The sequence below is a fragment of the Odocoileus virginianus genome, chromosome 10 (genome assembly GCF_023699985.2).
Source record: "Odocoileus virginianus isolate 20LAN1187 ecotype Illinois chromosome 10, Ovbor_1.2, whole genome shotgun sequence".
In the NCBI taxonomy this organism is placed as follows: domain Eukaryota; kingdom Metazoa; phylum Chordata; class Mammalia; order Artiodactyla; family Cervidae; genus Odocoileus; species Odocoileus virginianus.
This window is the reverse complement of record NC_069683.1, coordinates 60,234,358-60,306,446: the sequence shown is the minus strand read 5'-3', so window position 1 is coordinate 60,306,446 and position 72,089 is coordinate 60,234,358. Positions and strand designations below refer to the sequence as shown.

Sequence of the window (72,089 nt, the reverse complement as noted above, 5' to 3'; positions counted from 1 at the left end):
ATTCATCATCTGCAAAATGAAGAAAAGAGGATTGTAATGTGGATTAAGTAAAATACAGTGTGTGTTTTTGGTATGCATACTCTAAAACTCGACACGGGGCATGGAGGTTTCCAGGGGTCAGTGGGCCACTGTCCACAGAAAAATATACAGCAGAAGTACAGAAAGCTGCAGACAACTGCCCTTTGTAATGGAGGATATCAACTGAAGTGAACTGGATGCTTCAGTCCTGGGTCTCCTCAAACACTTTGGCCCTGCGGTTCAATGGGTGTTTAGGGGTCAGGAGGAGCTCCAGGGCTGCAGGCAGACAACGATGCCTGAACCAAGTGCTAAGCACTGAGGGTGAGACAGAGGGGCCTTCCCCTCCCCTGGGAACACGAGCTGGCTGCACTCCCAACAGCTGCTTACCCTTTCCAAGTGCTGACATTTCAGCCTGCCCCTTATAGCTCACTTGCACAAATTCTCTGATTCCCAAGTGTTTGTGTGTTCAGTCGTGCCCAACTCTTTGCAACCAGCTGGACTGTAGCCGGCCAGGCTCCTCTGTCCATGGAATTTTCCAGACAAGAATACTTGAGTGGGGTGCCATTTTCTTCTCCAGAAGATCTTCCCCAACCAGGGATCGAACCCACGTCTCCCATGTCTCCTGCACTGGCAGGCAGATTATTTACCACTGAGCCACCTGGGAAGCCCTTTCACCACATCCACTTATTTTCCCTATGAATCCACCTGAAGATTCTGATGCATCAGGAATGAACTCACCCCCTCAACAAAATATCTCTTGAGCACCTACTGTGTGCGGGAGAAATATAGAAGAAGGAGGGGCATGTGACACACGCTGAAACTCACAGAGGAGTTACATTCTCTGAAACGACAGAGCACGGAGCGCAGCTCTGACCCAGCTCATCTGGGTCATCTCTTTGCAAAAGCGTAAACAATCCTTCCCTTGGGCTTGCATATTTTACATCTGGACTGACTTGATTATTTTGCCTGGCTTTTCTTTGGTCATCAACATTCTCAACTTTCCTAAAGTCTAAATTAAGCCCCTTTCAAAGATGACATTGTTTACCTACTTCATTTTAGGGATTAGAGAGCTCTCAGGTTACTGCCCCTCCCCAAAAAAATTTGGTACCTTTTTAGTATCAACATAAATACATAGAATTAAATCACATTGGTCAAAAGTTTAACAAAGTGCATTCTATCCTGTAGGTAACTTTGTTCTTTCATTCTTCTGCTTCTTTGGATAAATTCAAAACAGGATACTCAAAATTCAATTAGGGGTTTTCATTGAGAAAAGGCCTTGCAAAGTTCAAGCTGTACAGAACGCAGCTTCGGGAGTGGTGTACTATTTGATTTTAACAGCGGTGAGTTTTGTTCCCTTGAGAATACATCTTGTACCATGTTTACTGTGCCTTCTAAGTAAATGAAAAAGGAGGAGGAAAAAAGAATAAGCAAAAATATTCTCTTCCAGAATTAGGCAAGCTAGAACATTCCAAAATGGCCACAGATCCTTCATCGTTTCCCCAGGGGCTGGTATCTGGACCGAGACTCCAGCACTCCACGTGTGAACAAGTGGCCTCCTTACCAGCATCAGCTCAGGTCATTCTTACGATAGACCGTCCAGGCACCAGAGCAAATGCAGTCATCCTTATTCTCAAGCTCACTGCAGACTTTCGGATTATCTTCCTCAAGAGCTGCTCTTGACACAGACCTTCAGAGTCCAGCTTCCCCAGTGTGATCCTTGCCAGCTCTCCTCTCCTCTCATTCCCTTCCCAGGGTTACTCAAATTTTGGTCCAGCTGCACTGGGGAAAAAGTGGAAACAGTGACAGATTTTATTTTCTTGGGCTCCAAAATCACTACAGATGGTGGCTGCAGCCATGAAATTAAAAGATGCTTGCTCCTTGGAAGGAAAGCTATAACAAACCTAGACAGTGTATTAAAAAGCAGAGACATCACTTCGCCAACAAAGGTCTACAGAGGCAAGGCTACAGTTTTTCCAGTAATTATATATGGATGTGAGAGTTGGACCATAAAGAAGGCTGAGTTCTGAAGAATTGATACTTTTGAATTACAGTGCTGAAGAAGACTCTTGAGAGCCCCTTGTCCTACAAGGAGATCAAACAAGTCCATCCTAAAAGAAATCAACCCTGAATATTCATGGGAAGGACTGATGCTGAAGCTGAAGCTCCAATACTTTGGCCACTTGATGCGAAAAGCCAACTCATTGGAAAAGACCCTGATGCCAGGAAGGATTGAAGGCAAAAGAAGAAGGGGTGGCAGAGGATGAGACGGTTGGATGGCATCACCGACTTAATGGACGTGAGTCTGAGCAAACTGAGAGATAGCGAAAGACAAGCAAGCCTGGCGTGTGACAGCCCACAGGGTTGCAAAGAGTCCGATGTGACTTAGCGACTCAACAGCAACACTCTTCAGCGTTTCTTGACCACAGACCAAGTTGTGCTGCTTCTGATCCTTGCTCTTGATCTTCTGTCTGCAGCATCCTTCTTCCATGTTTCTGGTCGTTGAACCTATAACATTCTACCCATCCTTCAGTGGCCATCTCAGGGCACTGTTCTTTATGAAAGCACTTGGAATTTCCCCAACCTGATGAGATTTCTACATCTGTGTCACGCCACACGTCCCACAGCATTTTTGCCATCTTATATGTCATTTCTCATTCTGGCTATAAGAGGTATTGTAATCTCCGTAGAGTAGAATTGTGTCTATCCAAATGTTTAACCCCGAGATGCTGGCCCGTGCTAGAGGCTCAGTCCTATGAAATCAGATGTCCTGCTACGACACGTCTTTCCTTCTAGAACATATACAAGTATTTTTTCCCTTCTTTGTTCCTGTGGGAAAACTGAAGACCTCAGCAGAGCTAAAAGAGCTAATTCGATAGCCTTGGAGAAGGCAGCTTGGAGAACCGAGGGTGCCTGGAATCTGTTAGAGCCTCAGGGTTAGCTGCTGGCCATCCGGATGTCCCTACATCTTTACAGAGAGCGGAGTCGCTGAGGCGTATGCTTCTGCTGGTGCTCAGTGAACGCAATACTTTCAAGATGGTCACATCCGGGTCTCTTGGCTGCACCAGGAATTTGCAATCCCTGTAGCTTCCAGGCGTTCTGACCAGGAACAGAACTGGGGGAAGTGATTTAATGCCATGCTTTGCTGAGAAATTCTACCAACGGGAATGCCTAAGAACAGATACAAAGTAAGACACTAAAACCAGAGTAACCTTGAAAGCCAAGCCCAGAAAACTGCCTCATCAGAGGAGGAAGAAAATATGACTCTGCCTGGATACAATGTGTTTATTTTCTAGAATATCTTCAAATCCCCAAATATCCTTGGGTACAGAGGATGGTAATCTGAACAGGAATATAGAAAACCCAATTTCCAGCTTGAGACCTTACATGAAACAGCTAGGCATGAGTGCATGCGTGCATGCATGCTCAGTTGCTTAGTCTTGTCCGACTCTTTGTGACCCCTTCGACCATAGTTCACTATGTCTGTGAAATTTTCCAGGCAAGAATTTTGGAGTGGGTTGCCATTTCCATCTCTAGGGGATCTTCCTAACCCAGGGATTGAACCTGTGTCTCTAGGGCTTCCCTTGTAGCTCAGCTGGTAAAGAATCCCCCTGCAATGCAGGAGACCCCGGTTCGATTCCTGGGTCAGGAAGATCCACTGGAGAAGGGAACGGCTACCCACTGCAGTATTCTGGCCTGGAGAATTCCATGGACTGTATATTCCATGGGGTCGCAAAGAGTTGGACATGAGTGGGTGACTTTCACTTTTCTCCTGGGTCTCCTGCATTGGTAGGCGAATTCTTTACCACTGAGCCGTCTGGAAAGCCCCAACCTTGGGTAAATCACTCAACCTCCCAGGGGCCCATTTTCCTAGTTCTAAATTCTAATGACACCAGATAAAATTTGGAAATGCTACAGTTTATGTCAGTTATATTGCCAACTCACATGGGACCTGACATTGTCTCCTCCTGGCCACTCATTCCTCAAGTATTCCCTTCCTTTGGCTCTTTCCTTGTATCTAATACCACAACCACCCTCTTCTTATCAGTTTGCTAGAACTCTCTGGGGTTGTGACCGCCGACTCCGTAAATTCTGTGCCCAGTTACAAACCCACTGAGAACACTCATCCTTTTTGGGACTCTTCAGATTCATAGTCAGTACAATGAAGCTGCTTCTGTGTTTCAAATGTACAAGAAGAGCAGGGATTCCATTCCCAGAAATCCCATATAAGTGAAAAAGTCCCACCACCGTTTATTCTGAATAACAAAATGCAAGGAAGCTCAGCCCCAGGAAGACACTTTTCACAGGCATCTAACAAAGGGGTAAAAATCCACCTGATTAAATAATGTCTCACTTACACGAGAAATGTTACCATGAAACAAAGTTAAGATTTCACAACCTCAGGACACAGATGATACTATGTTTTCCAAAGGTCCACCTTGATAAATTCCATTACAAGGATGTATTTAACTTTTAAATGAAACAAATGTTAGAGAGGTGTCAACAAATAACTAGAAGAAAAAAAAAGAAGTGCAGGGATTCACAAGAGTGAGATGTTTTCTTAAAGAAGCAATTGCTTTATTCCAGCTTTCAAATGTTGCTTTAAAAATAAAAAAGACAAGTACTAACATTTTTTCAAGGTCTAGTTACCTGCTCAGTCTTGTGGTAATTGCTTTTGGTATGTCATGCTATTTAATAGCCGCAAGAACTGTATTTTAAACCCCATTTTGAAATTGGAGAAACTAAAACTAAAATTAACATTCAAACCCATGCCTATCTAACTTCAGAATCACTGTTCTGTTTTCCACACTGTATGATCAATCCAGAATGTAACCTTGAGAGATCTCAGTTTTCAACCAAGCTTCCTCCGTCATTAATGTTCACCCTTGCTCCAGGCATGGCTATTTTTCCAGAGCTCATGGAGGGAGCTCTGTCCTGAGTCTAGTATCCTGCTTGGACGACTTTCTTTTACATTTGTTGATAACTCATTTCAAGGGCTAAAAGCCTTTATGATAAACAGGCGTTTTTATAAAACCTAAATCCCCTTTGGTTCAAATTCAACTATTTCTTTCCTCCCAGGTGTAATTCATTTATACATTCATTCCTATCTGCTCCAAACATACTTTCCAACCTTAAATTTTACTGCTCCCTCTCATGAATGTTTTAATTAAGATTCTTTGGTCTTAAAATAACAAAAGAAGCTCAAACTAGCTTCAGTGAAAAAGGGAAATGGCTCTCAGCACACAAAAGCAGGAACCGGTCAAACTTACAGAAGGTTCTGGATCCAGGCTGCAGAGTTAGCTAACTGTCTCCATTCTTTAGCTCGTCTTTCTTTCTATGCCTCTACTTCATTCTTCCATGTTTCTGCAGACCACCACTCCCACTCCCAAGTCCCCATAAGCAGAAAAAAGTCAAAATATCCCTTGGACCAAGTTTTGTCTTCCAGAAATGAGGTTCTAAATGGCTCAGCATGATTTCCATCAACTGTGTCCAGGTAGGACCTGTTTGGATGGAGCATCTTCAGAACAATGAGTGCTGGACCCTCAGGTAGTCCAAGAAACAACCAGGAGCCACTCTGCTATGAGGTGAGAAGGGTCATTCTTTCAAAACATGCCCTCTCTCGTGTCCTCTGTGCTGTGGACAATGTAAAGAGCTCACTCAGCCTGCAGGGCCCCCAGCTCTCTCCACCCCCCCACACCCCACCCACCACACCAGAATCCAGCCCTTGCAACCCTCCAGCTCCAATTACTGCAGCCTTGCAACTTCATCATTTTTCCCTTGGCTCTTTCCTCTTCTGTACCAGGCTGAAGGTTCTTTGAGAACTGAGCGCCAGTCTGACTCACCTCTGAGTGCCCATAAAATTCAGTAAAAATATTTAATGGATGCAAGATGTAGAAGTAAATCATTTCTCAGGGAAGAAGATGTTTTGTCTTCTGTTAAAAAAGAGAGTTTTTATTTTACTTTTCAGCTTAATTGCTTTCTCTTTCCTGAGATAAACATATTCTTTCCCCTTTAACTGTCTCTCTTGAGCTCAATTTTAAAGCAGTGTGATTATTTTCTGTGAAACTGAAGTGGCCTTATATTGTCCAAGTGGTTAGTCCTGGAGAAAAAATAAAAGATAGTGGGTATTTGGAGGAGACTTTTATAAAGGGAGCATTCATGAAACTGTGGACAGAGATTTAGGAACTCTCAGAGACCGAGGGTTTCCCCGGTGGCTCAGATGTAAAGAATCTGCCTGCAAGGCAAGAGACCCGGATTCAGTCCCTTAGTTAGGAAGATCCCCTGGAGGAGGGAACGGTTACCCACCCCAGTATTCTTCCCTGGAGAATCCATGGACAGGGGGGCTTGCGTCTACAGTCCATGGGATTTTGAAGAATCAGACATGGCTGAGAGACTTTCACACACGAGGGATAGTGTGGTGCTCCTGGGCTTGCCTGAGTGGGAAACCTCTGCTTTCCCAGGCCCCGGAGGCCCCAGGGATGAAGCCGCTCCCGGAGGAGACTGCTGCGTAGTGAGAACCGAGAGGAGGTGGGTGTCCAGCGAGAACTGCCTGCCAGGAGCCCTCAGAGGGTGGCGCCAGCCGCCGGTGACCCATCAGAGAGGAAGCCAGAGGAACACATACCATGATCCTAGCCTCCTCCTTCCCTCTGATCCCCTGCCAGAACTCGCCAGTGAGCAAAACCAAACCGGAAGACAGAGGACAGAGCACACACACAGGTCAGCTCTGAAGGCGAACGCAGCAGGTGCGAGATTAGATCTGGAGGGGAAGCCGGCCCGCTCCAACTTCCTCATGGATGCACGCTCCCGAGAGCCACGGTCAGCGAGCTGGTGCAGCCCCTCATCTCAGCCACGGAGGAAAGATCAGTATGCTTCATGTGGGAACTGGACTCACGTCAAATTCTAGGAGGAGCTTCCCTGGTGGTACAGCTGTAAAGAATCTGCCTGCAACGCAGGAGATGCAGGTTCGACCCCTGGGTGGGGAAGATCCCCCAGAGAAGGAAATGGCAACCCACCCCAGTATTCTTGCCTGGGAAATCCCATGGTCAGGGGACCCTGGCGGGCTACAGTCCATGGGGTCGCAAGACTTGGACATGATTTGGCAACAACTTCTAGGGACTCCCATGTCCTTATTCAACCAGCCTGGTTATGAAATCTGAATTGTGTGTCACAATGACAAGAGATCAAGGGCAGCAGAAGTGCCTATGACCCCACACTTTAACGTGTATCACATGTTCAGCCTCCAAGTCACAGCGGAACCTTGGGCTAAACTGAGGGTCAGGAGACCTGGGTTCACGTCCCGGCTCCACAACTTACCCCCAGGGAGGTGACTTGGGACAGGTTGCTCCACCTGCCTAGGACTCGGTGATCTTCCATCTGTAAGACTGCTGTGTCCATGGAAACAGACTTATAATTGTCAAGGGGGAGAATGCGGAGGGGGAATGGACTGGGAGTTTGGGTTAGCAGATGCAGACTGTTATATATACAGGATGGGTAAACAACAAGGTCCTACTGCATAGCACAGAGAACTATATTCAGTATCCATGTACACCCATGGCTGATTCATGTCAATGTATGGCAAAAACCGCTACAATATTGTAAAGTAATTAGCCTCCAATTAAAATGCATAAATTAAAAAATAATAATCTTCAATGATAAAAAAGAAAAATAATCTGAAATGATATATACCAACTGTTTACGATTTCTGTATGCAGCATTCGGTGTGTGCATTTTGATTGTTTTTCTTATCTGTACTCACTATTTTTTTCTAGCTACATCAAAAAGATTTTCAAATTCTTAAATTGCTTTTTTCTATTTTTATTCTAATTAATAAATGATTGAAACTTTAAAAAATATATCCTATGATAAACCATGATGGAAAAGAATATGAAAAAGAAAGTATATATATATATGTGTATAATTGAGTCACTTTGCTATATAGCAGAAATTAGTACAGTGTCGTAAATCAACTATACTTCAGTAAAGCAGATTAAAAATAGAAGACTGTCATGCTGCTTCCAACTCCATCATCCTGTGTTTCTAAGTCCTAGTCTCCTCTGCTTTAAAAGGAGACAAGACTTCACCACGTGGATAGTGACAGTAAGGTATCACAGCATCCTTCCATGCCCTCTGTTAGTACCAGAACTCTAGAATGAGAGAGTTTTTATGCTCGGGGTGATGGTTTTCCCCATCACTTCTCCACTCACTCAAATACAGTAGTTTGCCTGTTGAAGTGAGATGCAGTGCCAGACACTCAGTCGTGTCCGACTCTCTGCGACCCTGTGGACTGCAGCCCACCAAGCCCTTCTGTCCATGGGATTCTCCAGGCAAGAATGCTGGAGTGGGTCACCATGCCCTCCTCCAGGGTATCTTCCTGACCTGCCAAGATTTAATATTTTTTAGTATTTATTTACTTATTTATTTTTGGCTGCCTGGGGTCTTAGTTGCAGCACGTAGATTTTTCATTGCAGCAGATGGGCTTCTCTCTAGTTGTGGTATACAGGATTGCAGTGCACAGGCTTAGTTGCCCTATAGCTTGTGAGATCTTAGTTCCCCAACCAGGGATCGAACCTACGTCCCCTGCTTTAGAAGGCAAATTCTTAACCACTGGACCACTAGGAAAGTCCTTCAATTTCTTTGATTTTTGATCCTTTATTTTGATTCTTTCTCCCAATTTCTCTGAGTGAACCACTGAAAGGAGAACAATGAACAAGGCCAATAGAATAAAAAGTAATTGATTCTCAGGGGTGTGTTCATTGTTTTGGATGTTTCAGCACTTTTAAGCCTCACAGTAACCCATTAAGATAGGCTCAGTTTTATCCCCATTTCACCCACAAGGAAACTGAGACTCAGAGATGGTTACTTGCCCAAAGCTAGTGTTGAACCACAGCTTAAACCTTGCTCTTGCTGAATTTAAAGCCCACACTGTTTCTCCATGACTCTGCACATGTGCTTGATTTAGATATTCCTGGAACTAATTCTTGAACTTTAGCCTTTGTCTTGCCTGTCAGGACATCCCCGTAACTTAAAAAACCTGCATCAGTTCCAAACTGCTACCTGCTCCAACCCCCAGGTGCTCAGGCCCCACCCATCCTGTGTGCGTGGTTTGCACAACACACAGACGAGTGGATAGCTGGGCCTGGACACAGCCCTTCAGGTCTTAAAAGGGTTTTACTGGCTTTTTATTGGCATTTCCTCCCTAAACCTCAGTGCAGTAATTCACCCTTCTGATCCCCAGGGTACAGATTAGCACATGGAAGGAAGCCTAGAAAGGTTGTGACTTGCCCTTTTGTCAGAAGGTGAAGTGGTGGCCAAGCCTCCCATCAGCTTCTCCTCCCTCCCCTCCTTCCTTGTCTTTACAGGTTGAAATATGCCTGACACTGGGATGGAAATGTAGCTTGAGTGGGAAAACTAAGGCAAAAGGAAAAGAAGGTAAAGCAGGCAAGCACAGAAGACATCACTGAAAAGTGCTGGATGATTCTTCAAAAAGAAATAGCTAAGAAGGGAGACTAAAGAGAGTCTTTCAATGAAATAATCTGGAATCAACAGAGGAGGAGCAGCTCAGTTGCCTTGGCCGATCACTCAGACTTCAGAGTACAGAGTGAGGTCAACAGCAACTGTGGACTCTGACAGTACAAGGGCCGGGATGGTTCAAAGCACAAGACTCTTAGCTCAAACATTTCTTGATTGAAAACTAAGCCATTAAGTATCCCCTGGCATGGCATATTTTATATGCCAAGTACCTTCCACTTTGATATCTACCTGCATGACCGTGATATCCCACTGGCCCTCCTTATTCCTAAGAATCTCTGTTAGGATGCCTCATGCATCCCCAGCCAGCCTGCTGGCCTCAGTGTCCACAGAGATGTTCCTCTCTACTGTCCATGAAGTCCCCAAGAGAAGCTTCCCCTACCCCTGCCCATCTTGAGAACATCGGGGTCCATGACAAGGGGCTGCGGCTGGAGGCGCCCAAAGCCTCTAGTCTGCTGGGCGCCAGACTGCATGTCCTCATCGACATTATCCTGCATTTTGTCACCCAAGCCCCAGAGGAAGTCTGCTTGGATCACAGTCTCTTCAAGGCTGTCTTGAATAGCTTCCGTTGGCTTTATGTCTACTGGCAAACTATGATACCAAGATCCTGTCTGCAAAAACTTACTGAAGAATGCAGGGAAATTCTGGAGACTTTCCAAGAAGAAGGCATTTCTTGAAGGCATTCCACATGTTTATTTAACAAATGTTTATTTAATAACAACTGTATTCTGGCCCTTAGCACATGTTACCCTGAAGAATGCGGAAGTTAAGAATGCAAAACCCACATATCTCAATTTTTTTCTCCCCCTTAATGCATTAAATGGCTAGCTTCAAACACTCCTAGATGTAATACCAGTTCATGATGGATGCATTGATTTTCAGCTGAAGAAACGTTCCCCTCAGGAGAAAGGGAAAGGTATATACTAAAGATGAGTAACAGGCAATTCTAATAAAAAGTTGTGCCCCTTTTCCAGCCTCACAGCCTCTCCCACCCTCATAAGACTGAAAATCACATTTCCCCAAACCAAAGGCCACCTTCAAAGGGAGACTTTAGCTCCCCATTCATAAATAGAAAATAATGCAAAATCAGCGAGAACTGGGGCACAGGCAACAAAACAGAATTCCTTCTTGCTCTTGCTCTCCATGAGAAATATTTAAGAAAATTCCACCTCTTTCAGAGGAAGCAGGGGGTTCCAGAAGCCTATGTGATCACCCAAGCTCAGCCCTCCGAGGTCATGCAGCACACCCAGGTCTTTGCAGAGAGGAATGCTAGAAAGAGCGAAAGAGGCTTGAATAACTTCTCCTAGTCATGTGTCCTTTTAGATGACTCTTGGTGTTTCCAGGATGCTGACAGTGGTCTTTATTTCCCCTTACTCTGAGAGGTTTTCAGGAATGGCTGTGGTCCACCTGAAATAGAACCCCATCTTCTCATCCCACAACATAAAGTCCACATAGAGTCATCAGAAGTGAGGGTGATGATGCACCACCACTATCAAATGAGAACACAGGCTCCTCCTCTGATCTCTCTTGGTTCTGACCTCATATACCGTGACATCATAAAACAAGTCTTGCCTACACAAGGGTCTTATCACCCAAAGCTAAATCATTACAGGCCTTTGGATTTTTTAGAATAATATAACTCAAATTTCCCTTCAATTCTAAATACATTTCAGATTGCCATTGTTATTGTGCTGATAGTGTGCTACTGGGAAGTCAATTGTAGAGAGAGTGGGGTGGAGGCAATTTTTTCAGCCCCCCTCCAAAATAAAACACATCAGGGCAAGGGAGCCGGCGTTAGAGTTAGATATGTATTCAACCCTAGGTCGCTCTCTAGTTGATGATCTTCCACAGTTTGTTTAGCTTTTCTATCACTCTGTTACTGATACCTATTTCACTGGCACACAGCAAGGACTAAATACATTTTAGTAGTTCAAGGAGACAGAGAAGGAGTAGGAGTAATAGGAATAGAGAATCAACAGCAGCAGCTTACATTAGTAGGGGTAATTATCACTATTATTAACCCTAGAAGACAGACAATGTCTAGAAGAGATGAGATTTAAATGCAAAAGAAAAGCTGTATTTACCCTTAAATTTTCCAGGCTACATCCTGGAGAAGGAGGGAAATGATTCACCCAAGATTATACAGCCCAGAGTTGCATGGTAAAGATTTGAATTCAGGACTGTCTGATTCCAAAACAGATACAGGTGCTGCCAAGTAATAAAGATGTAGAAGTAAGGGCATAGTAATGGAAAGATAGTATAGGATAGCACTCAGATCAGCTCAGGTATCAGTCTAGTTGAGTTCAAATCCTAACTCTGCCATGAACTGGTTGTGTAACTTCGTGGAAATTATTTAGTGTCTCTAAGCATCCATTTTTTTTCACCCCTAAAATCAGCTAAGTGACGGCTGTGAACTGAATGCAGGCGTTTGTCCCAAATTTATATGTTGAATTTCAAGTTTCCCATGTGATTATATTTGGAGTAAGGAAATAACAAGGCTAAATGAAGCCACAAGGGTGGGGCCCTGCTCCAGTAGGATAAGCGCCCATCTAAGAAGAGGCTCTGAGCTGAGCCGGCAGCATTCTCTCCCTCGTGTCTTCTCTGTCTCTCTCTGTGTCCATCTGTGTATGTGTGGTTCTCCACCTCTGCCTCTCCCTCCCTCTCTCCCTCTCCCATCTTCTCGCTCCCTCTCCTCCCACCCCGTGAGGAATCAGAGAGACGGCTGCTGCCTACAAGCTGAGAGATGAGGACTCAGGATGAAACCTACCTTGCTGGCGCCTTGATCTTAGACTTCTAGCCTCCAGAACTCTTAGAAATAAATTTCTGTTATTCAGGCCACCCAGCATGAAGTATTTTGTTATGACAATCCTAACAAATTGATACACTAACATATTACTCAAAGAACTTCCAGGATAATTAAACAAGATCTCCTAAAGAGTTTTTCACCATGAGTTGACACATAGAAAGTATACAACAAATATTAAAAAAAAAAAAAAAAGAAAGTATACAACAAATGGCATATATTATGATCACCTCATGAGAAATAAGGTGAAGCAGCCAATCTGGTGCCTGCTAAAATAATGGTTCCATCAGGCACAAAAATTCAGTGTGGAGTTGTGAGGGAGTGACAAGCTCTGTAGCCAAGGGACTTATAGGAAACGTAGAGGAGGTGGGGGAATGGGACGGCGTGAACAACCCAGGTACCCCTGGAGAGGGAAATCAGTGGGTCCAGGCTGGAAGGCCCAGCTTGTTTAACCCAGGACTGCTGAGCACACTGTGGTCAGAGGGAGAATCCTAATTGTGATCCAGGTAAGAAAGCAGAGGTCAAAACAAGAGGTCTTTGTAGGAGCTTAAATGGAAAAACAGGACAAGGAGACGGGCGGCAGGAAGACGAGGAACGAGGCAGAGCGCAGCGTGTGAGGCAGATTGGGGGAGTTGTAAACTATTCAGCCCAGAGGCTCTGGCCCCTGTGGGTGTGTGAGAGCTGCATTTCCACACGTGCCCACTCTGCGGTGAGGGGAAGGGCTGACAGCTTAAAGACAGTGAGCCAGACAAGGCAGGGAAGGATCCGGTCAGCAACAGTGCAGGTCAGAAGCACACACTTCCCAGCCCACATCACTGGGAATGATCTGTGGGCACCAGGAAAAAGGGCATTAGAGACGAGCATCAGCTGCTTAGATGGGAAAGCTAGTCGTTCAAGGTCAGAGAGCAGAAGGCATTCCAGGGAAGGAAAGGATTTGGGAGAAGCCAAGCTGTTAGCTTTTGACTTGTTTCTATCAATTACTCCCTCCAGGCTTCTGTGATCAGGCAAAAGAGGGTTCTTCTACTTAGCTACTCAATACATCTCTACTGAATAACTTCTCTGTGCTATAGACACCAATATAAGCACTGAAGATACCACAATAAAAAGACAGACATAAAAAACTTTATTTCCAAGAAGAAACACAGATAATAAACAAGCAAACAGAAAGATAAAATCATTTCATGGGGAAAAGCACTGTACAGCCAATTAAGCAAGGGAATCTTAGAGAAAGTGATGAAACGGGTAGCAAGATAACTTTAGACAAAATAAGGAAAAGTTGTCTGAGAAGAAGATAATGAAGTTGAATCCAAATGGCCACAAGCACATAGCCTTCTCTCTAAAATGCTCAAAATTAAGGTCAGGAAATGAAGCAGAAAGTAGCACCTCTGTGGCATTTCTTCCCTTCTTAGATTTTCTCCCAGCCTGAGCATCCATTTGGAAACCATCCATTTGTCTTTTTATCCATTCAACATGTATTGAGTATCTACACATGCCAGGTACTGTGTTTGGCACAGGGAATGTAATATAATATAGGCGCTGACATCTGACCACAGACCGAGGGTGAGGCAGTGAATGAATCCAAATTTTAGACAAGAACAGGATTCAGCACTTACTGTTGACTCCATTTAGATCAAAATTAAACTAGGGGGACATGTGCACATGTGTGTTATGTCTGTGTTTATCCAGATAAACATGTGCCTGGCAGCATATGAGTCCACAATCAATAAAGCAAAGTCTGCACATATATTTGGCCGAAGCACACATAAGGTAAATCTTCTTTTAGCACAGTGAAAGTGACTTCCACACATTCAGCCAAAACCAGGCTTGTTATACTCTGAAAAGTAAAGGCTGGGTCTGAGACAGTCATCCTGCTGCAAGGTTCATACTGAGCTAAAAATACAGAGGAGAAAAACAATGATCTCAGCAAGGTAATTGCCAATAGGTGAACAAATGAAGCAGACAGAAAGCGAACAGCAACTTGGCCGACCTCCAGGGAAGGGATGAGCTTGCGTATGTGGCTAGTGCCAGGGTGGCACCAGCAGTGGTTACTGTCCCGCAAAACAGATTAAAACTGGTTATCCAGCCATTCCTGACACTTCACACTCCTGGTCCCCGAAGGCATTCTTGGTGGGGAGGGGAAAGAGAGGTCAGGCTGGGAGAAAGGAGACAAGCGGCAGGAAGGGAGATGGAGGGTCTTGTTTTCCAAACCTTCAAATATCCCAATTGATCTGACTTAACTCACTTTCTTTTTTTTTCCCTGTGTGGATTTTATGCACCAGTGGCCAGCAATGTCCAAGGAAGCAAGAAACTTTATTTTTGTTTGGGCTTGGCCAGGATCTCTGGGCAGCCAGCTTGTTATTTTATTTTAAGAAAGCGGCTGTATTTTAGTTAGGGAGCCTGTTTAGGAGCATATTTGGAGCAGAGGTTTTAAAGTGCCATCTTCCAGAAAGATTTCGTCCAGACTGAAAGCAGAAGGGAACTGGATGAACGACTGGGGCTCATCGCCCCTGATTCTGGTTCCATGGAAATAATCTAGGGGTTTGTCCCTTTGGGCATTTTTCATTCTTCACCTCCACAATGAGGGTGCTAATACCTGAAACCGCCACATCTTGCTGGGATCCTGAATGGATCGAGTTACCGTGAAAACCACACAGGTACAGGCCTGCAGGCTTGCAAAGGATTCTTCCCTCAGAAACCTCTCAGCTTGAGCCAGAAAAGAACACTACCACATTTTTCTTGGCTTTTTATAGGGTGTTGATCCAAGGATCTGTTTTTACATTCGAATGCCGCAGTCGGACTGGAGCATAATAGATTGCAGACCTTTGTGAGGAATCTCTGTGAGGCTTCAGCAGGCAACTGTGAGCTGTTGCAAAGAACTGCACTGTCAGCAGCTTAGCCCCTGGGCCCTCAGCCATGTTTTCCTTATTTTTAAAGGAGTCGTTGACCTTCCACAGGCCTGTATCAAAACGGGGCGAACAAAAATGCGGCCAGACACGGCAGGGTTGGAGGAGACTGCTTTCAGGGTCTGGAAAGGGCTTCATTTGGTCTATTTACTGTCATGGAAATTCTGAGTGTGACTTCGAGGCCTTCCTGGCTCAAAGCCAGATGGAAAGGTTTGGGGAAAAAAGAGCAGAGCCTCAGTCGGGGAGTGAGCAGGGTGGGAAAGCAGCTGCCCTGGCACGGCCCCAGAGGGATGCAAAGAGCCCCGGTGCCTATTGTGCAAAGGCAGATTTAGAGGGCCCCGCGAGTGTGGACGGAGCGGGCAGCCGGGGTCACTGCTCCAGGTGGCCGGGCTTGATGAGCATGCCGGGAACTTGCTCCAAGTTGTTCTTGCCAAGGGAGGGCCCACCAATCATATCACTTGCTCATTCATTCATTCATTCATTCTGCGAACAGTTCTTAAGAGTCTGCTGGGTTTAGGACATGATGCTCAGCACTGAGAATATAGAAATGACCAACACAGTCTCTGCCTACTGTTCTGTAAGGGGAAAGAAAGTGAAAGTGTGAGTCACTCGGTCTTGTCCAACTCTTTGTGACTCCATGGACTGTAGCCAGGCTCCTCTGTCCATGGGATTCTCCAGGCAAGAAACCTGGAGTGGGCAACCATTCCCTTCTCCAGGGGATCTTCCTGACCCAGGAATCAAACCTGTGTCTCCTGCATTGCAGGCGGATTCCTTACCATCTGAGCCACCAGGGAAGCCCTCTGTAAGGAGACCGTCTAGCAAAAAACTCTGCCACTAAAGGAAGCCAGACCAGAGTCCCATGGGAGGGTCAGATCGCTTGCCTCGGCACTTCCCCATGTGCGCCATCCCCAGGGAATCTCAGTTCATTTCACCCAACACCACAGGAATTCCAGCGAACCCTGGGCCGAAAGAGCTCTGTTCTCCGCCTCACAGGCCCAGAGCACCCACGGGCGAAGGTGCACCGGCCAGGTTCAGAATCTCACTCCCCCTCAAGTGCAAAGGATGGAGGAGCTGTCCATTGTCCCCTCTCCCAGGGGATTTGCATGTTAAGGAGGATTATCACTTCAGCTAAAGGCAAGGCTGCCCAGCATTGGCTTTCAGGCCTGAGCAGGAAGGGCAGGGTGTGTCAGTACGAAGAGAGACTTCCTAGAAACACAGATGTCACTCACGGTGGGCAGGCTGCCCACTCTGGCTTTAGGCTGATCTGGACCTGAAAGGGGGGTCGGAAACCATGATGTCACTCACGGTGGGCAGGCTGCCCACTCTGGCTTTAGGCTGATCTGGACCTGAAAGGGGGGTCGGAAACCATCTGCCAGGGGAGAAAGCAGCAAGCCCGAGCTGAGCGGCCACCAGGGCCTTCTCTCCTGCTCTCTGTCTCCTGCGCTGGCCTCTCTAAGCTCCCTGCAAGCGTGGACTTGTTTCCTGCTGAGCTCCCAGGTCTAGCGTGTGTGCTGTGTGTATGTGCATGTTCACAGCTCAAAGAGAAGCAGCTGATGGAAGCGCGTGAGATAAAGAGGTTAGAGAAAAGACCCAAAGCAAAGAAGAGAGTTGGGGCTGGCTAGCCTCCAGAACCGCTATTATTTTCTGTGGTCTATAATCGCAGAACAGAGCTGAGGATGAAGGATGTCTTCTGAGCTGGGGGAGGGGAGGGGCCTGGCTCCTTGGAACGGCTGATTAACACCAGGCTAACGGCACTGTCATTAATCATCAGGGTGACCTTGAGCCACTGAAGTTGAGCCTCCAACCAGCAGTATAAATGAGATCTTTATTTCGGGAAATACTGAAACTCAGATGTTCTTCTCAACAGGATTCCCATCACCATGGCTCTCTGTAATTCAAATGAAACTTCCAGAGTGTAATTGTCACGTTTTCCACTTTACAGTTCTATTCTAGAGATTTCTAGATCTCTTTAACTTTGATGTATCTGCTCTGATAGAGATGAAAGAATTCAAAACATTGGACGATTTATGTTTGAGTGTTGATGTGATCAGTCTGAATAGGTCTTTTTTTCTTCCCAACTGTGATACCTTTCTTATTACTGGGATAGAGTTGCTAGAAACAATTCTCATGAAAAGGAAATCTATTACTTTACAAATATACTAATTCAGACATTTTCTGGAATGAAGTTTAGTTCTACACTATCTGTAAGCAAAAGGTTTGCTAAGGAAATGAGGACAATAAACAAAATCTCTGTCCAATTTTGTTTAGCCTCCTTGAAGAAACACACACTTCAAAGACTGTAGCAGTACTCACTTACATGTAAATATTTTTATGCTACTTCAAATAATTCTTATCTTAAAAGCTGATCCTTAAAGAATCTACTTGATTACCTTTTTAAAAGTCATTTTCATGACCCTACCCCCTATTTGAAATTCACAAAAATGCTTTTCTTTGCATATATTTCCCTCAGAGTTAATTTGAGTGAATGATGTTGGTATATGTTAGTCTATTAATATAATCCAGAACTGATAAATGGATGGGTGGGTAGATGAATCTAGAATAAAATAGATCTGATTTATTTATATTATGATTTCCCTCAGATATAGGCCTCTGGATCTCAGGAATCCCTCTGGGACCTAAAAAGTCTGTCCATTTCTCTGAAGAGTTGTTTCTTCACCATCCAAGATTTTCTCCTACCCATGAGAGAATGCCGTAAGCCACCAATTCCAGGACAACTCCAGGCCTGCTCCCTGGTCCTCTGAGCAACTTCTTTTCCATCCTACCGCTTGTGCCAACCTTGGCTTTTTGGCCAATTATCCATTTGGATTTTGCTCTGCTTTGGGATCGCCTCCCCAGGATTTGGCAACCATGATTTGCAGTGAACAAATCAGCCTGCAAACTGATTCATGCTTTAAACTCAGCCTTGAGTCGTAACTAACCCTTCTTGGCTTTGACAGCCTGATCTTTTTCTCTAACTTTTGGCAGGTCGCGCTCCTGCCTCACTCCCCCAGCCCAGCCTTTCTCTCCCCTACCTTCCATCCCAGGCCCAGACTGGTGGGAGGGGGCAAAATCAGGCAGTCTCCTCCCAAACCCCCTCAGGAGTGCCTCATCCCGGGTGCAGGTAAACTATGATCTCAGATTTGGTTAGCTTTGGATTCAGCACAGCTTTACTTTGAAAAGATGAAATTAATGCTATTCAAGAAGATAATGGTACTCTGCCACTTGGTCGTGAAAATTTCCACTCCATAGTAAAGTGATTGATGACTTCATACTGAAATCTTCCTATGTTCCCGTCTCTTTTTTTCTCCTTTGAAATAGCAGCACTTCTTTTATTCAGCCAAGAAACATTTTTTTTCTCCACTTTTCAATAGACCCAAACATTCTTCATTAATTTAATCCTGTCTTTAATACTTTCCCCAAATTTCCAAAGGTTTCCCTTAAAATATTTGTTAAATGTTTCACTCACAAAATACACAACATATAAAAATCAAGCAAACAGATGTTACCATTTTTTAATATGAAAAAGAAGTATAACATAAATCATGCTTTTGTGTATAAAATATGAAATAATGGGACTCCCCTTGTGGTCTAATGGTTAAGACTTCACCTTCCAAATGCAGGGGGGTGTGGGTTTGATCCCCAGTCAGGGAACTAAGATCCCACATGCCTGGAGCCAAAAAGCCAAAACAGAAAGCAGAAACAATATTTTAACAAATTCAATAAAGACTTTTAAAAAATATATGAAGTAAGGCGTCTGTTCTTACCATAGCTTCAGGTGACCTCTCAGTTAAGTCTTGATAAAAGTTTAGTGCCAGACGTTTCCTAGCTTTCCACAAATGGGCATAAGCATTTTCAAGCCAAATATCAAGTTTCCCTTGATTGCTCATTGCTTCTCACCACATATGAATTATCATGAAATTCTAATGACTCTCCTTCCAACACCATCTAAAATTCACTTCATGCACTTGTTTTCACCTGCACTGCACACTCGACCAAGCTGCCATCTTACCTCACCCGCTAACTGTGCAAGCCTCCAAGAAGTCTCCCCACTCACCCCTTCCCTTTAAATGGATCAGTACTTTTGATGGCAAGCAAACACTGCACCCCAACTCTCATTGAGCAGAAAGATGATTATTGGAAGTCTCTCAGGAAATTCACAGACGATGAGAAGGCAAGAGGACTAGCCTCAGAGAGATGCTGAGGAGCCGCTACAGGGAAGTCATGGTCCAGGATGAGCTTGGCCAGGAAGCTAAGCTGCCCCTGTTGGACCTAGACACCTCTCAGGCATGACCCCCTTGGGGGTACTAGGCTTTGGACTCCACTGGGCCCCTGGCCTGGCCACCTCGGCCTCTCCTGGAATTAACCTGCCTTGTCCCAGATCTTTGTCTCACTGGAACTGGATTTGCGGTGGCTGGCGGAGCACTCAGGTCCGTCCCTGAGCTGTCAGAGTTGGAAAAAGGGACTTCCGGCCAGTTCGGCTTCTGGAGGGGGAGGAGGTGGGAAAAGTTTCCCACCTTGGTGGAGGGGGTGAGGGGGTCCCTTGGTGGAGGAATTCCCCAAACACAGGCCGGAGGCTCAGAGGCTCATCAGCTGAAAATAGTAATGTCAGGACTACAAACACCTACATTCCATTTCCACATAACAGCCTAAGAAAAGCTGTAGAACTTAAATTAGATCAGGCTACTCCTCTATTTTAAACCTTTCAGTGGTTCCTCATCACCCTGAAAATACGGTCTGAACCACATGCCCTGGGATGCCAGCTGCCCTGTGGCACGTCCCCAGGGCTGGAAACCCACCACCACTGAGGCGAGATCTGTGAGGAAGTCAGGCTCATGCCCTTACGGTCCCTGATGTCAGCAGGAGCCTCTTCCTGGGCAGCGAGGTTCAGATAAGTGCATTTGGACCCTGCGGCTGCTCAATGACTTAATTAGGAACATTTTAAAACTTCAATTTAATTAACTAATTTAAATTCCAGTCAGTTTATCACATGCATACAATACGCTCGCACAGGTCCAGGGTTTAATGACCATCTTCAACAAAATCACTAACATTTGCATAGTGGCCCACAGTTTCAACGTGCTCTCATATGCTTTAAATCATCTGATTCTCAAGAGACTCCTGTGACTAGGTAAGATAGACATTATTATCTCATTTTTTTCCCTTTATTTTTATTATCTCATTTTAACAGGTGAAAAAATTCAGTCTCAGAGGTCAAAAGCACTTCTCAAGTGCACAAGGAGAGGAGAGACCTAGATTAAAACCTACCTCTCCTGAAAGGGACTCTCCTGCACTGTTGGTGGGCATGTGAATTGGTGCAGTGGCTATTGGAGAACAGTTTGGAGGGTCCTAAAAAGCTGAAAATAGAGCTGCCATATGATCCAGCAATCCCACTCCTGGGCACATATCTCAACAAAATTCTAATTCAAAAGATACATGCACCCCAGTGTTCATAGTAGCACTATTTACAGATTAATGGATTATAGATATATATATATGTGATATATATACATATAGAAAATGGAATATTGCTCAGCCTAAAAGAGAAAGAATGCTGTTTTCAGCCACATGAATGGACCTAGAAATTATCACACTAAGCAAAGTAAGCCAGAAAGAGAAAGGCAAATACCACATGATATCACTTATATATGGGATCTAAAAATATGACACAAATGAATTTATCTATGAAACAGAAACAGCCTTACAAGTACAGAGAACAGACTTGAGATTGCCAAGGGGTAGGGGAATGAGGGAGGGCTGGCTTGGAAGTTTGGGATTAGCAGACGCAGACTATTATATATAGGATAGATAAACAACAAGGTTCTACTGCATAGCACTGGGAACTATATTCAATATCCTGTATAAATCCATAATGGAAAAGAATATGAAAAAGAGGGCTTCCCTGGTGGTCCAGTGGTTAAGAATCTGCCATGCAATGCAAGGGACACTGGTTCTGTCCTTGGTCCGGGAAGATCTCACATGCCGTGAAGCTAGACTACTGAGCCAGTGCTCTAGAGCCCGAGAGCTGCAACTACTGAAGCCAACACACCTAGAGCCCATGCTCTGCAACAAGAGAAGCCCCCGGTGAGAAGCCTGCACACCACAGGAAACAGAAGCCCCCGCTTGCCAGAACTAGAGAAAGCCCACATGCAGCAACGAAGACCCACAACAACCAAAAAATAAACAAATCTATTCTTCAAAGAACATAAAAAAGAATGCATATATGCGAATAACTGAATCACTTTTCAGTACGGCAGAAACTACATCGTAAATCAACTATACTTCAGCTAAAAAAAAGTAATAACCCCGTTGTGTGTTGTGCTTAGTCGCTCAGTCGTGTCCGACTCTTTGCGACCCCATGGACTGCAGCCCGCCAGGTTCCTCTTTCCATAGACATTCTCCAGGCAAGAATACCGGAGTGGGTTGCCATGCCCTCCTCCAGGGGATCTTCCCGACCCAGGGATCCTACCCAAGTCTCCCGCATTGCACGTGGATTCTTTACCATCTGAGCCACCAGGAGAGGTAGGGTTATTTTTTTTTTAATTTAAAATAAAATAACCCTACCTCCACTTAACTCTAAATGTCCCTTAGAACCATGCAACTCACCAGGCGTTCTGAGTAATCAAGGTTTGATCAGAGGGTGTGAGGAGGTGAATAAATGAAGGTCAAGGGATCTCGATTCAGAAGCAGGTGGGAGTTAAAAAGAAGATAGCTGACTTTTCAGGGACTTGGGACTATCCAGCAATTAGGGACATGCCCAAGCAAGTTCTAGGGTCCAGAGCAAGCCAGTACCGGGCCACCCCCTACTAATAGCCCACCCTTCCATGGTGTCTGTGAGTAAATTAAAATGACCATCAGGGACAGCCTCAACGAGGACAGTAAATACCAAAGAGACTGAGAAAAAAGGCAATGCAGGAGGTACTGATGGTTGCTTGAGGGCCCGTGTCGTGTGAAACTGACTGGATGGATCTCCCAGCCTCGCCTGGAGGTCATCACCGCAGGTGGCAGGGGGATTGGGAGGAGGCGGAGCAAGGCAAGGCTAGGTTATCACCTTCCCCACCAGCACTCCAGGGAGAAGCTGCCCTCGGTCCAGTCTTGCTGCTTTGAGAACTTATTTTGCAAATCAGAGACAACCCACAGCTCCCACACCCTTCAATCTATCAGCAAGTCAATCTCCAGGGCTGGGTTTTTCCTGAGGAGACAGACCACAGGTCGGTGCTCAGGGCAATGGGGTGGGGTGGGGAGGGGGCATGACATTCAGTGCCTCTAACACCTCCCCTGCTGTCGCCCCCCACTCATTGTGCCTGCCAGGCTTGGCCTCAGAAGAATCCAGAGTGGCTCCTGACCGAATGCACATCAGCGAGTACAATGCCTCTTTGTAGTCTGTTCACACCTTTCATCCTAGAGTTTCAAAGCTCCGTGCAAATGTTAACTTGTCCTCAGACATCCCAAGAGAGGCAAGTAGGTGGCATATGCTATTATCATCTCCTGTTTTATAGATGCAAACCAAGCTCTGAGCCACGGCCCGTCTCGCTGGAGGCCTCCTGGTGAATAATTGTACATCCCAGGGACTACATCTAGTCATTATATCATGTTGCTGCCAGAATAACAAAATTATCGGCTCTCTAATTGACAGCCATTTTCTTCTCTCACTTTCTTCTTCCTCTGGAGTCTCTCCTGCAGCTTTATAAAGTAGAGAACTTTATAAGTAGGTCCCACAAATCACCAGCCCTCAGCTGCCCTTCACTTAAAAGAAGTCAGAAGATGAATTAGCATAAATGATCAGTTGCCTAGGGAAACAGTGTGGGCCAGGTCAGCGTGTTATTTAGAGTGGACAGTCACAGTGACCACAAGCCCCACTGGCCTCTCCTGAAATATCTGCCACCTTGGGCTGAGAACAGCACTGGCGCTAACCCAAACAAGGAGACCATCTTCTGTACCTTATGACCGAACCCCCAACAGGCCACGCCTGATTGAACCAGAGGCAGGTCTGGGACTTATAAGGGGAGCTGGTAAGACAGTTATATTCAAACTATTGGGATTGGGCAGGTGTAGGGGGAGCAGAAATGGTGGGCTTCCATTAGGTGGTCAAACTGAGAGAAGTGGGCAAGTTTAGAAAGAAAAGACACCTAAAGAATTGGGAATCACATCAATGCAGAGAACCAGAGATCAGACCTTCTGCTGTTGTAAGAGTTTAAACAAGTCCTTGGAACTACTGTGGATTCTGAATGATCTTAAATTTCCTCCTGTGAGTCTTGGCCATACCACGATCATGTTCTTTTTTAAATTTTTTTAATTGAACTATAGTTGACTTACAATGTTTGTTAGTTTCTTACAACATTTGTTAGTTTCTTACAATGTTTGTTAGTTTCTTACAATGCTTGTTAGTTTCTGGTGTACAGCAAAGTGATTCAATTATACATTCAAATATATGTATATATAAATATATTCTTTTCTATATTTTTCCATTATAGATTATTACAAGATATTGAATATTGTACCCTGTGCTGCACAATAGGTCCTTATTGTTATCTATTTTCTATATAGTAGTGTCTATCTCTTAAAACTCCTAATTTACCCCTCCCTGCTGTCCCCGGTCCCCGCCCCCCCCCCCCCCCCCCACCCCAGGCCTTGGAGAAGGCAATGGCACTCCACCCCAGTACTCTTGCCTGGAAAATCCCATGAATGGTGGAGCCTGGTGGGCTGCAGTCCATGGGATCACTAAGAGTCGGACACGACTGAGCAACTTCACTTTCATTTTTCACTTTCATGCATTGGAGAAGAAAATGGCAACCCACTGTAGTGTTCTTGCCTGGAGAATCCCAGGGACAGGGGAGCCTGGTGGGCTGCTGTCTATGGGGTCACACAGAGTTGAACACGACTGAAATGATTTAGCAGCAGCAGCTGTCCCCTTTGGTAACCAGAAGCTTGTTTTCTATGCCTGTGAGTCTATTTCTGTTTTGTAAATAAATTCATTTGTAAATTCCACGTATAAATTATATCATATGATATTTGCCTTTCTCTGACTTACATCCCTTAGTATGATAATGTCTGGGACCATCCATACATATTGTTGCAAGTGGCATTATTTCATTCTTTTTTATCACTGAGTAATATTCCATGGTATGTATGTACGTATGTACCATAACTTCTTTACCCATTCATCTGTTGATGGACACTTAGGTTGCTTCCATGTCTTGTTGTTCTTATTGTTTAGTCAACAAATTATGTCTGACTTTTTCTGACCCCATGGACTGCAGCATGCCAGGCTTCCCTGTCCTTCACTATCTCCAAGAGTTTGCTCAAACTCATGTCCATTGAGTCAGGGATGTCATCCAACAACCTCATCCTCTGGTGTCCCCTTCTGCTCCTGCCTTCAATCTTTCCCAGAATCAGGGTCTCTTCCAGTGAGTTGACTCTTCACATCAGGTGGCCAAAGTATTGGAGTTCAGCTTCAGTATCAGTCCTTGCAATAAATATTCAGGGCTGGTTTCCTTTAAGACTGATTGGTTTGATCTCCTTACAGTCCAAGAGACATGTCTTGGCTATTGCAAATAGTGCTGCTATGATCACATGTATGCATGTATCTTTTGGAATTGCAGTTTTCTCTTGATATATGACCAGGAGCGGGATTGCTGGATCATATGGTTACTTCCATACTGCTCTTCATAGTGACTGCACCAATTTACATTCCCACCAACACTGTAAGAGTTTTCCCACTTCTCCACAGCCTTTCCAGCATTTATTATTTGTAGATTTTTTGATGATGACCATTCTTACTGGTGTAAGATGATACCTCATTTTAGCTTAGATTTGCATTTCTCTAATAATTAGCAGTGTTAAGTACAGGGTCGCATTCCTTTTACATTCCTATCTCTATTGCTTTTCTTTATAATATGCTCCCATTCTTAGCCCAAGATCAGAAATGCCTAATAAAGATTTTCATTTAAATTCTATGACATACATGCTTGATTCAATATCAAGTTAAACAAGCCCCTTGTTCTTCAGGCTTCTAAGCTTTCATCAGCAAAATGGAGATAATTATTTCTTAGGCCATGCCTTCAGAGTTAAGTGGACTTCCTAAATATCTAGTTGATTTGAAGTGAGGTTTTTCTGGCAATCCTAACATCCAATCACTAAGCAATCAGTGAATGTCCACCTCATTTGATTATTTAGAATTTTGGAGTAATGACTAACCTTTTTGAGCCCTGTCACCAAGTCCTATTAAGAAAAGGATGACATTTCATTGATGTATATCTAAAGAGTGGGAGCAGATACTATGAAGCCTGGGCAAACCACTCCCTGAACATCTGGCATTTCTTTGAAACTGTGTGTTTCATCTCTAAAGTTCAAGTAAATTTCATCTTCTACTTCAAAAAAAAGAAGAGGATAGTGTTGGCTCTGCCACCCAATGGATCCAGCCCGTCTCTCGGTGGCAGACCAGGAAAGATACTCATCCTCGTGGCTTATAATCCCAGGCTTTGGGAAATGCTGAGATATAAATTGTGATGTAGAATACGAAAGACATCAATTATGCTGCTTGAATGGTACAAATAAATCTTATCTAGGAGAGGGAAATTCAAATAGACACTGTGTCCTTAGGAGAAAAAGCTCAACATACATAAAACATTTTCAAGAAATGAGATAGTTGACATTTTGATCAATCAACCTAAGCTATTAAATACCACCATCTCTGCCAAGTTAATTCTCTGCAAATGAAAAGCCCAGTCCTATCCAAGTGCGGTGCTGCCAACATCCAGCTCTGCAATCACATTATGGAAGGAAAAAAAACCCAGAACTAAGGGAGTTAGGGCAAAGCCCAAAGACATGAAAAATGCTAGGTGTGCAGAGTGGCACTTCCCTCAGGGATCTGCCCTGAGCTGTCTCAGCAGCTTTTCTGCCTGGGGGAGAGGAGCTGCTCTTGGAAGAATCACCACCTTCTCTTTGCATATCCAGCGCAGGTCAGCTCATCTCTCAGACCGCCGCTGGGCAAGTGGTAGCTCCCCCAGTATCTCCCCCGCTCACACTTCACCCTGGCGGACATCCATCCTAGGCTCTGGTCCCATGCTCATTTCAGCGGTAACTGCGCAGAGACCAGAGGACTCTGCTGAGACTCTGAAGCTGCTCCTTGCAGGAAACAGGAGGGGGGTCCATTTCATGTGGATGCCAGCAGGCAGGCTGGGCAAAAGGAATAAATTCTGGCTTCACGGTGGGATTGGTGGTCAGGTGTTTCATTTAGGCAGGACTTTGGAGAGGAAAGCTGCCTTGAGTCTTTTCTTCCAAAGCATATGAAGGAACAGGAAAATTTTATATGCCATCTTGAGCCACAAAATCAAGAGCCAGAGCCGATCAAGGTTTGAATAGCCTGGATCTTGTATCATTTGAGGAAGAGTTCCTCTGTTCAAAAAAAAAAAAAAAGTTAAAAAATTATGCACAGGATTTTAAAAGAAAGCCCTGGCAGGGGCTGACACATGGCAGCTTATATGTATATTCACCTGTGTCTTTTGGAATGTCCTTAGCATCTCTTTGTCAGAGACTCTCGAAGCCTTATTGGCACTAGGGCATGGGTTCAAGGAAGAGGGACAGACTTCACTGAAAATCCCATGCAGTTCTGTTACTCTGGCTAGGCTGGCTTCAGAACTCTGGGTTCTGAATTCAGTTGAGCTATCAACTCTCAGGGTCGCTAAGTATGCGTCTGTGACTTTCCAAAATTTGTGTGTTGAAGTCCTAACCCTCAGTACCTCAGAAAGTAAATTTATTTGAAGACAGAGTTTTTTCCAGAGGCAATCAAGTTAAAATGAGGTCATTAGGGTGGACCCTGATGCAATATGAACATTGGTTGGTTTAGTCATTAAGTCATGTCTGACTCTTTGTGACTCCCTGGACGTAGCCCGCCTGGCTCCTCTGTGCCTGGAATTCTCCGGTCAAGAATACATTTCCTGCTCCAAGGGATCTTCCTGACCCAGGGATCAGCCCCGTGTTTCCTTCATTGCAGGCAGTCTACTGTACTACTGCAGGGGGATTCTTTGCTGACTGAACTAGCAGGGAAGCCCAAACGTGACCGGTGTCCTTATAAAAAGTGGGATATGAAGACAGACACATGCATAGAAGGAATGTCATGTGAACATGAAAGCAGGGGTGGAGCATGATGCTACTACAAGTCAGGGATGCCAAAAATGGCCAGCAAGCCCCCAGAAGCTCGAGGAGAGGCCGGAAACTGAGCCTTCTTCACAGCCCCTGGAAGCAACCAACCCTGCAGACACCTTGCCCTTGGACTTCTAGCCTCCAGAACCGTGAGACAGTAATTTCGGTTGCTTAAGCCACTGAATTTGCGGTACTTTGTTAGTGCAGCCGTTTCAGTCTAACGCAATCTAATCCAATGGCCAAGCGTGACTGAGCGACTCTGCACAGCACAGTCTAATGGGTACTTCGCTGCTCTTCAGCATTTGCCAGAGCTGGCGCTATAGAGGTAAAGAACCTGCCCACCAATGCAGGAGACATAAGAGGGTCGGGATGATCCCCTGGAGGAGGGCATGGCAACCCACAGAGTCCCCATGGACAGAGGAGCCTGGCGGGGTACGGTCCATAGGGTTGCACAGAATTGGACATGACTGAAGTGACTTAGCATGCACGCAAACACCAAAATCACACTCGTCATCATCTAAGGTGCAAGGTAGCTACCAGAACAGCAATATGAAAGGGCTCTTCTATTTATAAGGAATAACTCACAACCAGAGTTTCTCTAAGCATATCTGCCAAAAGGTCCTCTTTTATTTGCCTGATTGCATTTCTAATAATGTCATTTGAGCCATCAGTCATCATATGAAAGATGATTTCAATTATTTTTTTTTTTTAATGCACTCAGCTATTCTTGCAGTCTCAAGCCTTCATCCCAGGAGAGGATAGCCTTTGTTCATGAAATTTCAGCCAGCATTCCTTGAGCACATACTGTGTAACTGCTGAGCTGGAGACAGGGAGACAAAACTTCACAAGACAGAAACAGGCTTTCAAGGAATTGTAGTGTGGCGAGAAAACAAACGGAGCAAGAGCTATGATACAGCTTGTTCATCACAAGGTGATGTTTATAAAGTGAGATGGCAACTCAGAGTAAGAAGAATCCCAGCAGGACTGTTTTAGAGAGGGTAAGATTTCAGTGGGGTTTTTAAGGATGAATAAGAGTTTGCCAGGCAGAGAAAGAGAGTCAGAAGGAAAACCAAGGAGAGTTTGAAGCATGTTGAATGAATCACTGAGGCTGCAGTGCAGTGCTTCGATTAGAGAGAAGAATACCAAAGCAAAGGCAGAACAAGAGCTCTTGGTAGCAGTGAGTAGGAGAGGGCCAGGAGCTGGGGACAGTAATTCTAAAGTCAAAATCCATCTTCCTCATCTTCCTTGAGATCCATTGTTGACACGTGTCTCCAGGAAGCCTGACTCAGGTGGCCTCCTTGAGAAACCCTGCTAATTCCGCCAGTTTGGGCTAGTCTAGAATGAAAAGCCACATGGGCACGGAGCAGGCAAAGGCACAGCAGAAGGAGGAGACTGACCCCTGCTAAGCGCTGTGGTTACTTTTCACTTTGTAGCTTACATTTTCCCTTCTGCTCGGGTTCTCAGGAGACCAGAGAGCTGGCCCTGCCTGGCTCCAGGGCACCTGGAGGGGCTTTCCTGCTTTGGTAGCTTAACCTGGTCAAGTCGGCTGTGTCACTGACTCCATAAACACTTCAGGCAGCGTGCAGGCCACCAGCCATACAACCGCAGCCCCCAAGAGCAAGTGTCACCTCTTCACCCCAAAGACAGTTGTTGATGGCTTGTGGCCCAGAAGGCAGAGCACACACAGTGGGGAACCAGGGGTCCTGGCTTTGAGGCCTGGCTGTGCAACCTCTAAGCTGTGTGACCTTTAGTGCATCACCTGGCATCTCTAGTCTTTTGTTTCTTCATATTTAAAATTCCTTTTATGGTTTTCCCCCCTCTGTTAAGAGCGTAGAATTAAATGATGGATGTGCAAATACTTTCTCATCAGAGACAACTCTTCTTTGTTACGGTCACCAGACCAGTTAGGTGAGAAGGAACCCAAGCGTATTCATCAAAACCCTCTCTGCGGCGAGTCACAGGAAGCCAAGCCAAGCTGGCCAAAGCAACAAAGGAGTTTATTGACTCGTTCACCTGGGAAGCTTCTGGAGAGGCTCAGGCTCAAAGGAAGAGCTGTGAGATCTCAGTCTCCAGGAGCCGGAGACCTGGGCGCTCCGTGACTGCCCTGGAGGCCGCCTGCTTCTGTCTCTCTCTGCACAGCAGCCTGCTGCTTTCTGCCCAAGACCATGCATGATGACAGCACAGGCCGGGAGAGCAAGGGAGGAGGGAAGGAGGCTACAGAGGGAGACGGGGGAGTGCTGGGCAGACATCCCCCTGCTGCCCACAGGCTTCTGCAGCAGGCAGCCCCGCACTCAGAAAACCTTGTTGGGGATGCTCTTCTGTGCCAGACACATGCTCGCCCCCAGAACAAAGTCTGCTGCACTCCCTGCAGGGTCCCCAACTCTTCAGTGACTCACTTATTTCCCAGGGACAATAGACAGGGGCAAGGCCACTCCACCAGGCAAGTACTCGTGGCATCACAGCAGTGAACAAGACAGATGCAAACAAGGTCCTGCTCTTTTTTCACAGAGATGGACAGAAAAGCAAACAAGAGGCTCAAAGCCAAAACAACCCAACCCAAATATGGGCTATCCATACGGCAAAACAGAACTTGGCACCAGAAAGGAGTGAAGAACCTGGTTCATAGTACCACATAGATAAACCTCAAAAACATTCAGTTCAGATCAGTTTAGTTCAGTCGCTCAGTCGTGTCCAACTCTTTGCAACCCCATGAATTGCAGCATGCCAGGCCTCCCTGTCCATCACCAACTCCCAGAGTTTACTCAAACTCATGTCCATCGAGTCGGTGATGCCATCCAACCATCTCATCCTCTGTCGTCCCCTTCTCCTCCTGCCCTCAATCCCTCCCAGCATCAGGGTCTTTTCCAATGAGTCAGCTCTTCACATGAGGTAGCCAAAGTATTGGAGTTTCAGCTTTAGCATCAGTCCTTCCAATGAGCACCCAGGACTGATCTCCTTTTGGATGGACTAGTTGGATCTCCTTGCAGTCCAAGGGACTTTCAAGAGTCTTCTCCAACTCCACAGTTCAAAAGCATCAATTCTTCAGGGCTCAGCTTTCTTTAGAGTCCAACTCTCACATCCATACATGACTACTGGAAAAACCATAGCCTTGACTAGATGGACCTTTGTCGGCAAAGTAATCTCTCTGCTTTTTAATATGCTGTCTAGGTTGGTCATAACTTTCCTTCCAAGGAGTAAGTGTCTTTTAATTTCATGGCTGCAATCAGCATCTGCAGTGATTTTGGAGCCCCAAAAAATAAAGTCTGACACTTTTTCCACTGTTTCCCCATCTATTTCCCATGAAGTGATGGGACCAGATGCCATGATCTTAGTTTTCTGAATGTTGAGCTTTAAGCCAACTTTTTCACTCTCAAAAACATTACACTCAGTGAAAAACAATTTTAAAAATAAATAAGCAAGCAAATAAAGTGAAAGTGAAGTCACTCAGTCGTGTCTGACTCTTTGCGACCCCATGGACTGTACCCTGCCAGGCTCCTCCACCCATGGGATTTTCCAGGCAAGAATACTGGACGGGGTTGCCATTTCCTCCTCCAGGGGATCTTCCCAACCCAGGGATCGAACCCTGGTCTTCCATACCACAGGCAGACTCTTTCCTATCTGAGCCACCAGGGAAGCCCAAGCAAATAAACAAAGAAGCAAATAAATCAACTGGCCTCCATTTTAGAAACAAACATGAGACTGAGTGAAAGAAGCCAGTCCCAAAGACCACGTGTTGGCTGAGCCCCCGTACACGAACGACCCAGCACAGACACAGAGACAGAGACACAGAGACAGTGGTTTCCAGAGGCTGGAGGGTGAAGTGGTCGGGGGGCGGGGGGAGGTGCTGCCTCACGGCTCACGGGTGCAAGGTTTCTTTTGAGGGTGCTGGAAATGTTCTAAAATTAGACGCTTCTGCACAACTCTGGAAATATACTAAAACCCATTGCATTATGTAACTTAAACAGGGCATCTCATGTAAAGTGTATCCCAATAAAGCTGTTTTAGCAAAAGCAGACAGAAATGCTATTAGACAAGGTAATGAAGTGGGGCGTGACTTCATGGCTACTCTAGACAGAGTCACAAAGTTCTCTCTGAAGAGGTGGCAAGAAAGGTGTGGTCTGAACGACAGGAAGAAGTGAGCCCCATGGAGAGCTGGAGGAATCTGAGTCCAGCGGAGGACAGCCAGTCAAAGGCCCTCAGGCAGAAACAAGCTTAAGGTGGTCAGTGCAGGTGGGCGAGGCAGGTGGGGGCCAGATCATTCGACTCTTGTGCACACGGAAAGAGGGGTGGATTTGACTCCAATGCAGAGGAAAGTCACTGGAGGGTTTGGATAGGGCAGCAGCATAATCTCAGTTATGTTTTTGAAAAAAATACCCTGGTTGCTGTGGGCAGAATGGATTGCAGGGGGCTGGCACTCATTTTTCTTTGAGAGAATAAAGCATTTTTAAAAATTGACAAAAATAAGTAGTATTGATCTCTGCCTTAAAGGAGGTACAATGTAGTGGAAGAAATGATGTATATATAGACACCCATCCATCTCAGAAGGAGCTGAACGTAGAAAGTGCCCAGAGAGAGAGGTAGAAAGGGCTGTGGAAACACAGAGACAGACACAATGTAATCTGGTTGGGGAAGAAGCGTGTCAGTAAGGAAAACACGTAATCAGAAAGTGTCAGATGAGTAGGAAAAGAAAGGAGGGTGGTCTTCCAGCAGCCAAAATAGCATCTTCAAGGCATGGTGACGAGAACATAAAGGGACCATGAAAAGAAAGTGCACCATCCAGGTAATCTACAAAGTAGAAGACAAAAGAAGAAGTCATGGGAGATGGCACGAATGAGTTAACGTTTATTAAGAGCTTTCTATGGTCTAGGCACTATTTTAACATAAAGTGTATACTAAAATATTTAGTTCTCAAAACGGTTGTATGAGGTAGGGGAAAATTTGCATTTTGCTCTGTATCAGTCAAGGCTCCCAGAAGAATGGCACACAAAATTTAGGACAGTTCAAAAGATGTTTATTTGAAAATGACTATTTGAAACTTCCTTGGTGGCCCAGTGGGTGAAGAATCCGCCTTCCAGTGCAGGGCATGCAGGTTCGAGCCCTGCTCAGGGAACTAAGATCCCACATACTGGGGGCAACTAAGTCCCCACGCCACAACTACTGAGCCCACGTGCCACAACTAAGACCCAACGCAGCCAAAAAATAAAATAAATATTAACTAATACTAATAATACATAATTAAAAAAGAAAACGTCCATTTACAACATCCTGGGCAGAAATTAGAGTAAGTGCAGAGCAGAAGGCAGGAAGCATGGGGAGCCAAAATAGAACACTTGATAAAGTAAGGCCTAACAAACAAGGAAAGAGAGAGGTTGGCAGAATCTGGGAGATAGAAAGTCGTATAGAGAGCACTTCAGGATAAGTGATGACCTTTGGCTGAGGGATACACCACCCTGAAGGGTTCTTGAAGGGAGAGGACTAACGGGGCGAACACCCTATCTGCACCCGCCTCCCCTCTTTGCACCTTGTTCCAGAGCCTCCAACTGGGAGAACAAAACCTGAAACCAAACACAGAGGGACTCTGGTGATGCAGTCCATGCAGGCTGACCTCCAAGGCTAGAAAGCCTATGCGAAGAATGGAAAGATAGGGAGTTAGGTACCCGCCCATCGAAGATCTGGAATTTCAGGTGAGAAGTATGGTATTAAGTCAGTGTGTACAGAACAAGCATTGAAGATCTTTCATAGATTGGAAAAGAAAACGACCAGAAACAAAACCAATAAAGAGTCTCCTAACTGAATAAGACGTAATAACCCAGATGTGATAGGAGGAATGGAAAGAAGAAACATATTCTAAAGCTTTTTTCTCCCCCCAAGAGCAATATTAAAGATCAACTCCATTGGATATGTCAAGTAATGGGATAGGATGGAGGAACTGGGATAAAAAAAGGGAAGTGACAAAGATGATATGAGAGTTTTCAGCCTGGATACTGAGAGAAGAGAGTTCTTACAGTTTTTATTTCTTCATGTGAATATTCACAGCAGTTTTATTTGTAACTATGCAAAGGTATCAAACACCCAATTGTTTCTCATGTGGGAAATAGATAAACTTTCGTGGGTCCACACACTGAATTCTACACAACAATAAAAAGGAATAAGCTGATAACACAACTATATAGATGAATCCTAAACTCAGTATTCTAAATGAAAGCAGCCAGACTCAAAATGCTATATACATTTGAATTTCCATTTTAGGAAACTCTGGAAAAGGGAAACGTTTAAGTCGAGAAACTGTATCAGTGGTTGCCAGGAGCTTGGACTGGAGGAAGCACTGACAATAAAGTGTCGTGAAGAAAATGCTTCTTGTACTAGAACTTTTCAGATCATTGGAAACACGATCTTGCCTTCTGCCGCATACCTTTCTTACTAGGAGAATAAAAAGAAGAACAGTGTCAACCTTCCACAGCTAGCATAGGATTAAGTGACACAAAATAATTGCAAAATAGCATGTATCAAATACATGATCAAGAAGTACACTGTAAGGAAGTGAGTTCTCACTATTAGGGTGAAGAGTAATACAGTGGAGGTCCAGGTATGCAAGTATTACAGTTAAGGCTCTTTCATTTGAAGCCCACCTATGTGGACTTAAGTGGAAAAGGGAGAATTTATTATAAAAATACAGGATTATATCTCAAAACTTAAGGGCAGGAAGTATAGCTGAACATCATAAGGCAGGAGTCCCCCACTTCTGGACCACAGACTGGTACCTTCTGCCAGAGCAGTGGTGGCATTAGATTAGAAATAAAGTACACAATAAATGTAACATGCTGCAATCATCCCGAAACCGCCCCCCTCATCCCCAGTCTGTGGAAAAATTGTCTTCTATTAAATCGGTCCTTGGTGCCAAAAAGGTTGGGGACCACTCTCATCAAGGACTGGAATCAAGAACAGGCAATACATCAAAGGGCATGGTCATCCCAAGTCTACACGACTCACATCCCCACATCACTTTGTTCCATTTGTGCCTCTTTTCACGAACCAGATTTCTCTGCCTCTCCACACGCATGATTGAAGATGGCAACTTCACTGCTGAGTCTATATGACTTCCTAGTTCAGCCAGAGCAGTTTGGTGTCTGCCATCATTCCATATGCTTGGGAGACTAGATCCAACCAGCTAGGGCCAAGGGTACAGGATCAGGTAGTTCAATCCCACCCTGGAGTGTAGGAAGGTCTCAGAGGAGGTCCATGTGCCAGAGGGGAAATGCCTGAGAGGTGAGGGAAAATGAGCTCACTGCTGGACATTTCCAGTGGGAAGTGCATGTGGAATGTATTGGAATATCTAACACGCTATAATGATCCCAATCCAAAATAAGAGACCAAGTTGGCAGGAGGATAGTCAGGGCTAGTGAAATAGAGGTGACAAATGAAGGCAAATGCTGAAACAGAGAGAAAAGGACCAGGGAAAGAAACCTGGGGAATGCTTTAATTTTCAAAACAGGATAAAGGGTATCAGTGATGGTTACTAGAAAAGAATACAAAAGAGAGTCTGTAGGAGGGTAGAAAAAAAGACAGAGAATGGAGATTCATGATGTCAGAAAGGGAAGAAGAGCTGGCTGATCCATGAGCCACCTCCTCAGGACACTGTTAGCTTCTGGAAGGCAGCGGCTAAACCTGCCGCGCTACGAGGGGGCATGATGCCCAGTGAGGAGCTAAACACATATCTGCTGATTTGAGCAAAGAAAAGGAATAACTATAAGATTAAGCAAGATTGAGGTCTTTAATGACCTGTAAGAAAGCAATTACATTAGAATGTAAAGGCAAAGTCAAGATAAAAGGAAGGGTTGGGGGCACCCTAATCTTTTAGAAATTTGATGAAAAAAAGAGTGAAGTGTCTTGAAAAGGAAGCAGCGTTAAAGGAATGATTGATTACTATCATTACTATTTCTTATTTTCTGGATGGAAGAAACGTCTACATATTTAGAAAAAATAGTCAAGATATGTTCACTTGAATATATGTCTTGAATATATATATGTGAACATATGTTCAAGACACGAGCAATTAATGGGACAGTTTTAAAGAAGGTGGGAAGAGGTGAGAGAGACTTTAGAAATCAGACAGAACTCTTCTCAGAGACTAAAGAGAAGAAAGGGAGCTAAAGATACAAGGACAATTTGAGATAAAGAAGCACAGCTCTGGGGAGGTTTCCCAGTGTACCTTCCATTTCTTGTTGAAGGAGGAGTCCTCTCGTTGACTTGCCTGGGGCAGGGTTGGAGGCTGAGGATCCTGGAGAAGACTGGAACTGCAACTAAGCAAAACACTGTGAGTAGTCTTCAAGAAACAGGTCAAGGTATTCCCCAACAGTGAGGAGCCAGCCAAAGCTAGTGTGACCCCATCTGTTAGGGCCTCAGTTCACAGAACTGCAGGACAGGCTTCAGTGAAATTCAGAGGTTTGGGAACTGAAGAAAAGTCCAGTGGTGGTCCCTGGGAACAGAGAGCAACAGATTCCAAAGTGGTAGTAAAGTGTCTGTTGAAAAGAGCTTAGCCAGGAGTCAGGGTTCCCTGGTGGCTCTGAAGGGGAAGAAGCCACCAGTGCAAGAGACCCAGGTTCGACTCCTGGGAGGGGAAGATCCCCTGCAGAAGGGAATGGCTATCCACTCCACTATTCTGGCCTGGAGGATTCCATAGACAGGACTGAGTGACTAACACTTCACTTCGGCCAGGAGTAAGAGTGGCAGACGAGGAAGATGACTGGAGAGCCTGGGACCTTGGGAGAAACACAGAGATGGAAAAACTGGGAAGATGTTTCAGAGGAGGGGATGTGAAGGTCAAGATACCAACACGCCACGGGATGGCTCCAGCTCTGAAGAAACAGCTGAAAGCACAAAGGAATTAAGAAACATTTCGTGAGCTCCTACTTACCACTGTGGAGAGGCCCACACTTCCCAAAGGGCAGTCACCACCGAGGTTTTTAATCTCCAGGGCTGTTGGTTCCCACAAAACCCAAGGGTAGGAAAGTAGACATTAAAGTTCACCCTAGCATGTGATGAAAGGTGAAAAGGAAATCATTACAAATCGTACATACGGCATGATTACAACTATGGGGACGTACTTTATGGAAGGAAACAAGAAAGAAATGGGAGAATGGGGAAAATTACCAAAAGCTCATGCTTTTGATCCTGGGAGGATGCAACTATGAATGATTTAATGGTTTTCTTTCTTTTTGCCCCAACTCTTTGATTTCTGTGGGAGAAGTATTGTTGTTCCAAGGAAAGCTGGAAAGGTTTTGGAGTCAGGAGCACAATTATAGTCACTCACAGTTGTAGACCACCCACCAAGCAGGAGGCATTGTGCCTGGTGCTTTACATATATTACTTCTAATCCTTACGACAATCCTTGCAGTTACTATCATCCCCGGTTCAGATGTGAAAAGCAAAACTTGAAAATGATAAGGAACTTTGCCAAGTCCAAAATCCATCTGTATTCTGTCAACGTTAACTCACAGCCACTTCGATTCTACTCCGACTCTTTCTTATTAGATGCCTGACGTTGCTGCTGCTGCTAAGTCGCTTCAGTCGTGTCTGACTCTGTGCGACCCCACAGACGGCAGCCCACCAGGCTCCCCTGTCCCTGGGATTCTCCAGGCAAGAACACTGGAGTGGGTTGCCATTTCCTTCTCCAGTGCATGTTGTCTGACGTTAGGGGCTATATTAAACCTCTCTGAGGCTCAGTTGCTTTACTTGTAATCACTAAGAACACATACCCAGGAGAATGAATTTGCCACCAGCTCAAAACCTGCATCAGAACCACCAAATCAGCTCATGGAAGCGGACTGCAAGGCAGTAGGCCTCCCAGGCAGTAGACAATGAGAAGTTCCTTGTTCTATGGACCTAGGTATGCTGCTTGGCTAAAAAAACCAGGAGAGCCCAAGTTTTGGAAACAATCTTTTTACTAGAAATACAAAGGTTGTTAGTTTATGTTTTTCTAGGACGATGTTGTACGCCCAAACTTAAAAGGGCCACAGTGGAGCAAGAATTGAGCTGTTTTCCCAACTCAGACAGGCCCTCGTGAATGTAGAGCTAGGCACTGACAGCCCAACAGCCTGTGGGAACTTCAGGGCCAACGGAGCGCTCACTCAGCTAAGTCACACCTCCTCCGGTGTTCAGCCCAGTTCTGCATCCAGGGTGAGTGAATCAGGCCTGACTAGGGAGGTGTGTGCAACAGCAGTGTTGGGGAAGAGGTGTCCTCTCACCAGCCTGCAACTCACCCAAAATACTACAAATGCCTACTTCAAAGAGTGCACTCTAGGTTGCTAAGTCGTGTCCGACTCTTTTGCAACTCCATGGATAGTAGCGTGCCAGGCTCCTCTGTCTGTGGGATTTTCCAAGCAAGAATACTGGATGATGTGGATGAAAAAGTATCCTTTTTCAAGTATTTGGTACCAAAGCCTTGCTGAAAATATGACTTCATTAAATGGCAATGGCTTTTTTTCTTGTGCTTTTTAAATTTTTAATATGGAGCCTATATTAGCTTTTATGGGTAAGAAAATGAATATTTAAATATTCCTGCATTTCAGCTGCAGTTATTGGCTCAGATTGGAACTGAGACTAGTTATTACACTGAATGAAAGATACTCACCTTGTATTGATACATTATACATTTTTGTTTAGCTATACATGGAGCACATATTAATTGTCATGGGCTTTTTTTTTCCAAAATAATTTTTTTCTTGAAACCTCATTATCAAGATCCTCTTTCTGAGGATAAGGTGCCTTTTGGGCATTTCTTTCCATGAACCATTCTAGAGCAATCTGTTTAAAATAAAGTGCAGGCAACAGAATTAGAAACCAAACATCAACCACAATGATAGATAAAAGTGATGACAAGACAATAGCCAAGAGGTGGAAGCAATTCAAATGTCCCTCAATGGAAGAATGAAATATATATACATATATATATACACCACATATTAAAAAAATGGGGTACATGTTTATAATGAAATATTATTCATTCTAAAAAAGGAATGAAATTCTGTCACATGCTACAATGTGGATGAACTTTGAGGACATAATGCTAAGCAAAATCAGCCAGTCACGAAAAGAAAAACACCACATGATATGATTTACATGAGGTATCTAAAGTAGTCAGATTCACAGAAACAGAGAATAGAGTGGTGGTTACCAGGGGCTGGTGGCAGGGGAAGAGAAGTGAGTTGTTTAATGAGTATAGAGTTCCAGTTTTGCAGGAGGTATTAATTAGGGTTCTCCAAAGAGAGAGAGATTTATTAGGAAGAATTAGCTTGCACAACTACAGAATCTGGAAAGTTCCATGATCTGCCATCAGCAAGCTGGAGATCTAGGAATATCCACACTGTAATTCCAGTCCAAGGATAGTAGAAGACCAACATCCCAACTCAATAAGCCAGCAGGAAGGAGACAAACCCTCTTTTCTCTGCTTTCTGTTCTATCCAGGCCCTCAACAGATGATGACACCCACCCACATTGGGGAGGGCAATCTACTTTACTGAATCCACCAATTCAAAGGAATCTCATATAGAAATATCCTCACAGACACACCCAGAAGTGGTGTTTAATCTTGGCATCTCATGGCCCAGGGCCATTGACACATAAAATTAACCATCACCCAAGATAAAAAGTCCAGGAGATCTGTTTCACAACAATGTGAATATCCTTAACACTACTGAAATTTACACTTAAAAACAATTAAGATGGTTTTAAAAAAAGTTAATGGGTAAAATTACCAATAAAATCATGTCAAAAGATCTTTATAAAAAAGAAATTTCCTTGAATATGTATAAAATAAATTTGAATGATTAAAAAAAAAGTGACACCAAAGAAATGAAACCACCAAAGGGTAGAAGATGTTACTTCAGGCAAAAGGAGCAGGGTGGGATGAGAGCTGTCCAAGCAGCCAAGTTCTGCCCACATCACCCAGGAGACAGAGATGGAGAATGCGTGGGCACAGGCTGCCTGCCAGTCCTGCGTGAGAACTCAGGCCGTTTCCAGATCAGTCAGCAGAGCAAGCCGCTTCTCCTCTGCCTTCCCTGCCTCCCTGAGTTCTGGCTGCCTGGCTGGTGTCTGCAGGAGGGCCCACCTGCCTCTCCTCAAGCAGACGCATCCATTAGCCCCGCTAGAAGGTAGGCCTGCAGAAGTCCCCATTTGCCTTTGCCAGAGGAGTCTTGGTCTTGCCTTGGGCATCACTAATACACCACCTGCTGCCTCAAACATCTGAGCCCGGAACAACTCTTCCTGCACTCTGACAATCCAAATCATGAGCCTTGACCAAGAAAACGACTAACTCTGCAAGTGAAAATTTTTCATAAGAAGATTAAAGTAAGAAAACTCATTAGCCAGGATGCTTCTGACTGCAAATAACAAAAAAAGTCTGACTCAGACTAGTTAAAAGATAAGGAAATATATTATTACACAATAAAAAGTCAAAGTTAAGTCAATAAACAGGATAGGCTCCAGGAGTAGTTAATCAGAAACTCAGAGTCATCAAAGACCTACATTGCTCCAGCTTCTACTCTGCCATCTAGGTGTTAGTTTGATACTCAGGCTGGTGGCAAGGTGTCTCTACAGTTCGAGTTGTCATATTCAGAAAGAATATCACAGCAGCTGTCTCTTCCTGTGTTCTTTCTTAGGGTAGGAAACCTTTCCCCATAAGCCCTTAGCATACTTCCTCTCTTATTCTATTCGCCAGAAAATGGGGCCACGTGGCCATCGCTAACTTATTCACAAGAAGAAGAATGTTTTTACTACACTCAGCTGAGTTTAATTATTTCGAGAGATCATAGTATCCACTCTACAGGGTAAATAAGGCCATCAAATAAACACAGCTCTTGTAGCAAATGGTTTTCCCGGAACCTTTCAGAGCATAGCTATGATGCTCCATCTCAACTGAGTTCCCATGCTGTAGATTCTCAGCAGTGAAGTCACTCATCTGGGAGAGATAAGGGGGAAAGAACGCTGTGGTCAAATATAATTGGGGAAAGTATATTCCATATCTCAGAGATTCATGGTTATCAGTACATTTATTAAAAATCCTGCAGAGTCCTATAGATTGCTTATTCTATTCTTTCCCAAATTTATCTTTTATATTTTCCACCCCACCAAGATGATTTAAAGTTCTCATTCTGTGGAATTAATGCTCCCCAAACTTTAAGAAATTTGAGTTAAGACATGATCTTTCTTCGAAACAGGCAATAGTTGATTTTTTGTTTGCTTGTTTTGGCCACACTGGGTCTCTGTGGCTTTCTCTAGTTGCGGTGAGCAGGGGCTACTCTTGGTTGCGATGCGTCGGCTTCTCTTTGCAGGGGCTTTTCTTGTTGCTGAGCACAGATTCTAGGTACTCAGCCTCAGTAGTGGTGGTGCATGGGCTTAGCTGTCCTGTGGCATGTGGAATCTTCCTGGACCAGGGGTCAAACCTGTGTGTCCCCCATTCACTATGCCCCCAGGGAAGCCCCAATATTTGATTATTTATGCCTGAAGTCTCAGCTTGAACAGCAACTCTTCCTGGAAGCCCAGAACCCACCCAGAGAAGGGAGACCCCAAGCGCGAAGCCCACTGTCTTGTGATCACCTGTTCTTGAGTTGTCCCCCCACCATCTGTGAGCTCTCTGAGGTCAGGAAAGGTGTCTGGTTCATGGCTGTGTATACAACACCCAGCATGGTAACCAGCCTAGCAAAGGCACTGGGTATTTCTCGGAAGACTCCATTAGCCTACCAATGGTTTTACCCAAAGGGAAGGACAGAAACTGGAATGAGGCCAAGATAAACAAACACTGATCTCAGCCTTTCTAATCCACTCTGCGTCTGTGTAATCACTGAGCACCTCTCCAAGACTGCTGAGGAGCTAACTTTTTCCAGAAACCCCAGTCAGCACAAAGGAAGCCTTTGTTCACAGATGCACCTCCGCACCCAGAGTCCTGCACAGGGAGTCTTGGCCCTTCCAGGCCCGTCCCGCCGTCGGAGGACCCAGGAGGGGACTGTGCTCTGCCTCCTGATTGGGCCTGTGGGGCTGCCTCATGACCCTCACACCACCTCCATAAATGGAGGATAATAGTCCGCTGGGCAGAGGTCATCAAGTCTGTAAAAGTGCCTAGAGCATGTTGGAAGAAAGGCCTTTCCTATGTGCAAAGTAAGATTGCAACCAGCAAAACACAACAGCAGGACTTCAGCTGGCGTGGTCCAAGGTCATCCGATATGGGGGCCTCAGTGTGGGGCTGAGTGAAGGGAAATAGAAAGGTGAGTCACTTCTCTAATCCAGTAGGACAGATAATGCTGGCCCCCGAGGAGCTAGGTGGTGAGATGTTGAGGCAAGCACTCTTGGTTGTCCATCCAAGATCATCACCTACTTCTCTTCCTCCTTCCAACAGAAATGAGTTTGGGTTCAGGCATGCACATCCTCTTTCAAGCATCCATGTATTTCAGGGGATGCTGATGCCAGTCCCAGCTCCAGGTGGTGACTCTGGTTTGTCTATGAGCCAACTGTGGCAAAATCACTCCACCTGGCAAAGCTTTATTTAGCAATGGGCCTGTGACCCAGTTCTGACCAATGAAGTGTCAGGGTGAAATCTGTTAGGAACCTTCTGGGAAAGTTTTCTTATTTCCAAAAAAAGAGAAAGGAAAAAAAAATAATTTGTTCTTCCTGATCATTACTGGTGCAAGAGTGATGATGGCTGGGACTGCAGCAGCCATTTTGTCACCAGTCTGAGGATAAAGCCAACATCTAGGTGGCAGAATGGAGAGAAGGGGACATCCTAAGTCTTTGATGACGTTACCCAGCCTGGGGTCATACTATAACTGCAGGTCATGCCAGCCTTCTTACTGTGTGAGCAAACATTTTATCATTGTTTCACTTTGGTTTTATATATGCTGTGGCCAAAAGCTTCCTGACTAAGTTAAATGTACAGGCCTGCAAGGCCAGGCCTTGTGCATTCTATGTCCAATTGATCTGGCTTTTCTTCCCAGCACTGGATAGTGGACATGACCAACCAGTGTGAACTGAGGCACTGACTCTAGAAGTTGGTTGAGAAATGCTATGTCATGGGTAATACCCTCAGAAGATATACACAGTGCAAAGTACAAAGTACACTCTCCTCTGCTAGAGGAGAGTGAGATAAAAATGCTCATCAATCTTTTTTTCTTTTTGCTCATCTACCCTTGTTCCTCTTGAAAAAAAAACAAAGTTTCTACCCAAGTGTGTAAAACCAAGTCTATCCTTTTCAGCTGAGTTGGGGGAGGGATGTGGTCAGAAAACTGTAAGCCAGTAAGTGGAACTAGAGCAGAGTCAGGTCTGATGTGAAGAGTGGGCAAGACTGATGCATATGGACTTAAGTTTAGTTGATATTATTTTGGCTGATTCCTAGGGCAGCTAATAAGTAGTACAAAATATATAAACTAGGGAAGGTTGACAGTGGATGGACATGGCTCTCTACTGCCCCTCTTATTTCTTACAGACTCTTGACTGAAACTAGAGATCTTCATAGTTAACCAGGAATGAGATGCCTGTCTGATTGGAGCTGTGCAGAACTGTGAGTGCAATGCTGGTCTGTCCCCAGTCATAGAAGCTCCCAGAAACTACATGCACTTCTGATCATTCAATAATTCTGTCCCTCAGGAAGATGCACCCTCTGTCCTCATATCCAAGATCTGGGCTACCGAATCTCACATGATGGCCCTGGGCAGTCTTCCCTCTTTTGTCCCTGCCTTGCAAGGGAGTATTCCATGGGTGTCTACTTGGGCTTGCTGTGAGCTTCACTCCAGCACTTTCCAGCCATGCGAACAGGCAGACATCTCATCTCACCAAGTTCTAGTGTGTTCATTTCCCCTCTAAAAGGCAAATTCCACAATGGCAGGGTTTTTCTTTTGCCCTGTTTAATTCACTGATATATCCCACTAAAGTCATTCAATCATGTGCAACTCTGCAACCCCATGGACTGTAGCCTGCCAGGCTCCTCTGTCCATGGAATTTTCTAGGCTAGAATACTGGAGTGGGTAGCCTTTCCCTTCTCCAGGGAATCTTCCTGGCCCAGAGATCGAATCTAGGTCTCCTGCATTGCAGGCAGACTCTTTACCATCTGGGCCACAAGGAAAACCTTTCAGGTACCTAAAACAGCGCCCAATACATTGTTGTTGTTGTTTAGTCACTAAGTCATGTCTGACTCTTTGTGACTCCATGAACTGCAACATGCCAGGCTTCCTGTCCTTCACTATCTCCCTCAGTTTGCTCAAACCCATGTCCATCGAGTTGGTGATGTCATCCAACCATCTCATCTTCTGCTGTCCCTTTCTCCTCCTGCCCTCCATCTTTAGCAGCATCAGGGTCTTTTCCAGTGAGTCAGCTCTTCACATCAGGTGGCCAAGGTATTGAAGTTTCAGCTTTAGCATCAGTCCTTCCAGTGAATATTCAGGGTTGATCTCCTTTAGAATTTACTTGTTCGATCTCCTTGCTCTCCAAGGGATTCTCAAGAGTCAAACAGTTTGAAAGCATCAATTCTCTGTCACTCAACTTCCTTTATGGTCCAACTCTCATATCTGTACATGACTACTGGAAAAATCATAGCTTTCACTATATGGACTTTTGTCCAGCAAAGTGAGGCCTCTGCTTTTGAAAATGCTGTCTAGGTTTGTCATAGCTTTTCTTCTAAGAAACAAGTGTCTTTGAATTTCATGGCTGCAGTCACCTTTCACAGTGATTTTGGAGCTCAAAAAAATGAAATCTGTCACTGCTTACACTTTTTCCCCATTCATTTACCATGAAGTGATGGGACTGGATGCCCAAAACATAGTAGTCACTTAATAAGTAGAGATGAGTGAAATCATCTCTAAAGGGGGGATAAAAGTAGTATCTACCTCATAGGAGTAGTCAAATACCAAGTGAGACAGTGTGCAAAACTTCAGTGCAGTGCCTGGCACATAGTAGGTGCTAAATAAATGGCAGTTATTATTACTGTTGGGCTTCCTTGGTAGCTCAGACAGTAAAGAATCTGCCTGCAAGGCAAGACACCCAGGTACAACCCCTGGGTCGGGAATATCCCCTGGAGAAGCAAATGGCAGCCCATTCCAGTATTCTTGTCTGGAAAATTCCATGGACAAAGGAGCCTGGCAGGCTACAGTGCAAGGGGTTGCAAAGTTTTGTTGTTGTTATTATTATTATTACTATTACTAGTAGCAGTAGTGGTATTCTAGCCTTTGTCTTTGCCCTACTGAACAGATAGAGATGACTTGTTCCACCTGAACCAATAACTGATAATTCAAGATCCATTTTTAAAAATTTTTATTGAGTGACTATTATGTGTCCATGGGATTCCCAGTCAGCTCAGTGATAAAGAAACTGCCTTCAAATGCAGGAGATGCTGTATATGTGGGTTCAATCCCCGGGCTGGGAAGATACCCTGGACCAGGGAATGGCAACCCACTCCAGTCTTCTTGCCTGGGAAATTCCATGGACAGAGGAGCCGGGAGGGCTACAGTCCATGGGGTCTCAAAGAGTCAAGCACTACTGAGCGATGGAGCGCACACATACACACACACACACACACACATACACTGTGTGTCCGCAGGGAGGCCCAGACAAGACCGGGTCTTCAGAATTCATTTTCAAAGGTCAGATCTGCTCCTCCTCCAAATCTCCTTATCTAAGTCAATGCTATGCTCTTTACTCCAAAATGTCCCTCTCACCCATCTGATTCCCCTCTGAATCACCTACCACATTCTGGTTGTCACCAAGTTTCCAATCTCCCTGCGTAATCTCTTATGCCGGCCTCTCCTTTCCACTCTCCCTAAGTTTAGACCCCTTTTCCCTCCCAGCTGGGCAGGGGCAGCCTCCAGTCTCCTGCCCTCACTCCCGCCCTGGTCCATGCCCATCTCTGTACCTCAGTCACCTTCCCCCTTGCAAACCTCATTGCTCTCTGATGCAAGAGTCCCAACTATTAGCAAAGCTGTTAGCAAGGATTTCAGCTTGGCTCTAAATGATTCTTCCAGCCTCTCCCATCACTACATCCCTCTCCTTATCTAACCGTGTGGCCACTACTCCCAACTGACCCAGGTGAAGTCTCACTTATTGTCAGACACATGCTTTTCCCTCACCTCCAGCTGCGCAGGTGCCTCTCAACTAGGGACAATTTTGCCCCCAGAGGGACATCTGGCAATGTCTGGGGACAGTTTTGGTTGTCACAACCGGGGGAGAGCACCCTGCTGGCACCGAATGTTACTGAAATGCACAGGACAGCCCCCCACAACCGAAAATTAACCAGGCCCCAAAGTGTCGAGGTTGAGAAATAGCTAACGCTATTCCATGCTTCAAGACCTACCTCGATGCCATAGAGTTTCTCTGCGAGAGTCTGAAACAGGGCCTAGAGATCTCGCCTAACTTCATTCCAGCCTTGGTGACCCCAGCATTCCTCTCTTTCCAGAACCATGGGTGCATTCACTGTCTTTCAGAATTCTCTTCCAGCCTAGAGGAAATGCCCCAAACTGACTCACATCCAGTCACAGCCAGATAAGACAGGCTCTGATTGCCATCGGTCAAAACTCGGTGTAATTCCAGTTTTATTGTCCCAAACCCTTTGTTGTCGTTGTTGTTTTTCAGTCACTAAGTCGTGTCTGACTTTCTGCAACCCCGTGGACTGCAGCACACCAAACTCTTTATTTCGGTTTATTTGATTCTACTTAATGCTAGTGGTTAGAGGATAAGATGATTGGATGCCATTAATGACTCAATGGACATGCGTTTGAGCAAAACCCTGGAAGACTGTGAAGGACAGGGAAGCCTGGCATGCTGCAGTCCATGGGGCTGGACACAACTGAATGACCGAGTAAGTGGTTAACAACTTTGTCTCCAAATAAGGAAAGAACTGTTTGTCCCTTACCCCATGTACTGAGCACAACCTCTGAGCAAAGTAGAGGTAGGATAGGTGCTTTGCTGTTATTGTTTAATCACTAACTCATGTCTGACTTTTTAGAACCCCATGGACTATAGCCTGTCAGGCTCCTCTGTCCATGGAATTTCCCAGGCAAGAATACTGGAGTGGGTTGCCATTTCCTTCTCCAATAATGGACCTTTACTGAATAAATATTGACTCTATAGTCTGATCCTAGCTTTTGCAAAATAGGTTCTGGCAGAGAAACTTTGTTTATTGTTTCTTTGTCCAAATCAACCTGTCAGTTATACCCTCCAGGACATAGCATGGGGAAGAATGAATCATTTCTTGGGCAAGTTTTTTATTTTAAAGAAGATAATATAGGACAATCCAGTCAGTCCTACTGCTCTTTCAGGTAAGTCCTACTTCAGAGTTAACGTGTCCCCTCCCCTGGCTCCTGACCTTTGCAGGACCAGATGGACAGGATACCTTCATGAAAGTGGAAGTGTTCATTGTTCAGTCATATCCAACTCTTTGTGAGCCCATGGACTGTAGCCCACCAGGCTCCTCTGTCTGTGGGATTCTCTAACTGAAAATTCTGCAGTGGGTAGCCATTCCCTTCTCCAGGGGATTTTCCTGATACAGGGATCGAACCCAGGTCTCCTGCATTGCAGGAAGGTTTTTTACCGTCTGAGCCAGCAGGGAAGCCTGCCTTTGTGAGAAATCCCCCGAATTTCAAAGCATGGAGTGTTCTAAAAGAGCCATTTACCTTTCTTGTTGTTCTAATTTTTTTATTTTGTATACAATTTTTAAAGGTTATTTTCTATTTACAGTTATTACAAAATATTGGCTGTATTCCCTGTGTTGTCCTTCAACATATTTACACTCAGTATTTTATACCTCCATCTCCCCCACTGGTAATTGCTAATTTGTTCTTTAAATCTGTGAAACTGTTTCTTTTCTGTTATATTTACTAGTTTGTTGCATGTTTTAGATTCCACATATAAGTGATATCATACAGTATTTGTCTTTCTTTGTCTGACATAGTTCACTTAGCATATCACCCTCCAAGTCCATCTATGTTGCTGCAAATGGCCAAATTTCATTCTTTTTTATGATTGAGTAGTATTCCATTGTGTGTGTGTATATATTACATCTTCATATCCATTCATCTGTCTGCGGACACTTAGCTTGCTTCCATATCTTAGTAACTGTTAATAATGCTGCTATGAACACTGGAGTGCATGTATCTTTTTCAATTAGTGCTTTTTTTCTGGATATATACCCAGGAGTGGAATTGCAGGTTATGTAATAGTTCTATTTTTAGTTTTTTGAGAAACTTGCATACAGTGGCTATACCAATTTACTTCCCACCAACACTGTACAAGCAAAGAGCCACTTATCTTTATACTGATGCCAATGCAGGAGATGCAGATTCGACCCCTGAGTTGGAAAGTTCCCCTGGAGAAGGAAATGGCAACCCACTCCAGTATTGTTGCCTGGAGAATCCTATGGATGGAGGAGCCTGGTGGGCTACAGTCCATGGGGTCACTAAAGAGTCGGACACAACTTAACGACTTACAAAAGTCATAACCTCTAATTTGCTGTCAAGTTAGCTGACAAGTATGGATATGAAATCTGACACCCCAACATTTTCCCTAGGTGACACTGACCAAGACCACCCTTCACAAGGCCACTTTGGACTCTGGGGACCAGATCTCCCAGCACTCCCTGTCTCTAGTCCCTGATGACGGCTGGTACAATCTGCTTCCTTCTTTGGAGGTGTCATGTTGGGGTGGTAACTGGATGCTCTCCCTGGCCCCTTTCCTCCTGTTGCTCTGAATCTGTAAGGAGAATGCTCTCAGGATGCCATTAAGAGATGATTTACTTGACTACAAAATGGGCATTTCAGAGTACATGATGTTCACTAATATGATGGTGACCCCAGGCTAGTCACCAGTTCCCATCTGGTGTGGGTCTGCCCAGCAACTAGCTCTGCCCCAGTTTCCCCCAGGCCGCCTGCCTTGGCTTTTGGGGCTTCCGACTGGTTTCCAAATGCAATCTCCCTTCCAGACCCCAAACTGCAGGTCGTATAACAGCTCCTTTCTTTCCTGGATTCCATATAGTCTACCCCTACACGAATGCCAATGCAGGAAACACAAGAGATGTGGGTTCGATCCATGAGTTGGAATATCTCCTGGAGGAGGAAATGGTAACCTACTCCAGTACTCTTGCCTGGAAAATTCCATGGACAGAGGAGCTGGTGGGCTATAGTCCATGAAGTGGCAAAGAGTCAGACACGACTGAGCAAGCAGGGAAGTTCCCCCCTACACAGGTCTCAATTCCTGATCCCTGACTGGCCAGCTGAGCTTAATAAATGATTCTTTAAGTCCCTTTTACCTTCCCTCTAGTCCAAGGGTGCTTAGCTCAGGATTTAGGTTAAGAAAACAGCAGTATGAGCATATAAAGTTATTCAGAGAATGAGTCTCTTGTTTTCATTAGATTCTCAAAACCACTCACTTTCTAGATTCTATGCTTTTTACCATTCAGTGTCTCCAATCCTTACTTTTAACCAGCTTGTCTTCTCTCAAAACCTTCTTTTTCTATATCAGAATTCTGTGTCCACCACATGTGCCCCACCACTGCTCTGCCCCTTGTCCATTTATTCTCTGACTCTGACTACCCGCATTGCAAAATCATCCCGCACATTTACATATCTTCCATAAAGTATCATTGTCTGCAGTAGGAAGGGACACAATTACACGGCGCATAATTAGGGCAAGAGACTAGCCATTACAATCTTATGTCTTTATGGAAAAATAAACTCTTCACTTTGCATCAGTTTCCTACTGCAGACCTTCAATCCAGACAATTCAGGATAGCAAAGGAATCTTTGCCTTTCTTTCCAAGCTGATTTTTCAATGCCCAGAAAAGTGAAATTAGCAAGAGCCCTGGACTTAGCACCAGAAGACTTGTTTTGGAATCCAAGCTCTGCCACTTAGCAGCTGAGTGATGTTGGGAAAGAGGCTTAGTTTACCCACATGCAAAAATGGGGATGCTCACTCCTACCTTGCTCCATGACGGTGAGTTCTGCGTGATCTGTGTTACCTGCAGATATGCATCTGTGCTCACACAGTGATTAGTCTTGTAGGTCTCCATGATCAGATTTAAATAAAAAAAATACACTGGGGGACTTCCCTGGTGGCTCAGTGGTTAAGAATCTGCCTTCCAATGCAGAGGATGTGAGTTTGATCCCTGGTCTGGGAACCAAGATCCCACATGCCGCAGAGCAACTAAGCCTACATGCTACAACTAAAATAAGATGTAGCCAAGTAAATAAATAACTTTTTTTTTTTTTAAGAGAAAGGAAGAAAGAGACACTGGATTTGGAGATTTCTGCTTGCCATGTAGTAGCTGAGTAATTCTGGGCAAGCAATTGCTTTATCTCTCATTAAAGATTAAATACGATTTCCTCATCAATAATGTCTCCCACCCCACTTACCTTACATAGGACATTTTAATCTGAAATTGCTTTGTAAGTTGAAGCACATCACAGTGTTTTGACAGTGCATCCCCTTCTCAGAGAAGTCTGAACCTAGGAATTTTAACCAGATTCTTTCATCTCCCCTAACTTCCACCAACCGCCCCCACCCCCCAGCTTTCCCATGGTGAGTATATTCCCCAAGAGAAGATCAAAGAAGGAGCTCTTCCCTAGTCCCTGTCTCTGGGAAAGTAGGGCAGGCAGATCTAGTAGCCTGGAGGGAGTTGAGCCTAAATTAAACTCTGAGGCACTCCCAGGACCGGAGACACCAACTCATCAAAACTCCCATTGCTTGGCCTGAGTGACAACTAAGCTCCTTAAGTCTCCTAGACAAATTCAGTAAGAATGAGGATTATTCATACTATCATTTTAATACAGCATTTTAATAAGCATGTGTGCTTAAAAATCAACTTTTTATTCAATAATGTGTTTAACCTGAGTCCATCCAGGCAAGCGCTTTGCATTAGTGCAGGTGATATTGGTCTGTCATACCCCCCATGAGGCTCTGGAGTCTCTAAGGTACAGTGTTTCATCCAAAAAGCTGACAGCGAACAACATTAGTGTCAGCCCTGTCCCCAGGAGACAAGCAAGTAGGTTGAATAACCAGGCATAATATCTGTCTTCAGGAATGTTTTTCTTTTGAGGAGGAAAGCAGAAAGAAAGAAAGAAAGAAAGAAAACCTACAACTCTCCAGGACTCCTACCAAAGCCTAGACTCTGACCTGGCTCTGCAAATGTCCAATTCCCTAAAAGCTCCAGAACCGTCTATCAGCATGTTCTCTGAGGAAAACAGCCGAACTCCACACCCCCTCTATTTGGCCCAAAAAGACAAAGTCTTAGATGTCTCTGAAAAGTGCAGGAAGGGGTGGAAATAGGAAAGCATCACATTTTCTTTTCTGATAACTGTGAATTTCCCTTGCTTCATCTGGCTTTCAACTTTCATCAAAACAAGTTGTTTACCAAGATTAATGTCGGGTACAATCAAGGCCCCAGATGGTTCTACCTGTGGGTACAGAGGCTCAGGAACACTGGGCTCAGATTACACTCTCTGCTTCCGCGGGGCACTTCCCCACATTATTGTGGGTTGCTTTCTGCTGATTTAAAGCGAGATGACACGGAGACAGATGAGTGCAAACCACAGACATTATAAATTGCAATTTGGCCTCAAAAGATGAATGAAGAAGCAATGCTTTGATCTGTGATTCAGAGCTGAGCTGCAGTATTTACAGAAAAACATGTCTTTGGGGAAAGGGAGAGAGAGAGACAGAAAGAGAGAATGAGGCAGAGAAAATAGCCTTTGTGTATTGAAAAAAATATTTTCTCAAATTACAGATGACCTAAGAGGAACTTGAGGGTGTAGGCAGAGAGGGCAGGGGTTTTCTTGCAATTTTGTTCAGCCTGTAAGGGTTGATATAGAGCGGATGTACACAATGGGACATCTGGTCTGATAAAACATTGTATGCACCGAACTCGGTTCATACCTGACTATCCTGTAATGCAAGGCTGCGGCCGTAGCTGCAGCTGTTTAGTCGCTTAGTCATGTCTGACTCTTTTGAGACCCCATGGCGGACTGTAGCCTGCCAGGCTCCTCTGTCCATGGGATTTCCCAGGCACGAATATTGGAGTGGGCTGTCATTTCCTATGCCAGGGGATCTTCCTGACCCAGGGATCGAACCCACGTCTCCTGGTTGACAGGCTATTCTTTACCACTGAGCCACCTGGGAAGGCCAGTGCAGGGCTACAGAGAAACAAATGGCTCCACGCGGCATGAATGTCCTCCGGCTCCACTGTAGCTCTTTCATGGACGCTGTGTAACCAGAGCAGCTGCCCTCGGGGCCAACCCTCTCCCCACCTCTCCCCCAGTGGCGCGTCTACAGCCATCCCGGGGACTCCCGAGGACGGTGAGACTGGAGACCATGCCTGGGCAGCCCCTTGACTTCACACAGGTCTCAGATGTCCTTGATCAACCAAACTGGTCTTTGTAGCACCTGCCAGTGCCCACCTGTCTCCCCACTCCCCTCTCGGCCCTTGACCAACTTAGAATCTGTGTCCTCGTGGAGTGGAGAGAGCTACCAGAGATGAGGGAACATGACATCCCCAAGTCCACACAGCTGACTACTGTGCTCCGCTTTAGGGAACAACAAAACTTCAAAACTTCATAACAGACTGGTCATATGACAGAACACCCCAAAGGAAAAAATGCCTAAGGGAATGTCTAATTCTCTCCCATCCAACTTCTCCCTTCTGCTCCCTCTGGAGTAAGGAATGCTCAAATACCCTTTTGTAAGGAATGATAAAAAAACACAGAAAAACATGGAATCCTCTAGTGAAATGCCCAACGATATATTAGAAATAATTACTAGTACCAATATTTATTGAGCAATTACTAGGCTCAGGCCCTGCTTATCTGTATCAACTTACTGAACTCTCATAAGCCCTCTGAGAGATGGGTACTTTGATTATCCCCATTGGACATTAGAAGGACCTGGAGATTTCCAGTCATCCCAAGCCCCCACATTTAATAAATGAAGGAGGCAGGCCCTCCCATCATGCAGCTCCCAGCTAGAACAGAGTCCCGCTTCTTTACCTGTTACTAGCAGATGTCAAACCTTGGTGTGTTTCCAGACCACCCTGGGTGCTTGTGGGCAAGTAAACAGCCAGGCCTCACCCCTGGATTCCTCAAAGGCCCTCTTGGTCCAATCCCCCCACCTCCCAGTTTTCTCTCCTCTTTGTCTCACTCTGAAAGCATTTCTTGGCCATTCATGCCGCTTATCGAACAGCGGACCACGCTCCTCCCCACAAACCACTCCCTCTCAAGCCCCATCTCTCCTGTGACCTCCCTTTGAAGCCGGCTCTGGACCTTTCATCAGGGTCTCCTCCTCCTTCCCTGCTTCCCCGTCTAGGCCTCCCGAGCTCCACATCCCTCTCTCCCATCCCTTGCCTCCACCACCCCCAACAAATCTCCCCTTGATCTTAGACCTGGAGTGCCTTGCCTGCCCTCCCCTAGCTTTTGTTAATATACACAGTGATGTTTTGTAAACACCAGTGGATACTGACACCTGTCCTAGCAGTACACTTAGCGTACTTGGTTTATTTCTTTGGGAGGAGGGGAATTTGTGCCAAAGTCTATCTCTTTTCAATTGCCTCTTATTCACCTAGCAAATATTCATGGTGCGATTTCTGTCTGCTGAGCACCGCACTGGGTGCTGCCAACAGGAAGCTGAACAAGACAGAGCCCCTGAGCTGACCATCTAACTCTGAAAAATAAGGATAATATCACCTCTCCTTCTATGCAGGTCTGTCTGTCCTTTGGTCACTCACTCACTCACGCAACAGTGGAGTGTTAAGCACCTTCCATCCTGCCAGGCACTTTGTAGGAGCTTTGAACAGAGACTCTGCTACTTAGGACCTTACAGGGGAGAGACTCCACAGAGAACTGTTACCCCATAAGGTCACTCTGTGGGCCAGAGGAAGACTTCTTAGGCTCGGTTGCTCAGTTGTGTCCAACTTTGCGACCCCATGGACGTAGCCCACCAGACTCCTCTGTCCGTGGGATTCTCTAGGCAAGAGTACTGGAGTGGGTTGCCATTTTCCTTCTCCAGGGAATCTTCTCGACCCACGGATTGAACCCACGTTTCCTGCACTGCCAGCATTGGCAGGTGAATTCTTTACCTCTGAGCCACATGTGCTTCCCAGAGGAAGGCTTGCCACTGCCTGAATGAGTCAGGAAAAAGGCTCCATAGGGCCCCTGGAGCTAATTCTTGAAGGACTAAGTTGCCTGGTGAAGGATGGAGAAGGGTGTTCGCTTGGGCAACAACATATATACTAAAATTGGAATGATGCAGAGATTAGCATGGCCCCTGCACAAGAATGACACACAAATTCATAGAGCATTCCTTTTTTTTTTTTTTTTCATTAATTTTTTTTTTTAAGAATGGAGAAGGGATGGGTACATAGGCAACATCCCAGGCAAGGGTGCAGAGATGTGAAAAGGAGACTGCTCAAAGAAGGCATATTGACATCTGTGGCTCTAGCTGGGTATGTGAAGGGGAGGGGAGGAAGTGAAAGGTGAAAGGTGGGCTAGAGCCAGCAATGGGAAGACCCCCACTGTTTCCTGCTGGGCCTTCGTTCACTAATCTAGGATGCTACTACCACTTCTCACATGCTCCAGGGGGCCTGGGGTTTTCCACTCCTCACCGTTTACCCTGAAAATCTCCTTTCTGTTCCTTTGACAACATCCAACACTGTCTCTCAAGGATCCTTCTCTTCAGACAGTGCCCTTGGCACCACTTGGCCCCAGGACCTCATATGAGTTATCAGCCCACCTCGCAGACGGCCAACCATTACGGCGGGAAGAAATCTCAGGGCCCAAATGCTATACAAGTATTTAATTATGGGTCCACAGTTTAATTACTTAGTCCGGCTTTATATGACTTAATTTATAAATATAATTTACACTTCCCTTGTTTCTTTCTCCAGCCATTTAGCTCATTAAGCTCTGAGCCAGTAGTGGAAAGATAAGGCAGAGAGGGCGTGTAACTGGGAGAAGTCTACCCCAGCAAGAAGCATTTTATCACCGGTACTGTTAAGAATTTCCAGTGGGAGATGATCATAAAAAGGAGATAGACTTGTAGTTGGTTTTATTATTGTTTTTAAATCTTATAAAGCTAGTACCCACCTCCCTCCACTTCTCCCCCATTGCCTGCATCCAGGAATGACCACACCTCCATGTCTCTGCTTCAGGTACAACTTTTAGTTCCACATTAAGGCCAGCTCTCTGCAACAACCTGCTGGGTGTTTCCCGGAGGCCTTCCCAAAGAGCATTCATTTATTCCACCAGCATTTATTTATATACCTACTATGTGCAAGGCACTTTTGGCCAAGAAATGCAAAACTGGGGTAAAATGCAATAATTAACAGTTACTGCCTACTCAGTATGCACCAAGCATTACGCCAAGCTGCTGCAAACATTGCATTTAGTCTTCGGAAAGAAGAAACGAGGCTCTGTTTGTTCAAAGCAGTGGCTCTGGACCCTGGCTGCATGTAGGAGTCACCTGGGGAACTCTGATGCTTGAAACCATCCTCTAGAGTTTCTAGTTTCATTGACTTGCAGTATGGCCTGGGCATCAGGTTATTAAACAAAACCTCCTTAGGTCACCTGATGTGCAGCTATGTTTAAGAAACACTGATTTAAGTAATTTTCCTAGGATCCCACAGATAGACCAGGGAAGGCAGGCAGGCTGACCAGTCGGCCTCCTGAGCCCTACTAGTATCAGACCCAGCTCTAGGTCCTTTCACTACTAAGTGATGAAACAGATGGCAAATGCCATAAGAAAGGATAACGAATGCAGGGAATCCTTTATGAAAGAGGTCACTTATGGGTTATTATTTTTTTTTTTCCAAGAATTTGCAGGCTACACAGAAGTGGTGGAAAGAATCAGGCAAGACTTCCAGACAGAACAAACCATCTGAGCAAAGGTGTGTAGGCTGGGAAACATGGCAAATGGACAAGGAACAAGAAATAGATCCTGTGTGTGAAAAGACAGCTGAAGGAAATTTGGCAAGAAAGTCAGGGACAAGTTGTGAAGGACAAGGCTTCCCAAACCATTTCAGGTCGAGGCACATGTGGAATAATGATCACATTTGTAGTACAAACCAAGGTAAGTGGACAAGGCTGTCACCATCTGTCTTAGTCTGTTCAGGCTACAAAAACAAAATTGTTGTTTACCTGCTAAGTCATTGACTCTTTGAGACCCCACAGACTGTAGCCCACCAGGCTCCCCGTCCATGAGAGTGTGTTGCCATGCCCTTCTTCAGGGAATCTTCCGAACCCAGGGATCGAACCCAGGTCTCCTGCATTGCAGGCGGATTCTTTACCACTGAGCCATCTGGGAAGCCCCATAATAACAAAATACCAAAGGCCTAAAAACAACAGAAACTTATTCCTTCCAGTTCTGGAGGCTGGAAGTCTGAGAATTTGGTTCCAGCAGATTCAGTGTCCGGTGAGCACCCACTTCCTCATGAAGAGCAATCTTCCCACCATAACCTCACATGAGCAAAGGAACAAGACATGTCTCCAGTGTCTCTTTTATAAGGACACTAATCCCACTCCTGAGGACTCCAACCTGATTAGAGGCCCCACCTCCAAATACCATCTCACTGGGAATTGGGTTTGAACAATTCAGTCTATAGCCTCATCTCAGCAGATCTGACATACCTACTGAGAATCTTTGACATAAAGCCTGGCAGAGGATCCAAGAAGTCTGAACTTCACTCTCTGGGTAATGGGAAGCCAATGAAAATACCATATTGAAATGAAGAGATTGTGATAGGATGGAAGTTGTGTCTTTTTAATATAAATCCAGGCATTGTCACAGTGACTTCCTAAAGGCAAAACGTGACTTGAATTTTCCACCAAACACTACTAATAGAATACTGTCATGAATACCTCATGAAAGGTATCATGATTAGCTAGCTACCCACATGGTATCTTTCCTACTAGACTTGGTTCTTCAACAAAAAGGATCAAGCCATACTCTCCTCCTTCTTTTTTTTTTTTTTTTTTTTCATTTTGTAATTCGTGTCTAGCATAGATTTTAACAGACAGAAGGTGTATAATTAGAAACAGACTTTGAACGACTAGGGCTTCCCTGGGGGCTCAGATGGTAAGGAATCTGCCTACAATGCAGGAGACCTGGGCTCAATCCTTTAGCTGGGAAGATCCCCTGAAGAAGGGAATGGCAATCCACTCCAGTGTTCTTGCCTGGAGAATTACATGGATAGAGGAGCCTGGAAGACTAGGGTCCATGGGGTCACAAAGAGTCAGACACGATTGAGTGACTTACTGTTTGAACCATTCATTAAATTCCATTCAGCAGGCAGCCACCTATTCCAAGGTTAAGAGGCAAAAGTTGATGCCAATGCATGTACATTAGAAAGAGAATGGATGTAAGAGTCAGAGGACCATGACTTCCTATCTGTTAACTTTTGCCTTACGTATTGAGGTGCTCCTATGTTGGGTGATATATAAATATTTAAGATTGTTATATCTTCTTGGATTGATCCATTGATCATTATGTAGTGACCTTCTTTGTCTCTTGTAACAGTCTACTTGAAAGTCTATTTTGTCTGATGTATGTATTGCTACTCCAGCTTCCTTTTGTTTTCTATTTGGTCAGAATACTTCATTTTCAGTCAGTATGTGTCTCTAGATCTGAAAAAGTAATATATATATATGATAATATATATATAAGAACTTATATATATATATATATATATATATATATCTGAATCATTGTGCAGCACGCCTGAAACTCACACAACATTGTAAAATCAACCATACTTCAAGTAAATAAATAAATAATAAAAATTGAAAAAAAAAATTGCACAACTTGGAGGTCCTGGGCAGACACATTTGGTTTCCAGGGATATCCCCCTTGCTGGTTGGTGTCTCTTCTGTAACAGGAACAGTAAAACCTATCTAGCAGCACTGTTGTGAAACAGCACATCATAGAGTCCTGAGAAGGACATGGCAGCCCACTCCAGTGATCTTGCCTGGAGAATCCCAGGGACGGGGGAGCCTGGTGGGCTGCCGTCTATGGGGTCGCACAGAGTCAGACACGACTGAAGCAACTTAGCAGCAGCAGCAGCAGAGTCCTGACACACAGCGGGTCCTCAGAAAAGTCTGTTAGCCCCAATACCCTTGACCATATTTTATTTTCAAATTCTTTGAATCAAATAATGAGGATCACATTAATGATACTAATCTGTCCTGTTTATACTCTTTGTAAACATTTGTCCTATTGCATGTGTGTATGGCTGAAGAGCTGGAAGCCCTGAAAGTTCTGCTATTGCTTTTAGATAGCCCTCTACACAGTCACCAGGTAGGAATCATCATACCTATCATTCACTGAGAATTTGCTATGTTTCAGGTTCAATCCGAAACATTTCTTATATACTATCTGCTTTCATCTTCACAATAAGCCTAAACAGGAGTTGCCAAATCTGGCCCTGGCCTGTTTTTTTTGTATAGCCTACAAGTTCAGAATAGTTCATACGTTGTTGAAGGTTTGACATATATATATAGTACATAGCTAGTGGGAACCGCCTGTATAGCACAGGGAGCCCAAGCTCGGTGCTCTGTAGTGACCTGGATGGGTGGGATGAGGGTGAGATGGGAGGGAGATTGGAGAACGAAGGAATCTATGTGTACAAATGGCTGATTCACTTCCTTGTACTGCAGAAGCTAATGCATCACTGCAAAGCAATTGTGCTTCTATAAAACAAACAAACAAAAAAGGTATGCCACAAAGACTATATATGCTGCAAAGCCTGAGATATTTATTCTTTTTAAAATTTTATTTATTTTTTTAATGGATGGAAAATTGCTTTACAATTTCATGTTAGTTTCTGCCATACAACAATATGAATCAGTCATAATTATATATATATATACATGTACATATATGTATATATATATGTCTTCTCCTTTGAGCCTCCCCCTCCCCTCCTCCATCCCACTCCTCTAGGTCATCACAGAGCTCCCTATGTTATTTAGCAATCTCCCACTAACTATCTAGTTAACACATGATCGTGTATATATGCCAGTGCTACTTTCTCAATTCATCCCACCCTCACCGTCCCCAACTGTGTCCACAGTATGTTCCCTACTAGATTCACCTGTATTATTTTTATAGATTCCATATATATACATTAATATGTGACACCTACTTTTCCAACTGACTCACTTCATTTGTATAAGAGGCTCTAGGGTCACCCACCTTGCTACAATTGACTCAGATTTGTTCCTTTTTTTGTAGCCAATCAATATTCCATTGTGTATATGTACCACAGCTTCTTTGTCCATTCATCTGTTGATGGACATCCAGGTTGCTTCCATGTCCTGACTACTATAAATATTGCTGCAATGAACACTGAGGTACATGTATCTTTTAGAACTGTGATTTTCTCAGGGTATAGACTCAGCAGTGGGATTGCTGAATCGTGTGGTAGATTTATTCCTAATTTTTAACGAATCTCCATACTGTTTTCCATAATGGCTGCATCAGTTTACATTCCCACCAACAGGAGGGCTCCCTTTTCTCCACACCCTCTCCAGTATTTACTGTTTGTAGATTTTTTGATAATGGCCTTTCTGACTGGAGTGAGGTAGTATCTCACTGTAGTTTTGATTTACATTTCTCTAAAAATGAACGATGTTGAGCATCTTTTCATGTGTTTTTTTGTATGTGTGGGGTTTTTTTTTTTGCCATCTGTATGTCTTCTTTGGAGAAACGTCTGTTTAGGTCTTCTGCCCATTTTTTGATTGGGTTGTTTGTTTTTCGGATATTGAGCTATATGAGCTGCTTATATATTTTGGAGATCAACCCTTTGTCAGTTGCTTCATTTGCAATTATTTTCTCCCATTGTGAGGGTTGTCTTTTCATCATGTTTATAGTTTCCTTTGCTGTGCAAATGCTTCTAAGTTTTACTAGGTTCCACTTGTTTATTTTTGTTTATATTTCCATTAATCTAGGGGATGGGTCAGAGAGAATATTGCTGTGATGTATGTCAGGGTGTACTGTCTACGTTTTTCTCTAAGAGCTGTATAGGTTCTGGCCTTAATTTAATCCATTTTATCTTTAATCTATTTTTATTTTGGTTTTGTATATAATGTTAGGAAGTGTTCTAATTTCATTCTTTTACAAGTAGTTGTCCAGTTTTTCCAGCACCACTTATTGAAGAGGTCAGTTCTCCATTGTATATTCTTGCCTCCTTTGTCAAAGATAAGGTGCCCATAGGGAGCATGGATTTATCTCTGGGCTTTCTATCTTGTTCCATTGGTCTATATTTCTATCTTCATGCCAGTATCATACTGTCTTGATGACTGTGTACTAACTCATTCTTTACAAAAAAAAAATCTTGCTAATCCCTGGTCTGTATATGGTCCCTTTACAGATGAGAAACTTCGTTTTTTAGAAAGGTGAAATAATTACCCAAGGCCACACAGAGAGTAACAAGTGACAAGTCTTGGTTCCAGGACTAATTTTCTACCCCTGGTCTTAAAACTAGCTCTGTTGTTTTACATTATGTTTAGAGGGAACTTTCCCTTTGACTTAAGCATAAACTTGACCCATCCATAGCTTGTTCTAAGGGGTTTGTGACATGCCTTCTATATTGCCTACAGCCCTATATGTGCTCCATCTTGCCTCCCCTTATGCTTATATAAAGACAAGGGTGGGGAATGGGGAGGTATCAGGTTCTTTGCCCACTCCCGAGTTTCCAAAGCAGCAGAGGGTCAAGGGCTGGGAGAGGTCTGACAATCCAAAGAAGAGCCTGCTGAGGCGGAAACGCGTTCTTTGTCTTGGAGCTTCCGGATACCAGCTGTGGGGGAAGGGAGCGAACTCTGCGTTTTCTTTCCGGAGGAAAACATGGCCGGAGGTTTCCAGGTAAGCACACATTTGAGCAGCCTTGTCGTCACTCTGTCTGGGCTTTGAGGGGAAAGACACCTGACCACCACACTGCTTCAGCTCCAGCGGCTCACCAGCTGAGAAGAGCAGCTGCTCCCCGTTTCATCTGTTTCATATTCAGCAGCAGGATTAGTTTAAGGTTCTGACCCCGGGAAAACGATGCCTGCAGACTAGAGTAAGCACTCTGTTATCCTGTCCATCTGGGAGTGAGGTGCCAGCTTTGTCAAATGTGCTGGTTCCTGGAGAGCTAGTTGCCACATAGACCATCGGCCGGAGATTGGTATTCGAAGACGCAGAACGCATAAAATAGGCTTTGTACTAAAACTATCCGGAATATAATTCCATCTTTCTTAGATATTTCGGCAGGCATGGTGCCTGGAGACATTGTCCGAATAGGAAGAAGGTAGAGGAAATTAAATTCACCGTTTATTGAGTTCTATGCTGCTAGCAAGCACTGAGCGGAAGCCTTAAATCAATAAAGGATTTAATGCTGACAATCTTCCAGTGAGGCATCTCCACTTTACAAAAGAAAAAACTGAGGCTCGATGGGTTCCATTTGTATGGTATTTACTGAGCACCTTCGCTTGACCTCAGCATTGGGAATACCTATCTCTGCCCTCCTAGATCTCCTATTCTTGGAGCGGAGCTTGAGTTAAACAAGTACAAGTAATTGATCAATTGTGGCAGGGATGAGAGTCACCAAGGGCAAGTCATGCTGCTATGACAACACCTAACGGAGGAAGCTGGCTCAGTTTGATCATCCAAGAAGACTTTCCTGAGGAAGTGAAATTGAAGCTGAGACCTGAGGTGTTCCATAGGAGAGGGGCAAGAGAACGTACCCAGCAGGTGGAAAGAAGTATGGTCCTCCCAAAGAGTGACAGCACACCAGGCAGCTGGGGCAGAAAGTGAGGGCTGGGGAGTGACACAAGGTGAAGCTGGTGAGGTCAGGAGAGCCTAGACCAGCAGGGCCAGCCTCGAGGTCCAAGCAAGGATGTTGGACTTTATTCCAGGAAGTCAGCAGGGTGCAAGCCAAGCAGACAGGGCAGTCCTGCAGAAGCCCAAACTCTTAGAAGTAAGAAGCAAGCCAGAGGTCAAGTGCAGGTTCAACTCTAAAGTCTATGTTTTCTCCATGGTCACCAGCATATCGTTAACATTTTTTTTCTGAAGCAAGCTGATTCAGTTAAGGGATAGGATCTTTCAAGAAAGACCGAAAGGGACTCCAGTGTAGAAAGAACACCCTGGATTAGGAATCAGAAGTCTTGGGTTGCCTCAGATCATTCTTGATCAGGCCTCAGTTTCCTCTAAGAGGGAGACAGTGCTTAGACTAAGTGCTCAGTGAGTTATCACATGGAAAATACTTCAAACCACATAGAACCCATAGTAAATGATCGATAAATCTTAGGTGTTGGTTTTATCAACCTCTTTGAATGCTAGTATTTTCTGATTCTTAGTATAAATTCTGTGACTGTGTATGCAATTTTTCAGAACCCTCCCTGCCCAGACACAATCATCAATCTTGGTTATTTCTAGAAAAAGTTAAGAAAATTGTCCTTTTGACATAATCCTAGAATTTTCCAGTAGCACTTCAGGAACTCTTGTCTTCCTGGATTTTATAGCCCACTTAAATGTTTGCATAATTGATTCACCCCTCTTACAGAATTTACCCACATAACCCACAGGCAGAAATTTAATTACAGATCTGAAGGGACTTACTGTTATAATACTGGCAGAGCTTTCCTAGGTTAAGTGATAATTAAGGTTTAAATTCCACTGGGATCAAGCAACTTTTAAAAGGGTCCTCTCCCTCTGCCAGCCCATATTGTACCAAAGGTAGTTTGGCTTTTCAAATGCAGGACAATACTAAACAAGAAATTACTTTGTGTGCTATATGCAAGGTTGGATCTGCTTTTCTTTGGTTTCTTGATTTAGAGATAACACATTTCCACATCCTTGTTGTGTCCTGATAGCCTATTTCTGGAAGCTGGGAAGAGCTGGGAGGGCTACTCTTGTTTATTATAGAAAATATTCAATCCTTAGGCTGCTTCCTGAAAACCACCCCATCCCATCACATAGCAAGTTCTTGGGTCCTTGCCTTTCTTTTGCCCAGCTGGTGTGTGCTTTCTCTGGGAATGCAAACTCATTTTAATATTAGCTTAAGCAAGGCATAATTAGGAACACAAATCTGCAGCAAGAAAACAATATAATTCATTCAAAAGCTAAGATTTGATGACTTTTGGATTATCTGTCATTAGGCTTTTTTTTTTTTTAACATCCCCATTGCTCTCCATTCCAGTAATTGAAAGCTGTCTGTATGTTTAAGTATGCAGCTGTAATTGGCCCGCTAATATACTCTCCCAGGCAAGCTCTGTTGTTTTGCAAAAACAAGAAACAGGATAGCTCATCCTCCTTTTGCAAGCTTAGTAAAGGAAGAGGCAGAAGTTCTTTCTCGATTCCCCCTGTGACAGATGCAAGAATAGAACTCACTATGCACTGAAGCTGAGTCACACACCGAGGGTAATTTTTATTCTGGGTAATAGTTCTTATTTTCCATAATCATCTTTTCTTGAGCTTTGTCTTCAGGCTTAACCATCTGCCCTCTCCTTCAACAGATTCATTTTGTCTTGAGAGCGCGTTCCTTTACCCCTTTGTCAAAACTGCAAAGCTCAAACAAACAAACATAGCCACCCACCTCTGCATTATCAACTTTTTGTCATCGGAAGACTTCATCGTCTGCGCAAAAGTAACTGTGTCCAGCGCTCTTTTATATAACCATGTGTGTACCTGTGTGGGTGTGTAAATGTGCATGTTAGCAAAACTTAAAATCAAAAATGCGCTTATAACATATCACAATCAGAGAGTCACAACATGACTGGGCATTTTTTCAGGTAGAGGACCTTTGACTCACTCCTTAATATATAACACCCTCCTGGTAGGAAGGTGAACAAAATCGTGCATGATTTAGCTCCTAAACTATCCTTCTAGCCTCATCTCTCATCACTCCCCCACTGTGTACTCTATGCTCTGGCCATGCTAGCAGAATCTGTGCCTTGAAATTCATACTCCTTGCCTCCTCCAGACTTTACCACATGTTTTCACTCTACCTGGAATCTTCCTCTGCTGCATCCCTGAAGTTTTTAGTCCTCATCCTCCACATCTCAATTGTCACCTCTTGTGAAACTTGGCTGTGGACCTGGATCCACATACAGGTGCACAGATTTTTCAATTACAGAAAACAATTTTTTAACTCTTTCTTCAGGCAAGGCTGTATACTAGGCATCTGGGGTAAAGGAAAAAGAAGAAGAGGGCTTTGATGAAACATCCAAAGCTTTCCAGTTCCCCATCTCTAGCTCTTGAAAACAAATGATCCCTAAGACTCTGAACTGCTAATATCCTTATACTATAGCCATATAATTTGCTGGTTCTCTATGCCATTTTACACAGGACTCTAATCATTTTTTATTCTAAATTCCTTATGAACAAGGTCTGTCCTACTTCTAAATGGCCTACAAGGCCTAGCACCAGGATGAATATATAAGAAATACCAACAAACACAATTGATTAACTTCCTATTGACCCGTCCTTAGAGTGTCTTCCACAAGAATCATTGAGCAGCATGGCGAAATGCCCAGGAGACTATAAACGGCATAAAGACAGGGACTTGGTTTACCATGTTCAGCATCTTCCCAAGTCCTAACACAATACCTGACACACCATAGGCACTCAGTAAATATTTATGGGGTGAGTAGATGAATGAAGGCAGCAGTGAACAAAAGTCTTGCCCTAAGGGACCCTCTAGACAATGAAAGAGACTTAAACTCACATTGTCCTCTCTCCTCCCAAACTTTTCATTGAAAATTAAGTTCATTTTTTTTCCCTCACTTCTTCTCAGAGATCTCTTGACATGGGGTCTTTCCTTTTTTCTTAGGTAACCCTTGAAAGGAAAATGAATAATCTTAGCAGAAACACATAGGCAGAAATCATCTTCTAAATAGCTTTGGACAACACCAGGAATGATGATTGGCATAATTTCTACTCTGGAAGGCTTCACAGAGGTAAGATAAATGACAATTATTTCTGTTATGGCCTTCTATTCACCATGAAGAGTCAATGACAATCATTACAAAATATAAAAGCAAAGTCTGAAGTACAAGCCAACAAATCTTCATTCTGTGTATTTGAGATAAAACCTTAAAAGATGAATAAGCCTGGAGTGAAGTGAGAGAGAATGCAAACAACTCCATACAACATGATAATCGCTATGCTGGAAGGATGGACAGAAAGTTGAGGAAATAATGAAGATGAAGCAATTAATTCTGTCTAGAGCATACAGGAAAATGTCACAGAGAAATTGATCATTGACCTAGTACTTCATGATGGTAGGATCAGCAGGTAGAAGTGAGATGAGCAATCCAGGTACAGAGAGCAGCATAAAACATGAAGCGTGCATCATGCTCCAAGTGATTAAGGCAGCTTGGCTAAGATAGGCTATCAACAATTTTAACACCAGTTTCATTTATCCCTAATGAAAACAGTTGTAGGTTTAGCTTACATTGATTGAGAAAGCACATCATAGCAAAATCTACTATGCATATAGTAGAGCTCTTGAACAAAAGTGTATTTTATCAATCACTATTGCAGCTCTGTATAGATACAAAAAATAGTATCACATTGCCAAGGTATGAAAGTAGTCTAAGTGTCCATCAACAGATGAATGGATATATAAGTATATATATATATATATATATATATATATACTTTACATATATATATATATATACTTTACATATATATATATATACTTTACATATATATATATATATACTTTATGTAAAGTATATATATATATATATATATATATATATAGTCCTGTATCACTTTGTGACTCCAACTCTTTGTGACTCCATGGACTGTGGCCCACCAGTCTCCTCTGTCTGTGGGGATTCTCCAGACAAGAATACTGGAGTGGGTTGCCATGCCCTCCTCCAGGGCATCTTCCCAATCCAGAGACTGAACCCAGTTCTCCCACATTGCAGGTGCATTCTTTATAGTCTGAGCCACCAGAGAAGTCCAGGAATACTGGAGTGAGCAGCCTATCCCTTCTCCAGGGATCTTCCTGACCCAGGAATCAAACCGGGGTCTCCTGCATTGCACGCAGATTCTTTACCAGCTGAGCTACCCGGGAAGCCCAGGACTACTATTCAACCATAAAAAAGAATGACATTTTGCCACTTGCAAGAACATGGATGGACTTGGAGGGTATTGTGCTGAGTAAAATAAGTCAGAGAGAGAAAGACAGATACTGTATGATATTACTTACATGTGGAATCTAAAAAATATAACGAACAAGTGAATAAGACTAGGAAAGAGCCAGACTCTCAGATTCAGAGAACAAACTAGTGGTTACCAGTGGGGAGAGGAAAGGGGGAGGGGCAATACAGGGGTGCGTGAATGTGTGCTTAATCACTTCAGCTGTGTCTGACTCTTTGTGACCCCATGGTCTGTAGCCCACCAGGCTCCTCTGTCCAGGGGATTCTCCAGGCAAGAATACCAGAGTGGGTTACCATGCCCTTCTCCAGGGGATCTTCCCGGGCCAGGGATCAAACCCGTGTCTCTTGCACTGCAGGTGGATTCTTTATCCACTCAGTCACCTGGAAAGCCCAATATAGTGGTAGGGGATTTTAAAAAGGATAATCATGGGATTGTATGAAATCATGTTTGTGAAACTTTTATTTTTTGTGTGTGAAACTTTTAAAAACTGTAAGCACTACAGAATTTTAAAAATCTTTCATTCAATGTTTTAAAAATTTTTAAAAAGTCAACCCCATCTATAAATTTCAATGCAGTAGTCCTAAATAAAATGTTTGTTGATAGATTTTAAAAAGTAGTAACACATGATGTCAGACTTAAGGTTCACATCATCTTCCCTTTCTGTAAAAGTCCCACTGAAACTAAAACAGAAGATTTTTATCTAGAAAAAATAAGTGATCTTCCTAGAAAATCTTCCTGGTAAGGAAATCAGAGCTTGAGAAAGAAGACGACTAGGACTTTAGGCAGTTCCTTCCACCCACACAGAAGTGCAATAATGTGTCTGCGGGGAGATGAGTTGGAGGAGGAGAGGGACAAGCAGAAAAGGAATGGCAACTCTGCCCAGGAGGGACATACTGTTCCCCATCACCAAAGTGAGGTCATTCTCCTTTGCAAAAGTTGAGGTTCCCCGAATGCCATCTTCTCAGGGAAACCCTACTTACAAAGAGCCCCCAGGCAGCCCGGTAATGCAATCATCTCTATAGCTACAGAAAAACCATATCCTACAGCCCAACTCTCACTCAGAGATAACCTGGGAATTATCCACAGACACGGGAGGAAATTCACTGACACCAGAGTAAACAGAAAATCCAGGGAACAGAGAAGAGGGTTTTTGTTAAGTCATTAGAATCCTCAGAGTCTAGATTTTGTATCAATTAAACATGAACAGGGTGCTATATAATAGGGAACCATCAGCCAAAAACAAAATAGTTCTTAGAAATTAAAAATGACAAGAAATTCAATAGGTAGGATGAATAATACACTAAATACAGCAGACAACCAAACTGGCTACTCAGAAAAATAAAAACAAGAAAACTTCTCAAGATTTACATCAAAAACTTTAAAAATATGCATACGATGAGAGAAAAAATAGGAGACAAGGGGGAAAGGGAGTATGAGTAGGCAGTGAGGCAGTGTTTTTGACTCCCTAACAAAAAACCCAATGATTCTCTTCAGCTTATAGAGACAGGAAACTAGAGGTTTGAGTATATTATTTAAGGTCATATGGTTACCAGTAGAACTAGAAACACAGCCTATTAGCAGTGATTGCCTCTAGGACATGACACTGAGTTGAGGAAGCTGCCTCTGGGATAAAAGAGCTTCTTTTGTGGACTCCTGTTTTCTTTGGAAAAGATAATTACTACATAGATACACATTTATTCTAATATTTTTAATAAAGTTATCCTGAAAAAAAGTATAATACATTGGCAGAACTGAGACACCATTTCCATCTCTGTTGAATCTATTCTCTGCCAATATGGGGATCCTGTGTATGCATCAAAAAGAAACCCCAGAAGGAAGAATATATTCTATTTATTTATTCATTCAATCATGCAACAAACATGAATTGAATGCCTGTTGTAGGTCAAGGGCTGTTCCTGCAAAAATAAAACAGTTCAGATAAAGCAGTTAATACACAACAAACATCCTTCCCTCACAGAGCTGTGTTCTTCCCTTATCACAATAATGTCAGGGTTATTTCTTTGCAATTAATAGGCTCAGTGTTAACTGGTTGATTCTACTCATATAAAGTTTTAAAATAGGTAAAGCTCATTTATGATGAAAAACATCAGAAAAACAGTTACCCCTTTTGGGGAATTAACTAGAAACAGGAGCATAAGGGAATTTCCCGGTGTGGTGGAAATGCTGTATATTTCAGGTTACACAGATATATGCATTTTTCTAAAAATCACGTAGTGTACATTTCAGATTTGTACATTTCCCCTTATGTGAATTTAGCAAAAAAAAAAAAAAAAGAAAAACGAAATTGACAACAAAATTTGAACTAAAAAAAAAAAATTGGGCTCAATGTTACTTTAACTAAGGAATGTGTTTCTCAGGTGAAAAATAAATCACATTATTTTCAGAAGAAAAAAATTAAATATTTCACAATGATGAGGTGTGTTTACCGTTAGGTAAATTCAGGAAGAACCCGATGTCCTCCCAACTTCACCCCAAGAAGAGATCTTCCCAAGGATGGGGGGGAAGATCAGATGTGAAAAATTTGAAGAGGAGAGTTTCTGGGGAAAAGGACAAGATAAGGAGATTAAGTTGGGGAAGGAGGCAGCTACCATGAAAGACTAGAAGGTGGGGCTCTTTTGTACAGTGCCTGGGAAAACGCTAACCAGGAGAGTCCCAACTCCTAGCCATCAAGCTCTGTGCTATTTGAGGAGGCTCCGGTGACCCTTGAGTAAACAAATTGCTTGCCCCTCCCTCATGAGGCTTGGTCCTCGGGAGGATTAACCTGGGGGTACTCAAGAACAGACATGTTCCCTGACCAGAAGCCACTTTGTAGGTTCACAGAAACAAAGACCAAGACCCCAAGCTTGAGAGCAAGTCAGTGCCAGGAAAATTCTGTTCTTTCCTTCAGCAGGTCTCCTGGGACAACCTCCACCTCCATCCCAGCAAATATGATCACAAAAGAAGGGTACCTCCAACATGAACTAATATTTATGCCTACTACCAGCAAGTGGAAAGACACTAGAGGGAATAATTGCAAAAGAAGCTAGATTAGACTTAGACAAAATTAAGAAATTCCATTTTCTCTGCGAATCCTGGGAGATGCATGAGTTAAGTTTTGCGAACCTACAGCATATGTTTCAGTCACATTACTTATTCAGGCTGCAGACTTCTTGATGTACATATGGTTCTTCTGATCTTTCCAAATAATTCCATAAGACCCCAGAGTGCACAAGTTGGAAATATTAGGGCTAGCAGGAAGGGCGCTTATTGGGGGGAAGTGAGAAAATGAGGCCAGGGAAGCAGATTTTTGAAAACCACCTCTTGTGCCATACCACAAATTCAGAGGAGAGCCAAGAACCATACAAAGGTACAAAATGTCCAAAGAAGAAAGAAGTGAAGTAAGAGACGGTTTTTAAGGAAGGGAGTGATAGAATCAGATCTGGGTTTTGGAAAGATGATGCTGGCAGTATCTAAAGAGTGAATTTACAGAGAAAGAGATTTGCAGACAGGGAGCAGACCTAGGAGGCTACAGTCCTTAATCAGACAAGAAGTGCCCTAAACTAAGTCACCACTTCTGCACAACTTGAACTGCTTCTGTGTACGTGCGTGTGTCAGTCGCTCAGTCGTGTCCGATTCTTTGTGATCCCATGGACTGCAGCCCGCCAGGCTCCTCTGTCCATGGGATTCTCCAGGCAAGAATGCTGGAGTAGGTTGCCATGCCCTCCTCGAGGGGACCTTCCCGACCCAGGGATTCAAACCCGCGTCTCCTGCATTACAGGCAGATTCTCTAAATGCTGAGCCATTGGGGAAGCCCCAACTAACTCTAAGCAGGTGCAAATGGGAGGTGCATATGTCCACCCTGCTTCTCAACCCAAGTCTTCTCTGAAGTTGCTGCCCAAGCATCTATTCTGCAATCTCACACAAACTATCCAGCAAGACGAAGGTGTGAATGCCTGGGGGCATCAGCTTGCATGTTGCCGGATGGGACTGTCCCAAGTGGACAGTTCTGAGATGAGCCTCCTAAGGCTCCACAGAAGACCTCGCAGGATCGGGACCCCGCAGCGGTAACCAGCCCGGGACCGCAACCCTGACTGGCCTTATTTCCCTTCCAGATGTCCATGCCTCTCCCTCTCACAGCTCCCTGGGCCTACCCTCGAACAAACCGCCGTCCACAGCTCGAGTAGTAGATCTTGTCCTTCCTGGAACCCAGGCTACCACAGGTAGTCACAGCACCAGCTTCTCACATGAGGTTTGGTCAGAGAAGCAGAAGGTTCCCCAATGGCGGGGCTTTCCGGTGTGCGTGACAGAATGACGTGCGGTGGGCTACGTGACGTGACTTCCTCCGTCTGCGTCACGCACAGGGCTCCCTTTTCATTCCGCATGGCTAGAGCCCGGCTCCTGGCCTGAGAGAAGCTGGCTCAGTGAAGCTCTGACTTCTTCAAGACTGTTTGCTTCCTGCCTTTCGTATATGTGGTTTCATTTCTATGTTGTCTTCTCTCCTGTTCTTCCTCCTCATCCCTCCATTCCTTTTGTCCCCTCATGTCTTTCTTTTTCACTCACATCACACAGTCCATTTTCATGTTCTGAGCTAAAATTCTTTTCTAAAAGCTTTTATTGAAAAATAGTTGGTTTGCCGTGATGTGATAGTTTCAGATGTATAGCAAAGTAATTCAGTTATACATACATATATATATATATATTCCTTTTGAATTAATTTTTATAATTCTCTTCCATTACAGTTATTACATGATAATGAGTAGAGTTCCCTGTGCTATAGTAGGTCCTCGTTGATTATCTTTTTATACAGTTATTGCTGTTGTTTAGTCCCTAAGTTGTGTCCGATCCTGCGACCTCATGAACTGTAGCCCGCTGGGCTCCTCTGTCCTTGATTTCCCAGGCAAGAATATTGGAGTTGGTTACCATTTCCTTCTCCAGGGGATCTTCCCGATCCAGAGATTAAACCCAAGTCTCCTACATTGGCAAGCAGGTTCTTTACCACTGAGCCACCTAGGAAGCCCATTTTATGCAGTAATAATATGTATATTTTAATCCCAAACTAACTGAGCCACATTTATGTACAGAGGGAACCAATAAGTAAATTGGTACTAAAGATAAGAAGCCAAGAGTGAAAGTAACCCATCACTTCACAGGGTGATCTGCTAGCAGGGTGGTCTGGTGATTTGGGGTCTCCTGGGCACCCTAACTAGGTTTTTGCAAAACGCAACCGTGACTGGGTTTGCTTCTCCACCCAAGGGCGCAGAGGACGCCTTTCTGTACAGGCGGAGCATAAAGGCAGCCCGCTCTTCAGAGGCCTGGTGCAGGGTTGTTATCAGGGCAGGGGCCGCTGCACTGGTTAAGTTTGTCTGTTCCTGAGCCGTGTTGCAATGAGACTCTTTCACACTGTAAAGTCACCGTGACAAAAATGTGAGTGTGGAAACATGAACAAATCTTTACTGAGCAATACTTCCTTACTCTGCCTAGTTAGACTTGTTGGAGTAAAATCCTAGACATTTTCGGTGATGCAAAGAACCTGTTTCGTTGCTTTTCAACCCAGATGTTAGGGTGTGACAAATGACAGTGAAGCTGTGCACCCTATGTATAAGTTGCCAGAAGCTTCCAAGTGACACAAAACTTTACCACTATGCCACCCCTGCCCTGCAGCCACACACCCACTCCTTTCTCTCTCTGGTCCAGAGAGAGAAATCCAGTTCCTTTCTTATAATCTACAGAGCGCATACCAAAAGAAGCTGCTATGTTAAGACCCAGTCTTAAAAACCTTTTTTCCTGTCTTTGTAGCAAGCTATCATTTTTCATTTCCTTCTAAGTCAGACACCACCTCTGAGATTTACCTCTTTTCATTGATGTCAGCAGGAACTGACCTCTTGTCTAGCTGTCCTGAATCCCTATTGTCAGTTTGCCTTTGACCAGAAATATCTATATAAGCAGAGAGGGAATGAGAGCATTTATTTCTTTAAAAAATTCCATGTTCTGTGTTCAAGGTCAGTTTCCCAGAGATTCACTTGAGGAGTGGGGGTGGGGGTTTTGGGGCAACCTGCCAATGGGCCTGGGTCAGAAGCAGCTGGACGAGATGCCATTTTTTCACATGCAAACAGTGGCAAAGAGATTTGTTTATGCCTTGTCATGACTGGACAACCCAAATACCATCAAGCCTGCATCAGCACTCGGGTCTGGGTTTTGTCATTGTCAGTCCCTCTGGTATTCAGAAGAGATGCTGGCTCAGGAGGGCCAACAGAGTTTAATTTCCAAATGCATCTGAAATCCTTTAAGCCTTTTGTTGGAGTCATTGCAAAATCATAGTGGCTATAAGCTTTTTTTTTTTTCCCTTCAGTGGTTGCATCAGTCACCGAGACAAGCACAACTGACTCTTTCTCCAGAGAGACGTTGGCATCTGTGGTCCAAAGGTTAAGCATGCTGGGGCCTGACGGGGGGAATTGCATTTCATTGGAGAGTCCAAGTGGGTACAGGCTGAGCTCAGCAGCCGCTTGGGAGCAAGAAGCAGTTGCTGGCTGTTCTTTCTCCAGGGG

General features: G+C 44.3%; 1 long non-coding RNA gene and 1 other non-coding gene across 2 annotated transcripts; both read left to right on the top strand.

Moving 5' to 3' along the window:
- Positions 1-53,605: 53,605 nt before the first annotated feature.
- LOC139037311 (U6 spliceosomal RNA) lies at positions 53,606-53,713 on the top strand. The gene has a single exon (XR_011490132.1). It is a non-coding gene; the product is annotated as a U6 spliceosomal RNA (small nuclear RNA).
- A 4,981-nt stretch (positions 53,714-58,694) lies between these two features.
- LOC110132291 (uncharacterized) lies at positions 58,695-65,708 on the top strand. The gene is made up of 3 exons (XR_002312428.2): positions 58,695-60,255; positions 64,202-64,328; positions 65,310-65,708. It is a non-coding gene; the product is annotated as an uncharacterized lncRNA (long non-coding RNA).
- The last annotated feature ends 6,381 nt before the right edge of the window (positions 65,709-72,089 follow it).